Below are 72,089 nucleotides of genomic sequence, written 5' to 3'. Positions count from 1 at the left end.
TAATTATTTGTATAGAAAATGCAAATTTAAACATTTGGTAATAATTTAAAACATCAGCCACTGCAGATTCATTTTTGCATAAAATAATATAACAAAATCGATTTCAACTAAACATTTTCAGTTTTCCTTATTTTGTTTTTACAAATTATTTATTCAAAAAAATACAAAATTTTTTATTTTTGAATCCTCAAAGTATGTACAAAATAGAATAACCTTTATACCCTAAAGGATATTAAAGTGTTGTCATAAATTAATCAGTAGAAACTTTCTATAAATATTAAATTGAAAGGAATTTATAAAATTAGTATTACTTTTTGTGGTATTTATAAATTAAGATTTTAACTATAAAAATATAAGTTTAGTTCAATGTTATTCAGACCTGTAATATAGACCTTTCCTTATAAACCAAAAAAAGCTATTTTCCCTCTATTAGATATGACCCTGATTTTTTGAGTTTACTTTACACCAGTTAAAACATATTTTTCAAAATTTAAATTGTTAATTTATTATTTAGTACATATTAAAAATCATTAAATTAAAAAGATGTAAAATGTCTTATCCTCTCATAACAACTTAATGGTAACCTATTACACAACTATAGATGTAAATATTGAGTTTGTATTTTAATAAACCTAGTTTGTTAGTTGCTACTATCTATTAAAAATCCATAGTTTGTAAGTTTTACAAAAAAAACTGTCAATTATACTAAAATAGTAAAATTTAGCTACCTGCGAGTATTAGAACAATGTATTTAATTAAAAATGTTCTAATACAAGTTAAAAATTTAAAAAAAAAAAATCACTTATTTAAATATTTACATATTATACTAAAGTACAATAAGCAAAAATAAAATTGTTTATAAACAAAAGTTTATTCAATAAAATAATGCATATTATAAAGTAATATAATCTACAAAAAAGTTTTTTTCTTTAGTAACTAATAATTTTTTTTTTAATTAATTATTGGTCAGATAATTTTTTAAGAAATCAAAGCATTGATGCCTTCTTTTAATGTATCTTTTTATAAATGTCAAATTTAGTTACTTAGATACATAATACATAATTTTCAAAGAACATTTGCTTTAAGTTATATTTATAAATAGGTACCTGTTGTTTTTATTCAGATTTTTATCGAGAAAATTAACTTCTTAATAAATTTATTCCACCTCACATATAAATATAGTTAATAATGACTAAGGTCTCAACAACTCTAAATTGGATCAAAATCAGATCAATAATGAATCTAATGAAGAATCTTTACCATGCTTTGTTTTTCGTGAGAATTTAAATTTTAGACAATTTACATTTTATTAAGTATTTATAAAAAAAAAAATTTTTAAAAATGGCATATTCATAACTTTAAAAATTTGCAAATTAAATGTATATAACATTGTATTTTATAAAATGATGTCTCATAGACTATATTAATGCTATATAAAACTGAAAAATATGATTAATTATTTTTTACATAGTTACAGATATTTATAACACGATAAGAATTAATATATAAATTTATAAATATTATGTTAATATAATTCATAAATCAGATGGAAAAAATTGAAAGAATGTATATAATCATTATAAAACTTTGATTAGCTTAAAATTAATTTAATTAAAAAAAAAACAAGCTGCAAAATCTATAAGTTAAACCAACACAATTAATAAAAATAAAAATGAATTTTGTTTATTTAATTTTAGTAAGTTTAATACATAACATAATTTGTAAATTATATTAATAACTAATCTCTGGAGATACAAAAATATAATGAAATTATTTTGAAAACTCCTTACTCAAGTCTTTTATTTATGAATATTAAGTAGTAAACAATAAAATTTTTACTAATTTTTGTTTAATTAAAATATAAATAAATTTTATTTTTTTAATATTATTTATTTTTTAAATTATTTAACTTTCGATTTAAAAATATTAATTTTAATTCAGCATACAGTATATCATGCAATTTTTATGTATCATTAATTATTTTCTATTAAAAAAAGTTAATAATTTATAATATCTTTTAAAGGAAAAATGTATTTTTATAATTTATTTATAATGCAAAAATATAAATATTATTGTAAAAATAAATAAAGAGATTTTATAATAATGTATAGATGATCATAAACAAATATTTTTAAGATATTTTAATTTATCAAAAAATATTAATTTATCATTCAAACATAATTTTGCTATTTGGAATTGTAATAGTGACTTTACATCTACATACCAAAATTTACAACATGAAAAATTTAATCTTAAAAATACTGGATTAATATTTTTATACGCAAGTGCAAATATTTACAAAAAAAAAAAAAAAACCTAAACTATTTTATTAAACTATTCTAGAAAGTCAATGTTTTCATATAGATATCTATAATATACAAATATTTACAGTTCCTACATGTTAAAAAAATAATACTCAAGTATACACAAGATAAGAAATATATTATATATTATGTGTATGTTTTATTACAATTATTTACACAATATGGTATGATATCTACTCATCTTTTTTTATTAACATTACATTCTTACTTTATTAAAAAAATTAAAAATATTATAAACACAATAGTAATGAACACAATTTCTTGTTATAATTTACTGATAAAAACATTGATGATATAATTTTATTCTTTAATAAAATTTTAAAATTAATAATTTCTTTTACATATCAAAAAACAAGTAGATTTTAAAACAGACGAGAATTAAAAAAAATACTAATACTCATAATATCATTTAGCACTTTAATTAGATACTCGGTTAATAGTATAACAATGTTTATATTACATTAATTTTTATAAAAATTTTATATTTTATTATTCAAATTTGTGCAATTGAATAATAATAATGAAGAATTAAATTTTATCTCAGGAAAAAAGAAAACAAATTTTTGTAACTTGGTACACTTACAAAATTTACAAACACATTATTGCATAAAGAATATTGAACAATTATATTTGGGGGGACTATTTAAGAGTGAAAGTCAAACCATTGTTTTTATTTATCCTGGTTATATTAAATTTTTACTTTCTAAGCTAATTAGTTTTACATTAAATTCATTGCTGTTATTATCTTTATATGATATTACATAAATTTAATCTTAACTAGCTTAATTGTAATTTTTTTATCAAACTAAAGTCTATGGTAGTACGAGTCTATTCTAGAATACTATTATGGGTTCCTTTGTTAATATGCAAATATTGTTAAACTTAAGTTGTAGACAAATTAAATGTTTCTTAGAGATTATTTTAGTTGATGCAGTTGTCCAAGGAATATTGTCATCAATTCTGACTTGTTCTAAAATATCCTTTTTATGATTTGCAGAACGCCACTCACATAATTTATTGATACGACATCTATTTCTATAAAAATAGTTAAATAAATAATTAATAATGTGTAAATAATATTATAATAACTAAGGCTCAGAAGTTGATAACTTTTTAATTATAGTTTAAACCTCTTGGTCAATTTTTCTCATTGCCTCTTAGTCTTAGTCCAAGCTAATAATGTGTTTTAGTACATCAACTTATGAATCCTAATTATAACAATCTAAATCATATAGTGTTGATTACAATATGATATCATATTGATGGATCATGGAATAACATTGCTTTTGGAATACATACCAATTTTAAGATAATAGACATTCATTATACAATAATTTTTCTGCCAAAATCTGTCCTCTTCCTGAAAATATAAAATAATTCAATATTATTTTAATTTAAAAAACTAATTAAACATTATTATTCATAACATTTATAAAATGGAAAATTCTAGTTTAACTTAAAAATAAGTGCCATTAAAAAAAAAAAAAATTTAAGTAAGAATTAAACTTTAGCACATTTTAATTATTATTTATTGATACTATGGACTTCATAATGAAATGTAAATTCGATCCCAATATATAGGTATTTATTTTAACTACCTATTTGTTTAATTACCTTCATAATTATGAAGTAAATTTGCAAATTAAAAATGTATAATATATAATATTCAAAGTAGTATAAATGTCTTACCTTTGAAACATAAAACATACACGGGTATTCAAATTGAAAAGTTGTTTTAATATTGTCATAAGATTTAAGCATGGAATAAACTACAAAAAATTAATGAGTTCAGGCGTTATTTACAGCTTTAAGTAAATTTTTTCATCTTTCTAGTAAACTGGAAAACAAAATGCAAAACACCATAAAATGTATGATTAGAATTAAAAATACGAATATTCCTGGATTTAAATTCACTTTAATACCCATAGTGTCAACATTTTGAATAAGAGTAGATGTATTGTTCACTTTAGCACACAGCTCTCGAAATAACTTACCTATACTTTGATTTAGCCAAAACATTCAGCAGTCGGACCAACACGTTCTAATCCTGAATCTATCTCAATCAATCTCTTAGTCTTTTGCATCGAATGATCGTTATTTTTTAGAAACTTTGTTTCTAAATCTTTTGTCAATACCGGAGGGCGGAGAGCACCGATAACACAAATCAAAATGATAATGTCTAATTCTCGATGCTTCAATTCAATAGGTCGACCAAATCTCAAAACACTAACGCGTCGTTAAGTCAAACTTTATATCAACAATCTGTACCGACACCACCGGAACACCAACATTCCAGTTCAATACTTAAGTCTAATAGTACAGCAGTTAGTAGTTACCGACATTTTCATTATTTTCAACGACACTGGCGTGTGGCGCGTATTGTTTATCTATTATCACGCCGAGACCGCAACCACTGCATGTTGGGCGTTTAGTACATGTATCGAGCGTACCCGCGTTCGGGTGACCACATCTGTCGAGTGATAACGACGAGCATTGTTACCAGAGGGCATATTACAAAACCGTCTGTGCGGTAATAACTACAACAACGATTACCGCAACGACGGTTGATAACGCGCGCATTTGGCCCTTAACGACTGACGAGCCGCGGCGTCCGTGAACCTCGACTCCACCGACGACGACAACCGCAACGACTAGCTAACCGACGCCGAGCCGTTTACCGCCAATCGCGAGAACACTGCGCCGACAGATCGATCGCCTAGCCACCACCTATCGCTGACCGCCGTCGATAAAACGTCGCGAATCGCCCGAACACGTCGAAACGGTCTACTACGACGTGCGCACAGTCGTCGACGCTCGTAAATACGTAACGACAAACATGATGTCAGTATTATTATTTCGTCCCGTCGCCCGCTGAAACCGATCGATCGTCCGACGGATTTCCCGTCCCGCGCGCGAACCGATAGCGAATAGCGATTATTATTCGATCGGCGGCGGCCGACGCGTTTTTTCTCGCGCTCATCGTTTCAGACTCGCCACCGTCAAAATTCCTTGTCGTCGTGACATGTTTAACGCGGTACAATCATTACAGTCATTACACACGCACTACCACCGCCGTCACTGCAACACCAAAACAAACCGCCATCGGCGCATAACGGCCGACGTTTTCAGTCGTCCCGTGTAAGAGCGAATCGGTCAGGGCGATTGTTTTCTTTTTTCGTCGCCATACCACCCAGCGATCGACCGAGGAACTCGACGCTCTAACGCGTGTCTGGTAACATTTTTTCCGCCACAATGGCGTTCAACGACTCCGCTCCAGTGTTCGCCAAGGGAAATCCGATCGGCGTCTCGAACAGACACACCTGCAAGATGCGAAATAAAAGAATGTGGAAGTCATTACGCGCGCACATCTTGTCGCGTCGAGAGAAGGACAAACAAGGTGCGTTTCCGATTTTTAACAACCCTCGTAATCGGTTCATTTCTTCGCTCACGTAATACAACGATAATATGCTTAATTAATTAAAAACACAAACATGAATTACAAAATATGAGTTATAGGCTATTCATTGTTTAATAATTTTAAACTGTTGACAGCCAATATACTTTTGTTTAATCGTTCTAATGTAACTAGTATTATTGGATTTAAACATACTCAGTTGACTAGGATTTTTTTTCTATCTAATTTTTAAATTTCATTGCAAGATTATTAAAAATATGTTATAGTAAAATTAATTTTAATGTTTGAAGTATTCTTGATTTTAATCTGTGTTTAAATGATATTTATTAGGCAGACATTAATTGTGTTAAAGCTATTGTATTTATAGCACTATATCTACAAAGTTAACAGAAAGAGATTGATAATAATTTAAAGAAAAATTGAATATAGTCTCAAATAAATAAGATTTTTAAATAAAAAACAAATTATTGGTATATAATGTGTTTTTTTATTTGTTTCTTAGCTGAAATCGATGCTGAAATTTTGAGAAAAAAAAAATGCGCAGAAGATCTGAAAATACAAGAAAATAAATTATCTTTAGCACAAATTAATGGTCGTTTAACAGAACTACGAGACAAACGTGATGTTCTTGAAGAAGAAAAACGTGAACTCCTGAATCAGAAACAAACTATTATAAATACTGTTATAGCAGTACCTGAGCCTAAGTGGTATATTTATACTATCAAATGTATATTTTTGTAAATTGATCATTAGGTATTATTAATCTATTATTCTGTAGGTCATATATTTATTTTTTTTGTTTTTCAGTGCAAACTATGATCGTAAATTAGTTACGAAAATCAAATTTAAAAGTAGTATAGTTTCAAGTATATCAATACTTGATAATCAACAACAACAACAACAACCACCACCACAGCAACAGCAGTTATTAGATTTGATGAAAACAGAACCTTGTATGGAATCTCCTCCAACTCCTCTTTTAGAAAAAGAATTCAGCCCAGCCTCACAACCTATTGTAATACCTACAGATATTAAAGGAAGTGACAAATCAAATTATTGGATAATACATCAACCAAATTAAATGTTATTTCAATAATAATTACTAAAACTTTAAGAAAACATTTGTCACTGTATTGCAGTCCATATTTTTTTTAAATTTATTTTTACAATGCAAATTTTATTTTTTAAATTTTGGCATTTTAATTTGTAACATATATTTCCTTTTTATCTATCTAATTTATTTTATATTATTGAAAATCACTATTAGTACTTATTATGTCTCAATCAACAAATGGTAATTTATAATTTAATTCACTGCCTCTTTTATTATTTATAATAGATATTTTACAATTATTTTTTTTCTTGTATGATTTAATAACATAATTAAAATGTAATTTGTAAAATGTCAATATATTTTAAAGGGTTATGTATTGGTTAATTTCCATTATTATAATTTACAATCTTAGCTTTTGTCTTATCTATTAATTTATTAAGATCTTCAACTTTTCCAGCAATGTTGCATTATTATTTTTTTATTTTAAGTTATTATTCATGAATTCGTGATCATCTGAATTTGTATTTTTTTTTAACAAAGTTGTTAATCAAATTTCAAATATTTTACCATGAATAAATATTTTTATATTCAAATTGTTATTAAATATATTATATTTATTTAGTATAAGATAACCATAAGTTGTTCATTAAAATTGTCGTCTTTAGTGTAATAGACTGATATTATAAAAACATTCAATTTACAAATATTAATTTTTACTAAATATGTTTTTGAATGAAATAAAAAAAAAAAAAAACTGTTACGTTTAAAAGTCATAATTTTTAGATTTCATTGTAATGTGATGATGGATTAATTAGTAGTTTTGATAAAAAATTTACAAAATTTTTTTTTTGTTTTTCATATATATTTTTTTTTTTTTTTTTTGAATGCTACCTGTTAAATAAACTATATTAAACTGTGGTTTGTTGTTAATATTTTTAGCTCTCTTAGATTTTGTGCATAGCTCTCTATTTTACTCAATTTAGTACAGAAATGATTTAAATTAACATAAATTACCAGTTCTGTACTTACCGTATTTCGGTGAAATATAATATGATATATTTTTTCTAATCTAAAATATTTATTACTTATTCACCACATTTCATTGCTAAATATGAATAATATATTGAAAAATTTAAAAATTTTTGTTTAAAGATATTGCTACAAACTGTTGATTACATCTAAAATTATAAAAATTATTTTGTTTTGTTTAACAATTGATATAAATAAATTTTAACAAACAATATTGTATTGCTATTGGTTAAATTATTTTTTGATTTGTATATTATAAATATTTTTGTTTTAAATTATATTATTGAAAAAAACGAAATTTATTTTAATAATAAATATTTGTTAATGTTTATGATATTTTAAATTATTTTTAAGAAGTAAATTTAATATGAATAAATTATAAATAATACTCATGAAAATTTGTATATTTTTTACAAACTTGTTTTTGTTGAAAAAACAATAAACAAATTGCGATAAATACACTCTTTGAGCTTTATACATATTTTTTGAGATATACATGCTCTATACATTTTATAAAAAAATCATTTGCAATTATATAATAATACCTAAAAATATTTATATTATTTATATATTTTATTATTGTCAAATTAATGAATAATATCTATTAATAACTAAGCAATAACTAATATGTAAAACTTGTCTATTTGCAACTGTTGATAAATACTGGAAAAATTAATTCTATTCTCAGTTTAGATACTCATAATTCGAGTCATTTGGAGTAGTTAGATTAAATATTCAAATACTAAACAAAAACATTATCATGAATAATTATTTGAATATTCCACAAGAATAGTATTGATAAATAATAGAAAACTTTTTTTAATTATTGTTTGTTCCCAAATATAGATCATGTAAAAATGATATTTGTTTATAAGAAAGTTTAAAATAATAGTTTATGTTAAAATTAATAACTTATAATTATTTATAATTTACAAAATTAAAATTTTTAGTATTAAAGATGTAAATTTAATTTTAAAGCTATTAGAGTAGAAAATTTTAAATATCTATTAAGAATTTATTATGTGTGGAATGTCTATGTCTATAGATTAAGTAACATCGAAAAAACTGTTCATTGGTATAAATAATATTTTAAATGCACTTTAAATGTACTTATTTAACCTACTAATTTATTGGAAAAAATAATCGCTCAAAGAGAATGATTTTTTCAAGTAATGTCAGCAATTCAATATAAATTTGTACTCAATAACATATTTATGAATTCTTGTTGGAAAGATATTTTTATTTTAAGGCTTGTTAAATAAAAAATATGTTTTTTTACACTATCTAGAAAAGAATCTAATAATCTCATAAAGGAATTTAACTTATTGTAGAAAAAACTATACTTATGACCTTATATATTAACAAAATTAGTCTTAATCTTAATTGAATATTAATTACACAGATGTGTCAATGGAAATGATTAAGGTTTTTTAAATAATTGTATTTTGATAAAAGAATTGCCCAACAAGGATTCGTTACCTAGGTATTATATTTGATAACAATTTATGATGGAATTTCTTATCCTTAAAATTCATTAAGGAAGCTTCGTGTAATACATTATGCATTTTATAAAATAAAATCATAAACGGCTTAGTAGGTACCTAATCAAACATTGCATGTCATACATTTTTCCCCACTCCTGGTAATCATTCACTGTTAGTATGAGGTGAAATAGCTGATATTATACAAAACAAATTACAAGTAAATCAGAATAAAATTATGTGTATCTGTTTGAATTAGTTTTCTTTAAACATATCTAAAGGCAAAATTAAAGTTATTTTGATATTTTCTAACAAAATGTCTTATCAAATAATAAGAGTTTTTAAGAGTCTTGTTAAAGATTATAATAATTAAATCTACAGAGGTAAGAGGAAAGCAGATTTAATAATGTTTCAGTAAAATACACATAGGTCTTTATGGAAATCTTTTATATTAAATATTTAGAGCTTATTTATCTTAATTCCACGTCAATATAAGAAAAATGTTTACTGTACTTAAAATAATCCTAACAAAGTTAACTACATTTCGTGGTTTTTGATATAAGTTTTAGTTCTTTTCTACGTTAAGCCATTTAAACATATAAGCTTATGTGTCTTCATTGCAATACTATAGATTTTTATCTTTCTTGAACCTGAATACCTGAATATCTCTATATTGTACAGTGTACACACTTTGTTAAATATACATATAATAATCTCCATTTTTTTTTTTTTTTTTTGATCGATCACTTTTTTGAATCTTTCAATATATTACTTTCTATCTCTAATAGTCTAATACAAAAAAATTGGATAAAATAGATATTTGTGTAAAGTTATTTGTACATTATTTCTGTTTTAATGTATTTTGGTAATCAATTAAAAAAAAAATTCAGAATACAGCCTAAATATTTTTGGGAAAACCATTAAAGGTTAGTATGCTTAAAATTAAAAATATGAATATGTCCATATCAATAAAAATATTTGAATACTTTCAAAAATACAGTACTGATAATATGAAATTAATATTATCCTAAAATATGAGTAATATTTTAAAACTTTAATTCACTGATTTAACTTCCACTGTATGAAATAATAGAATAATTTAAAAATTATAATATTACATTGATACTGACAATAATTATTCAAATTCAGAATGATTATTTAAAAAAATAAATAAAAATATCATAACATATTTTACTTATTATGTGGTAATGCTCAAGAGTCAAGATAATATATTATATTCACAAGAATTCTAGTGATAGGAAGTATCAGGAATGATACAATCTAATAATTATGAAAATTGTCATTCAGTCTGTATAGAAAGAAGTTTCATTTAGAATGTTATCTTATACCGGATATAGTTTAAATACCACCAGACAATACAAAATATTTAAACATAACTTTATAGTAATCTATTAACACGTTTTAATATCATGACCTTGTAACAAAATAAGAAAACCAAGAAATAAGATAGGTGATATATCTTATAAACTAATAGATAAAAATAAAAAACTATTTTAATTTAGTTCTTTAGTCTAATTGTCTATTTCATATTTAAAAATTTTGTTGATCGTGTTAGGTATATTAAAGACTTATATGATATTTCATAATCATTAAATACCTTTATTACAACTTGAAATTGATATAAAATTAATAGTCAATAATAAAAATTAAATTTACCTAGTACATTTAAATAATATTTGTGATTATGTAGTAATTAGTTTTTATTTTATTTGAAATACTATAATGTTATCAAAACAAAAATTATTAGCTTCAATAGTGTATTGGTATTGTAATTTATTGTTGACGGCGAGACAATAATAGTATAAACAAACAATAAAATAATTATAAAACTAAGGTTAATTAGATAACTAATTATTTTATAATGTATATTACTGTGGTCATGCATCTTGAAAAAAATTATTTAATTTGACTCGTTTTTTTGAACGAAGTATAAAATAATATTCATTGAATGGTATTAAAAGATAATTAAAATAAAATTAAAAATAATATCAATTGACATCATTATTTTAAATAATGGTATAAAGTATAAACCAAAAAGTTTTTATATAAAACTAAGAAATGTTAAAAAAAAAAAAAATCAGAAAAGTTTCAATATTTTGTAGTAGTTATAATAGTCAATTATAGAAGCTGTTCTCAGTTGGTTGAAGCTGTAGTAGGTGGTGGTGTAGTAGATAAATTAGTTTTTGAATTTCCTTGCTGTTGATTAGGTTCTGGAGGTGGCGCAACAATGGGTATAGCCAGATTGACCCGTCTTGGGGGAGGTTGTTGTTGAGGCTGTTGCTGTGGTTGATAGTAAGTAGTCATGAAAGTTTCCTAAAATAACAATAATAACTCAATACATGATAGTTTTTTTTTTTTTTTGAAATTATACAAATTTTTTTATAAATTAAATAAGATTTAATATTAAAAATAGTGCTTATAACATATTTTAAATTAAAGTCAATGATAAACTTACTGGTTGTTGCAAAGATTGTGTTCCAGATGGTGGCGAAGTTACACCTGTAGCACCTGTTGGTACTGGTTGGTAAACAGCTGCTTGTGCTGCAAGCATCTGAAGAGCAGCTGCAGCAGCTGCTGCTGCTGCTGCTGCATTCTGATCATCAGCACTACCAGCTGTTGGACCCGGTGCAACTCCAGTTGCATATTGAGGTGTAGCATACATTTGATGATGGTACATGGATGGATCAGCTGCAGCCATGACCATCATACCAGTATTGTGATCAAGCACCATGCCGTGATGAGTATGTATTTGCTGCAAGGGTTGGTGGTACTGCTGTATTTGCATTGGTGGTGGTTGTTGATGAATTTGGATTGGTTGTTGCTGTTGTAATTGTTGAGGCGTAGGTTGCATTTGTTGTTGAGGTTGAATTTGTTGGTCTTGCATCACTATTCCATTTTGTTGCTGAGAAGCTGGAGGCTGTGACTGTGGTGTTTTAGATATTCCTCCAAAATTTAGTACTGGGTCAGGAAGCTCTCTGCGGCTTTGAACTGAGTAGCGTTTGGAGCTGCGTACAACTGGTGTAGGTGGTGCAGGTGACTCAATTTGTTGATTTTCGTTTTCATCTAAAATAGAAATATTTTGAATTATTATTAATTAATAATATATTAGTACAATGCTATAATTTTTAAGAGCTTACTAATATTCTTAAAGTAAATATATTAGTTTAAAAGAAAGTTTGGATTAAGATTAGACTCATGCATAAGTTGTATTTGACACAGATAGTTATAGTTATTGTTAAAAAGAATACTAAATTGCATCAATAATTTAATGGGTGTTATAAATTGTTGAAGAATACCTGAGAAACTTAAAAATGATACCATGCTTTATGTTGGAATACTTACACTGACGATTATTATAGTGTTGATAATGTCCGCTACCATGTTGTGTACGCCCTGTGCCAGCAGTATTAGGCACTACAGAATGATGTTGCTGATCATAGTTGTGTTGATTTGGACTGGATGAAGATGGAGGTATAGAACCCTTAGAAAAATATCTATCACGATTATATTGGTGCGAAGTATGATGTTGATGGAAATTACGGCTTCGAGAAGTTGATGGCGAAGAATGTTGGTGTTGCTGGTGATGTCCTGGGCTACCTTGACCACTATTAAAGTGCTGTTGCTTATAATTTTGATGTTGATGATGATTACTACTATTTTGTTGTGGTTTTCGGTTAAAAAAGTTTGAATTAGGCGTTGTTGAAGAAGAATCTCGATTTACTTGAGCACCTTTTTCTTTAGTAATTGAAGTCTCAGTTGAAGGTCGATTGAAATAGTTTTTATTGTTAGACGTTAAAGATGAAGAAGGCGCGCCGCCATTTTGCTGTTCTTGACGATTGTTTCGATTTGCAGGAGAAGTTGTATTATATTTTGAGGTTACTCGGGATGACGTAGTGTGGTTTCGAGCCTGACCAGTTTCTGCAACTGCAGCAATTGTCTTTTTTTCTTCATTTTGAACAGAAAGTGTTTTTGGTTGTTGTTCACGATTCTGGTTTGAGACTTCTGCAACTGCAGGAGATACAGTTGATGAACTAGGCTCTAATTTCTTTGCATTACCCAAAGCAGGAAATTCAGAGGTATAACCATCCGTTGTAGATTTCTTTAAATTTTTATTTGGACCACCAACACTGCGTCGAGCCATACCACCGCGTCTTACTTTCATAGACTGCTGTCCGCCAGCAGCACCAATGTAAGCTTTTGTGTCCTGCCAATTACGAGTATACTTGGTAGTTGCAGCTCGTCTAAAATAAAAGCAATTTTAATTATCAGTAATGGGTCTAAAAGTATATAAATAGTTTCTAAAATTAATTTACCCATATTTATGGTGACGTCGAGCTCGAGGTGCTTCCGACTCTTCCCTTATATCATATCCATATGAGGCCAGTAACTCATCACGACTTTTACGTGTCTGCTCGTTTTCATCATACATATCATGTGACCACTTATCTAAAGAATCTAAATCACGAGATTTTCTAGAACCTACACTAGGTTTTTTTGTCAATCCAACAGCAGTTACAGAAGTATCAGTGTCTTTTAATGTAGCAGCAACTTTAGATATCGCCAAGACTTTTTTAGTTGACATTGTTTTTCCTTCCTCAACTACTGAAGCAGTGTTTTCAGTTGCATCTACTGGGGTCACTGATTTTGGTTTTTTAATGCCTGTATGTCGTCTTCTAATGCGGCGACGACTAATAATTATAAAAATAAAATAATATAAATTTAATACCATACCAAATAGCATTATATTTTTAGTCACTACTCACTCGGAAACCACTCCATCTTCGTCTCCTGAATCTTCTTCATATCCATTATCTGATTCTGATCCTTCGGAGCTTGTTGTACTATAAGCCATACGGTCATCATGCTCATAAAATCTTCCACGTCTAGGTATGTACTGTGGATCATTAGTATCATCATCCACAGGTACAGGTACTGCAGGTTCAGTAGGTGCTAAAGCCTAAAATGAAATAACAACCAGAAAAAAAAATTATATTTAAAACTGATTAACAAATTATTATAGTATTAGAATAGAAATAATTGAATATGGAATAAAATTTAAGTTCAAGAAATATTTAATCACCATTTAGAAAAAACTAGACGGGTAATAAAAATACTTAATTACATAAAAAAAATAATTATGTAAGATAGTTAATTAAATCTGGAGACAGTGAAGATAAACTTCATCTAAATTAATACTAAGATGTCTTTACCTAACATAGTAAATGTATGTTAACAGTTCATATTAAGCTTTGATAGTTTTAATTTATCATAAACAAAAAATTATCTGTATTTATTCGATATTTCAAGCAAGTTATTAACACTTTTAAATTGCAATATTTTACAAAGGTATTCATGTTTTATTAGAAAATTTAAATAAATAATATATATTAAAAATTTACTAACCCAGAAAATTTTATTATCTTTAAGTTTGATAATAGATAAATTTACTATAGTATTAAAACTAACAAAACGCAACGTAAATTGCCAGTATACATTAGCTAAGATACATACTTTTGACAGACAACAACGTGATGTTTTCTTAAGAAAATTACTTTTTAAATTTTTTTTTTTATATCTTCAGAAAAATCAAAAGGTATTTTAAAGTTTAAAATTTGAGTTCAATAACATAAAATACTTAAATGGAACTTTTAACTCTGAGTACCTAGAGCAATTCATGTAGTGATTTTACAATATTTTTTTTTTTTTATGTGTACATAATAAGTAGTTGATAAAATGTTTTATTTTATAAAATCTTGATGGTAATTTTAGATAGAAAATAAAAATTTATACTTTTGAGAAGTCTAAAGTAAACCTTTTTTTTATAATCGGAAAAAACAAACAAAAAATAATAATGAATATAAATATACATTCATCTAAAAATTAAAATATGACCATTATCTCTCAGAATTATATTTTATATCCAATGATATATCAGTTAAAATTTAATACACTCATAATAGTGAATCACTTGATACCTAATGTACATCAAAGCGATACCAACTTGCCAATATTTTTTTTATACAAATTTAAACCTCATTATTAAAAATTTAATTTAATTAATCAAGAAACCATATTCAAAATTTGTCTTTAGAATTATACATCAGATTAACCATGACAGAGTATTCAATTAATATTGAAAAATTGGCTTTAGAGAAACAATGCCAATCACCAGATTAATTTTTTTTAAATCTAAATTTTAAATATAAGTAACCTAATCATTATAATTATAAAGGTAATTATACGTTAGTATAAATCTATGATGTACCTAATAATTTATGCATTATATAATATGTTTGTAATAAAACAAAATATAAATATTATCATTTTTTTTTCTTTTAGTGGCCCCAGGTTTTTTTATGAAAATGTCGATTGTCCTGCAAACTAAAAAAAGTTGGACCATCCTGGTGTATGTAATGTAAAATTATGTATATTAGATATATCAATTTAATGGTTTTAAATTTAAAGTGTTAATATGTATTCAATTATTGAAAAGAATATTTGATAGATACAGAATTTTGTAAAAATACACAACAAATACTATTAATAGCTGTGCTTAAAATAAATAAACAAAATAACTATAAAATATTAATTTAAATTATTATGCTCACATCTTTGTTTTCTTCATTATTGTCTTCTTCGCCATCACCTCGCTCTTCTTCTTGCTGTGAACAGCTCTCATCATTTGGAATATTTTCCTGTTGAATTACATCTTGAGGTTGTTCTTTTACAACACTATCTTCTTCATCATTAGTAATATACTCAACAGCATCTTCAAATCCACTACCAATTGTTGAATTAATTATTTCATCATACTCTGATTTTGATTTTATAGAGGTATCTAGATTTGTATCAGGGTTTTCATTGACTACAATTTCTTCTTCAATCTTAGATGTTGCAGGTTTCTGTTGCTCGTCCACAACTGTTTCATCTTGATTCTGTTTAATCTTATCTATCTTATTAGTTGATATTTTAGTAGATGCCATAGCTATATTTAACTGATCTTCTTCAACTTTGGGATCGTTACTAATGTCGTTAACGGTTGTAGTTGCAGTTTCACTGACCACCATCTCATGTTCCACATTTTTAGACGTTATAATCGTTTCCTGGTCTGGTTTAATGGGTGGAACAATTTCATTAGATGCTGCTATCAGATTTGACTCGTCAGTAGTAGTAGTAGTAGTGTTGTTGGCGGCAGTATCAGCGACAACAGGGGCAGTGTCTTCTTCTTTCGTGGTTATGGCAGCAATATCCATTATAGAGATGTAACGTTCAGCGGTTAGGGAAGTAATTATTGCACAATAATTATTATAACAATGACCGGTGTGTGAAAAACGAAATAAAAATTACTGAAGGTTTACGACGATATGAGGAGAAGCAGTAACAGTAGAAAACCGATGATTGTGATAAAGAAAAAAAATAGAAAAAAAAACAAAACGCAAAATACGACGCGAAAAATTGTACCAAATTGTTTTGACTGAACGCTTAAAATGGTTGCTATTGATTTACGTTGAAAAACAAGGGCGCGGACGGAAATTCGAACTAGTCTCTACGGCGGCGCGGACGTCAGACCGTGCGCGGCGAGGAAAACACGCAAAAAACGCAGGTTGAAAGATCGGGTGTTGTCGTCATCAACGGATTTAAATGGTGTTTTGTTTCGGGACAGATGATCACGAACGTTGTAAGACGGATGTCATAGCAAATCGCAACAATTTAATGGTTTAACGTTTAACAACGAGCGGACGGGCGCCGGGAACCGAGGTTGAAAGCACCAGTGAATCACCACGCGATAACGATGATATTATCTCGGACCTCTAGCGAACGATGGAATTGCGGCGGCGGCGGCCAATTGCCCGGTCACTGTCATACCGTTGTTGTACTGCATACCGGTTACCGCTGATAACGGTGGTAACCCGTATGGTTACGTTTAAGAAAAATGTTTTAGTTATGCGGCAACTGGTCACCATGATTTTGGAGGTAAACCGTAAACCATGTCAAGTGACTACCGACTGGAGATTAATTAACTCCGGTACTGTTTTATAACCATTTTTTTAGATTTTTAGAAATTTACCCAATTATACACTGAATCAGTCAGCGTCCATACTATAGATACACTATAATGTGTTTAAAAAGTGAAAATTAATGTATTATTTATATTTTAATCATTTTATATTATTTCTTGTACCTACATGTATGATGTTATACAATAAAATTGTACAGAACTGATCTAAGGAACATAAATAGAAGCGATGAATAAGCTAATTTGCAAAAGTATATGCACGTTCAATTTTATATCTGATTTTTTTTAATACCTATGTATTATACACAAATAAATAATGATTTAACATAATACTGTTACAATAATCGTAGATAGGTACCTAGTACCTATTTAGTATTTGTACTTTGTAGACAATTCATATTTAAAAATTATAATACGTTTTGATAAAAATATCATTATTCATAATAATTAGTTTCTATTTATAAATCAAAATTTTAAACATATTATATAAAAAAAAATAATAAAAACAATAATAATAATAATGATAAAATTAAAGTTAAAAAAGTGTAGGTAAGTTAGTAACTATAGCAATGTTTTGCTATATAATTAATGTTAATATACCCGTAGGTATACATAGGTATTTAACAGAATAGTATAGAGATTAGCATAGGTAATGAGTTGCTTTTGTCTTATAAACGTGCAGGGTACTTAATGCATAGCAAATTTAGGAGAATCTCATTATTATGTAGATATTGTTATTTTCAATACCTACTAAATAATAAGGTGGTAGCGATCATACCTAATTAGAAGGATAAAATTTTGCATTTTATTGGCTTTTATTGATATTTATAAAGTAAATTATAAGCAAAGGTCAGATTATATAGATTTTACATGTTTATTTTCAATATATGAAGTTAAATAGGAGTAAAATATCATTACAATTTATGAAACATTAAATTCATATAAAAAATATTATTTTGCATAAAAAAGTATGTTTTAATGATTGGAGAATATTCAAACATTAGAAAATACTTGAGAATATTTTTACTTTCATATACTGACATACCTAGTAGTTTTTACCACTTCAAAAAGTAATTTAAATAATAAAATTGTGTGCAATCTGTGAGATCATATGATATTTCTGATAAAACTATTTGCAAATTACCGATACTTAAATAGTTTACAATTATTGTTACAGGAAAAATAAACATCAATGGCACCTTTTGTTGAATAACTTAAGAAAAACCATGACGATAGCATTAAAAATCAACGAGTGTTTCGCTGGTAAGATTTGTGTAACGATGAGTAACCATCGATGGCATAGTTATGTCGCGGTGGTTGGATACGATCACAATTCTGGCAGACCTGGTGACGAAGCAGTGTTTGAAAACACGATTTGACAGAGCGCCATTGAATTACCGGTAATTTTAATAAAAATATAAATTATATAGATTAAATCAATAATATTATAGATAATATTCAGTCAACAAAATGCTAATTTATTTTATACATAATACGCAAATATTTGTTAAAATAGAAATTGACCAATTATCATTAATGATTTAATTAACTTTTTGTTTAGTTAACATAGGTACAGTTAGTGACAGCGTAATTACGTGATATATTAATTATATTTTTTAAAATAATTTAAAAGATTTTTGTTAATTTTATCAAATATACAACGTAATATACATAGTGCATCTATATTATTAAGTTTAAAAAAAAATATTTATTAAAATTATTTTATTAATTAATAATATTAATAAATATTAATAAATTTTCATTATTAAACTAAACGAAATTCAAATATTTATAATAATATTAAATACCTAATTAAATCATAAAAATATTTATGCTTGTAAAAAATTAACGTTGTCAACTTTGAACTTAATAGTTATAAATTTAACTAATTTTATAATTCAATTGTATTATTTAGTACTAATGAATTAAAAAAAAAAATCATTTATATTTAATATAGGTGCATCTGTAATATGTAGATAGTGATATTCAAATACTCACAAATAAGTACAAATACAAATTATATTGCTTATATTTCATGTTAAATCCTTCAGATATAGAAAATTTTCTTTGAATTAAATAATATTATGAATTTAATTTAATTAGTGGGCAAAACTGATTAAACATTGAATTTCTAAATAAATTATGATAATATGATAAAAGTTGTATATTTAGTGTTCAGGCTAGGAACATATTTATAATAATACGCGCCACATGATATTGGCTGTTTTATGTTTAGTGCGCCCACATCTACTAGCTTATCTATCTGAAATTGTAATATGCGTGTGCAGATTATGTATATAGATAGGTATACTCATAAGTTATAAGTGTGTACTTTATTTAATTTGACTGTTAAATAAAGGGTAACTAAATAAAAGATAAAACAATAAATAATTGATAACTACATTACTGTATAATAATTTAAAATGGCTAAATAATACAGAAATAAAAATGATTCACAGCAACAGAAAAATGTTTAGTATGAATATTAGCTCCCTGGGCTCAACAAAATAACAATAATAAAAAAATTACCTATTTACCCTTCTGGTTCAATTATATATAAAAAGAGGTAATAATACAAAACGGTGCAGTCATTTCTAATAATTTAAAACGGTGTATATATTGGCAGCCGGCAGCAGTAGTTTTATCTATCATCGATCTACATCAAGTTAGCGGGGTGTAACGGGGACGTACCAGGGCAATAAAACAATAATGTTCTTATTTTAGCTTTTTGTATTCAGAGTCAACACTTAAGATATTCGTCAAAGATTATTTTTTACTCACAATATTATAAAAAATATCAAAAACTATTAACAAATTAGTTAACTTATGAAGTTTAATTAACCGTGAACAATAATCGTAACATTAATATAGTCGTATGATTCTCTATTTCACAAATCACCTATTATTCCTTATCACGAATAAAATAATAAACTGTAGTACCTAAGCTAAATTTTTGTAATTTTGTTTATTATTTAATAATAAAAGTATTGTAAACAAGTGGGTCCCGCTTTAGGCTTTACTATACATTGTGTTAAGTAGTAGGTAATCAGTAATCACTATCATGGGTGTATTAAATTTAAATTCAATGATATAATATTGCATACGAAAAAGGATTTTGAGAGTAGACTTTATCACTAAGTATATTTCATGATATCTTTAACGAAAACGATTTAAGAAACTATGGAAATTGTGTTCAAGGCTTATGGGTGTTAAAACATGTGAACATTGTGAACGTTATATAAAGGGCTTTCGGAATAAATTTTTTTTACTATTCCAAAACGATACCGTCAAACATTTATTACTTATTACCACGAGAGAAATTGAAAGTGAGTCAATATTATACGTACGGTTTGAATACACAGCAATCAATGGAGCGCCTATTATACACTACAAAATTATGTATTAGACAGTGAATTTTCATGAGAAAATTGAAAACTTGTAGCTATTCATTATATATCCGAAAAAATATATATTTCCCGTTTAGATCTTAGCTTTTATTTCTCTTGCCGTCTCGTTGTTAGAATCATATTCAGGTATTTGAGCTGATCCACTCTATCAAAATTTAATTGGCCTATTTTGAAGAGTTTTGCGTGGTTCTGCCTTTTTACAACCGTATATTTTGATTTTTTCTCATTGACATTTAAATGTACTTTATTAACGACTCTTCTAGTTGCCATAAAAATTTTTTAGTTTATTTTACGTCTTTGTCAACGTACCAGGTCATCTGCGACGCCAGTAGTCTTGTAGTATATTCATATAAGTTTACTTTTCATGCTGTTCCATACTCATTTCTCTTATATCTTTTTCCAGTGGAATATTAAAGAATATAAATTATGGTACTTTTCAGTTTACTTCAACGGCCGACGGCGGTGACCGGGAAATGCTGATTCTGTTATCGTACTCTATTATACTTAATACTTAATACTCACAAATATAATTTTGTAGACTCAGAGAGCGGGGCACATATTCAAAATATTGAGTATATAGTTGAGTTATAATTAAATTATAAGCGACATCGTTAATTCATGCCTCCTTCATAAATATATATTTATTTTATTTTCATAAATAATATCATAGTTTATATTTTTGGTAACATATATTTTTATCATACAGCACAGAGTACGATAAATGGAATTAAAAAATAGAGTATAATCCAGTAACGAATTATATAATTATAGATTTCTTCTTTATTTTAAGTTCAAAAATAATTGTTTCATGCAATTTCATATTTTTCATACATAATTTATATGTAATTTAATTTTTGTCGAGTTCAGGTTCAGTTTCTCCAAAATTCTATAATTTTTTTATGTTTTATATAATATTATGCTTAATTCAGCTTGCGTTGTCTTTGTATTAGGTTACACACGTTACCTCAGTTTTTTCAAGTAAAATATAACAATAATTTTTTTTTCGATTTTCTTAAACTCACTGCAATATAAATCCTTGAATACTATGTTCTTATTTTGGATTTGTTAAAAAAAAAAAAATGTCATAATAATTGTTAATGTTAAAATTTCGATGATAACTAAATTTAACCAGAAAGTATAAAATGAAATATTAAACAATAATACTGTGACAAGGTATACCTACTTATTATACGAATAAATATAACACAATTCATTAACCTTTCCTGTTGGTTTAGTAGTATCAATCAATTTAAACTGTCAAGTATCGTATTAATTTCTTGGTTTTTAGTTTTTTGCAACCTAAATAATAACAACTATAAATATGAATACAAAAATTTAAGTTATATTTAGTATAAATATCAAAGAAAATAAAGAAAATTGTACAGACTACAATATCATAAATACAATATTAAGTTATAAAATAATTACAAATTAAAAATAAGTGAAAATATTGCCAATATTATTTTTTTAGGTAACTGTTAAAATTAACAAGATTACTAAAATTAATATTATATTTAAAAAGCAAAGACATTTCTTAAATTATTGGACTATGTATTTCAAAATTAGAGTGATTAAATGATACAATTAAATTATAGTTATTCTTAGTTTTTGTTTTTGTTTTATAATAAATTGTTAGCTAAAATTTACTAATATTAACTTTATACATAATATATAATAAAATATGTAATTCATAAATTTGAACTAAAGTATAACTCTTAAACGCAGAATAAATTAAGTTAGAAGGATGTGATCTAGTTACCTACTAAAAATTATTTTAACTAAAAAATTAATAATTTTAAACAGATTGCAATATATATGTCCATTTAAATAGACAATAATTGTTATTTTAATGAAAGTACCAATAATAATAAATAATAAATAATAGTAATTATATTCATAGAAAATATACATGATATATCAATTAAAAATAGTCAATTTAAACGCTATTATTTAAGTTTTACGCCTTATAATACATATTTAATGTATGATATTAATACTTAATAGTATAATTATTACAGCTTAATTATTTAATAAACCTTCTAAATATTATAAAATAATATTAACTAACGTCAAATAAACGCCTATTAAAAGGAGCTTTTAAAAACTATTTAAAACGCTATATAATTATGTACCCAATTTGCATACATGCGGTGAATCTATAAACATCTAAACTATTGTAAAAGAAAAGCGATGCAATGATTAAATTACCTATCGTTTTTTGAACAAAAAAAATCGATTTTTGGAGACGTCAAATTAATGTTTTCTCAACGCCCTGTAGTTTTTCCGCGAACCAGTCAAACGAATTTAGAGCTGTATACGAATTTTCATTCAAATTCATCAATTATTATTACATTAATGTATTGTGATGTATTTGGTCACTATCGGATGAAATTATTCACTAAACATGCGGTTTTCTATAGCTAGCCTCCACGGGTAAATTCAACCACTCATCCGTTTCAATTTATTATTATTATTTTGCAACACGACGCTCACCTGCTCCCATCCTACATAATAATAATAATAACAATAATTATTATTATTCCGTGGACAGCGACAACTAGACCCCGGAGACCGCGAGCGGACCACGTTATTATTATAATAAACTTTGACCGACTCATATTACACCATTGTTACATTATTAAAGTATACTATAATACTATATTTTATCAAAACGATTTATGACTTAATACATGGCGTAGTTTTTGGTGGAAAAAATGAGTTATATACTTACGCAATATTCGGTTTGCAATCGTGCGTCGATCGTTTCCAAACGAGCGTTATAGTTATAATATTACGGTAAAGATAATAAAATGTTTAAAAAAAATGTATACCACTTTCTAGCATCTGACACTCCATTTTTAGTTTAATATACATTTATAAAATATTTATCAAGAAAATTAATTTCTCCAATTAAATGCCACATTTTGTATGTTATTATTCGTGTTATACGGACAAAGTAGAAATTAGTTTAATATTTTATACAAATTATCAGTTAGTCTTTAAGATGATATAGTACACCTAGCGTGTCTCGCAAACATGTTTGCAACACGTCAAATTTATGTTCGAGACATCGAGACTCACAAGAGAATTCCATTTTGAAACATTGTAATACATTTTTAAAATTTTTGACAAAGCAGTATATTTTTTATAGACATTTATTGATTAAAAACTAATAAAAAAATGTCATATATTTTATTTCATATAATTTTTAAAATTCTCAATTTAAATTTTAAATTATTTAAATGTTCTCTCAATTTTACCACATAATTAATAGTTATATGAATTAACGAATAATTAGTATTATTGTCATTAAAATACTCACACAGCTCATGATGCATAAATTAATGAATCAGATATTTTTTACATTAGTCGAATTAACCAACGTCGGATCAATTTTAAAAATGTTTCAATTCGTAGTGCTCAAAAATTCTGGGCATTGTACAAAATATTTAGCAATGTATAGAATGACCGGAATTTCTCCTTTGCCTTTGTCCGAAACATAAATAATATATGACGCTGCTATGTATTTATATGTGGTAATGTTATACTAAATGTATTCAAAAACATTAATTTACTAATATAACTGTATTTACAGGATAAACTATTTTGAGACCTAATTTGCTCGAAACTATTGATCGTATTGACATAATATTTACAACACACGAAAAACATTTTAAAATAGAGCTTTTAGTAATATATAATAAATTATAATAGAATATTCAAGTATTTTGTATTAGTGACGCACCTAGTCAGTCATAATATTATTGTGTATAAATACAAAATTTTATCTATACCTTTGATTCATCGTATTTGTAGAATTAATACTAAACGATCAGTAGAAGTATAGAGTGACATAATATATTAATACATAAAATTGGCAAGACGCTTTTATTCAGTATTCCTATTTACTTCTTAGTTTTACTGACTACCGAGTATATATTATGTAATTTTAATGTCTATTATATTAAAAATAAAATATTATTGCAATATGGCATTATATACTTTACCGATGACCCGCTAGCATATGTAGAATAAATTATAAACGATAAAACAATACATTACGAGTTTATTATGTAGTAAGCTATTAACATAGTATTATAAATTTAGCTTTCACTTAAAAAGAAGTTAAATAAGTGGGACTCCGTGATTAGTGTTAAATAAAATATTGTAAACACAATTATAAACTGCGCGTATAAAGGTACACTATTTTTTTTAAATTGTCTGACGTGAGAGATTTTATTTTACAACTGAGACATTATTTCAGTTTTTAATTGTTGCGGCCAAAATTATTGTTGGTCACTTTTAAAATCATTATCCGCCTTGCCAACTCGATACACTTGATACTTGGATATACATATCTAGAACTTATATTTATGTAATATAGTGTTGTACATTTTTGTAATAATGTTGGGTGATGAAATTTAAAACATTAGTAATTAAAAATAATATTTTGGATTATTATTTGTTTGTTATAATATAACATAGGTACTTTGTATAACTATTATAAATTTATCTTTGTAGTTATTCAAATGTCCAATCATATCAGTGAAAGTTAATTAAAATAATAATAATAATAATAATAATAATAATACATATAATATAATACTGACTCTCAGAATTTTATCGTTTTATGTTGAAATAGGTACATGATTTAGAAACATTTTATACGGTCCCTGTTAAAAGGTTTAAATTGTATTCATATATTATTCATGATAACAAATTGGGGGACGGTGTTGGCCGTGTGTAATAACGCGGTTCTAATTTCACTGTTAAGCACCGTTGCTAATTTAAACTTGGAACCGACCGTCCTCTAGTACATAAATTAATAGATAACTATACTATGCTAACTCTTTTTAACTGAAATTTTTGTCCAATATCTAGATAAATCTACTTCTGTGGATTAAACTCAACGGTTGTTACAAGAAACAATGATGGGTATACTCGTAGTAGTTATTATTATATAGATATATATCGTATTAAAATCAAATGTCTACTCAAAATTATACACTAAATGCATTGATGTAGCTATAAAATTTGCATAGTTTGGGGAGGGGGGAAGTACATCAACTCAGGAACAAAACAAAAAAGGGGAACCGTTACAATAACCAGATGTTGGGTCTCACTTGTCGTTTTGGTAGGATGGTTCACCGTTGTAGGATAGGACTTTAATTAATGATGCATTATTATTTATAAATTCTTATAAAACATTTTAATTGAAAAACGATTTATAAATTAATAGGTACGATCATGTTTTTCAAGTTTTCTTAAATCTAATTATTTTTTGTAGTTTATCGGTAAAGTGTTTCCTTCTTTAGTGTATTTTTCAAAGTACCAACCGAGACTCGATTTACGACCAATAGATAGTGCTTTTGGAAACATTTGACGTATTTTTATATTTTAAAACTAAAATAAATATTTACAGAATAACAAATTTTTAATAATCTTGAAAAAATTATCATATTATAAGATGCAATATTTAAAATGCAAATATAAGTTCCTATTTTAAAATTAATCAATTTCAATTTATAATTATTGTAATACATAGCATTTTAAAAATGCCTTTAAAATACTACTCGAATATTTTTTTCTACAAGTATAATATTGTTTAGATAAAGAATAAATATTAACTCTTAAATAGTTTTTAGATATAGATATAAAAATAATTTTAAAATACTATACAAACAACTACAACGAAAAATCATTTATAATACATATTATTTAATATAGGTGATATTATTATTATTTGAATAATATTTTTTTGTTTCATTTCATACCTAGTAAGTATTACAATTTGCTTGAAATTGCCATCACCTATGTTATAACTAATAATTGTATGCAATTAATTTTATTATTTTTAAATTTTAAATAATATATAATATCATTGTTTAAAAAAACAAAATTCAAATTTGGAAATTATATTGAAATAATTATCAAAAAATAAAATACATTTTTTTTTATATTTCATTAAATATTTTTATAGTGCTATAAATTTACAATAACTACAAATAAAAATAAAGAAATATCTTATTTATTAGTTTGAATGATTGACCTTATTTTAAATGTCTTATCCTTATGCTATGCGTAGTTTTAGACTAAGTTTGGATGTTATTAAATAAAATAAACTACATAAAAATAAGTACGTATAGTATAGGTATATAATAATTTGATGAAAATAGCATTAAAATATAAACATATGGATAATATATTTAATGTTTAATGTAAAAAAAAAAAATTATAATGATATGAACTATGATAAATTAAAATAAAAAGCAATTATTGCCTTTTTGTAGCATAGATATCTTAAAATAAAATTCTTATTTTATATTTTTTGAAAAGATAGCATGTATACTCTTAATATTACATATTAATTAATAGTTAACTGTGTACTATAAGTTGTGTTTATACATTGAAGTTTTTGCAATCATTATAAAAGACTTGCAATACTTGAAAATTACATGCATACTTATTTAACATAATACTTACATAATGTATATAACTATATTATTATAAGCTGTTTAGCCATAGTTATTTGGTAATCGTTGTTCAAATATTGTGGTATACCTAACCTATTCGTAATACATTCCAAATTTCGAATTGAAAATTCTATAATATTAAGTATGCAATAAACTATTTTGTACAACTTTTACAGACCACCCACAAAAAAAAAAATGGTTCAGAAACTAAAACGTATTGATTTATATGTTTTAGCGTATCTCATAAATTAATTTCTAGTCTTGAAAACTTTAGATACACCGCAATTTAATATATTCAGGGCCGGATTTAAAGCTATTTGGAAGCCCTCTAGTCCCATTTTCTTTGATAAAGGCCAATTTTTTTTTTTTTATTAGTAGCTGCTTAGAAACATAATGCTTTTTCGAAGAGCATTAACATATTCCACGATAGAAAAATGTTCCATCATTTTTTTGGAAGTTTTTAAAATATTATTCAATGTTTCATAATTGCTATAGTGGCAATTGAAAATAAAATAATAATGACTTAAAGAAAAAAAATACAATTATGAATACCCTCGAACTATAAAAATAATTGTATCTAAAAACAAAGTCCAGAGGGTGGGCCGCTGGCGAGCAAAGCGACCAAGAGTAAATCCCGTATTTCCGCGTCTATACATTCAGTGTTTATAAAGATAAAATTCTTTTTATTTTTTAAGCTATGATAAAAAATGATATTAATTAGTACAAAACACTAAAAAAAAGTACAGTTGAGTATATGTTATTAATATACTTAAATATAAACAGTAGAGCAATTTTGTAAAAAAATCTGTTTTTATTTGACATAGGTAATACTTAATTAATATTCTAATCAAAAATATTTATAATAGGTAAATCGGGTAATAATCGGCTTTTATTTATGTACTAGAAGTGCAGCGTTAATAGTGGTTTAATACGATTATTTGTAGAGTATACATTTTAGGCCAACTTTTAGAACTATAAAACTTACATAATGTTCGACAAAAAATAAATATTTAAAAATTGCCGATTACAAAGTTAAAAGTTAAAACCAACCGCCTGTTACAAAAATTCAATCGCGAATATTCCGTAAGAGTCCTTGGATCATATAGGACCCCCATCTCTTTATCAAGACAAGAACATAATATACATAAAAAAACTCATTGAAGTAGAAAAAAATATTACATAATTATTATAAATTGATTTGTGTGTTAATTGGATCTAGTGCGATAAGGTATTAAATATATATATTTAATTTAAATATTAAGACTTCAACATCGTAGATTATTAGCCTGTCATTGAATTTAATGCAGATATTGGATTTCTTAAAAATTAAATGTTTGGTTGTAAACAATTTTTTTTTGTTTTTAATATTTTTAATATTTTGTTTTAATATTATGCCGATAAATAGTAATTGATATTAATTCACATTTTTGTTCAAATAACAATAATGTACATTAAAATATTTTTATTCAGTAAAAGTTGATCTTACATATTTATCTAACATTTTTTATTGACAGATTAATAAGACAATAAATTGGTAATTAAAAAACTGTTAATCGTACAAAAATAATTATAAACTATAATAATAAAGCAAAAAATGATTTTTAATAAAAATGAAAATATTCATTTTCTCAATTTTTAGAATATAAGAATATTATCGTAAATTCAAATCAATATAAATTTAAAAATAATTAAAATTCTTAAATAAAAATTAAAGTGGTTAAATATTTGTTATTTCAAATGTTTATATCTTGTAATAAAATATTTTTAAAAGTCCGGTATACGTATATAATATTTATTTATTGTATTATCTACATCCGATTTGTTACGATGTTATGTTAGGATGTTGGTATGTTACACTTAAAACATATGTTGGTGATGTGTCATCTTATAATCGAAAGATGACTATACGGTTTACCACCCACATCTACTGTTGTCATTGTTTATCTTACGGGTATATTCATTGATTTTATATAAATATTATATATTGGTAGAAAACTCGAGTTTGCAGTTCTGAGAAATATCCTTAAAATTTGACGAAAAATATTTTCTCGAAAACGAAGAAACAACAATATATTCGTGACGTTCTAACCGTTGAATCGTATTATGATATATTGCAATGTTAGTAGTATCTATAATTAAAAAAAAAAACAACATATAATAATAATTATTTAATTCCGTGTAAGAGGTACAAAGCCAAATTTTTTTGGTTCACAAAAATATTGATGGATAGACAACAAAACGTTGTTCAAATGTTCAATAAAATTTTTATCCCTAATTTTAGAATAACTTTCGTGGAATACGATTTAAAAAAATATACTTGTAACTTTGACTCGGATGTTTATCTTATAGTTTAAATAGAAAGAGTGAATGAGGATGTGGCACCCATATACTGTATGGTTTCATTAATATATTTTTTATGTATATAGTTTTCCGAGGACTTGAAAAATATTTACATACATTCATTATTATATACTACGTTTTATGCGACGACATTTTTAAAATATTTAGATTCATTTTAAGCTATTGCCTATTTATAACGTACAATAAAATTAAAATAAATTACCTACTACAATAGAATTACAATTTTTTAATTTTTTAATTATTTTATTTCATTAAAATACAACATATATAACTAAAATAACAATAATTTTTATCGTTCAACGTTATTGATTACGACGGCCAACGATACTGCCCGCTGACTTACAACCACGTTGTACGATTTACTCTTAGTTGATAGTTCTGTATTAATACTTTATACCAGACTAGAAGGGGCCTTGGAAAACTACCCACACTATATAGAAATAAAGTTCTATTTATATATATATTCCATTGATTTTCAACCCTTTAGAACCACGTTACCCTTGTGTATTTACTATTTTTCTAAAACCCTATTGCAATCTGAGTAGACTATACAGTGTACTATAAAAATTGTGTGCTCACTGTACAATTTTCACTAGATCTAATTTTGTAAAACCTCATATTATTGTAATGATATTTTATAATTATAATAGGTATTATTATTATTATTATCAATAATAAACTTCTGAAGTTATATTTTTTCTGTACTGTTAATTCTATAATAATCTTTAGATTTTTTTTTTGTCATTTTATTTATACATAATATTATATATGTAATACATTAAGTTTAGGACGTATAAGTCTTTTAGTTGTTCCGTAGCCGTCCTGTGCCAATAAAGAAAATATGCTATCTAATGACAAAATGAATAAATATATTATCGTGTACATATTTGTGATGGGCTTGTATAATTATTATTTTGCATTAGGAATAAAATACTTTAATATTTCCACAATAATATTATTTTATATTACTTTCAGCAAGTATTATATACTTTTTTTCAATAAAAAAGTATTTTTGAAAACATTTGTGAAAAATATAACGTTTGTCATATTATAAAATAAAATTAGTAAAAAAAATTTGCTATGTTATTGTAAAAAATATTTTTTTCCATGAAAAATAGTAAAATGTATAATATTTTATTTTATCATATTATCAGTAACCATGCCATAATATATTAACATATGTTGGTAAATAAAAAATACTTGCAAAAAAACAAATTAATTTACAAGATTCACTTAATAAAGTAATACGATTTGTTATTAGGGTAAGCTAAGATAGGTTTTTTCTGTCTAGTTTTAAATTATTCAATTGAATGTAACTCTACTTTTATTTTTTTCAATATTTTATATTTAATATGTACAACTTAAATTATGTGTGAAACGTACGTTAAACATAATATTTATTTGACTATTAGTATAAGTAGTATATTATTATCTTATTAATTATTATTTATTATCTTATTAGGCATTAGTTAAAACAATAAAATACAAATCTAGAACTGTATATGTTATTAATTTTACTATAAGTACCTGTTTTTATTATTTTTCAACTAACATTAGAGTAATAATTTTATAGTAAAATAAACAAAACAAAATGTAAGCCTAGCAAAAAATATTGTCATCGATCCAGTCGCTACTCACTGGCATATTTTAAACATAATAATAAAATGATTACAATATTTATTTAAATTTAAATGATTCAAGACAACGAGTGTTTATATAATGTAATAATTTTATTTTTTATCAATTAAGAAGAAAAAGGAATAATATAATAAAATAAATCAACAACTTTACATTTAACGGCGACAACTTTAAAACGCGTGATCTTATTAATAGTCAAACCCACAGGTGATTTAAAATGCATTATTTTACATACGGTTTATTATTTTTGAATTAACAATTATTCCTGGAATAAATCAAACAATAATTGCATTCCTGTGAACATACAACATATTATCTTTTATATTACATTTAGTATTTTTGTATAATGGCCCTGTTCTAATCTATATACCTATTATAGTTGCCACCAAGCCGGATAATTATCGTATATATATATTATAATTTATAAGTATATAGTGAAACTCCTAACGGACACCTAGTAGCAGATTTTTATTTTCAGAGTAAATTATACAATGTTTCTAAAAACTGGATTTTCTGAATAGTTGACACAATTTTAGCGACCAAGAGTATCCGGTATTTAAAGGTTTTACTTTATAAATAATGACTATATAAATAAATAATTAATAATAGATTGCTGTATTTTTATGTGAGGGGATTATTCCGGTATGTTTCATAATATACGTGTTGTTTTATTCTTTTCTTAAAATACACGCATTGACAGATTAATGACAATGTTAAAACTGAGAAAATCGTTAATTATTTAGTAGATGCACCTACTTCATTTTAAAGTAACATCATATAAATGTTTTAAAGCTTTAAATAATTAAAAACTTAAATACAAATTTTAAAATTAGTAATTAAGGTATTATACTAGCATCATAGTAAAAATTATAAAAGGCGCGAACAATTTATTTAGCGTTTTACTGAATACTGACAATATATATTATCAATACTATTATGTAATTTAGCTATAGATAATTAAAATTGGAAATAGATTTCGTTTCGATCGTTTCGGTTAATTCGATATAGAGTTCCATGATAATTAATTATAATATACATTTGATAACAATAATAAATATAATCAACGAAGTCAGAAAATGATTCTGAATGCAGATTTGGGCTCATTTTATTGCAATGTAGTTATAATCATAGCACAATTTTCAACTTGAAACACTGAAAATTTGAGATTTTTTTTTATATAATACTAAAACTGTTATTTATAAGGTAGGTACATATAGTAGGTATATCATGTTAGCAGATCATAGAACTTAAAATTAAAAAACTGTAATAAATTAAAACCTATAATTAAATAAATAAAAATTACTACACCTATATAGAACAAATATTTACACAATATTTATATTTTATACTGTAACTAATTATACAAACTAAATTCTGACCTAATATAACTTTATAGTATGGATACGATGCGATTTATTAAAATTTATAACACTACACCGTGTACGATTACATCGTGCTTTACAAGAAAAAAGTGTACTTAACTTTATTAAAATAAATCATCAGGTACCTATATCGGAGAAACACTATTATAGTATAATCGTGCATTTGTCAAACACTTTAAAATTTATTATAATAGTTATAATAATTGGTTCTGAAAAATTTATCGGGTGGAACGGTTTTTTCGCGGTACATATTTAGCCAATTGTTTGTGTACCCCCAGAATCGAGAGAGAGACGCGTGAGATTAAAATATATTATAGTAAGTAGATAATGTGGTGTCTGTAAGTACCGGTTGGTTGACCGGTCGTTCGCTTGCCACTAGCCAGTCGATTTAAAATAAACTATACGCAAATAGGTCTATCGTACGAAAATAATACTGGTCATGGGAACCGACCGGTCGTCAGAAAATTGCAGGTCGTCGGGGCCTAATAATACTATCAATATGCGTTGAGTCATAAAACAATATAGATAGAAATGTAGGGGCCTGCAACAGCAGTATTGTAAAAGATGATTTAAAAAGTATTCAAATACAGATATAGATATTTATTTTGAAAATTATTTAAAATACGTACTTTAATACTTAATAAAAAATGTAGCTTAATACAAATACAAACACTTAAAAAAAGGATTTATATTTGCTTTTAAATACTGTAATTTTTTTTATAACAATATTATATTTACCTTATAAACAAACTAGACCTTATTTTTTTAGCATTCTCATGTTTTATATTAATTTAAAATAAAAATGTTACTCCGTATCATTTGATGTAGGCAATTATAAATTACTCATCTATATTCTTTGTTGGAACATTTTAATTCACAATAAAAATATTATATTATTCTACACGACTATTAAATTTTTTCGATACTTTTTTTATTTGACGTATATTCACATTTAAAATGGAAAATATTTAAACTGAAAACAAAAAGTAATTGAAAATTAATATTTAATTTTAAACATAGATAGGTACTTTGAGAAAGAATTAAAAATACTTTTTTTAAAGATAGGTAATTGAAATAGGTATCGAGTACCTAACAAAAATATTTGAATATTTGTACTCAAATATTTTTATTTGAGTACTTTATAAGATTGCATGTAGGTGAACTATGACCGTTTTAAATTTATCCTATGAGCTACGATTGTTAATAATAGTTAGTAGTTATAATTTATATAGGTAGTATTATATATAGTTACTATTATATAATATCACTATATTATTTAAGCCACAACGTAGCAAAAGATAAAATTATGGCATTATCATGTAGTTATTGCTAACTGTTAGAAATTTCTAATAAAACAATTGTTGATTTTTTATTTATTATACAATTTTGTATAATATATAAGTGTTATAATTATATATTTATTGTACCCTCCTTTTTAACGGTGTATTTTCGTTGGTGGGGTGGTGGGTGTCCAATTCTATTGTTCATTATTATTTTTTAAGTTAAGTTTTTTTTGCAAAGAAAATCGAGTTCATACCTAAATGTGATAATTAGAACTGGATATTTAAATTTAAGTAAATTCTTATATTTTCAAGTTTTTATAAAATTACGTATATTTTTACAAACCGTTACTTTTATAAATTTGACGTTGTTCCTAGGTACCTTTACATACTTTAAAATAAATAAATTATTAATGCACGTATTTTCAAAATATAAACACTGAGAACATAATATAGTCACTGCTTTCAATCGAGATTTGACAATCCTGAATTTGTTATGTATAGATCTAGCAAATAGATTTTAAAATGTATAATGTACACTTTATATAAATATAATACTATCCTAAATTATTAGTTTTATGTTGTAGGAACTGAAAATAAATCAGTATTCGATGTCGTTTTCTACTTCATATTTTAGATAAAAGTTACAGCAATGGAGTAAACAATTTTCACTCAAGACAAAATCACATTCATTCGTTTATTGTTTTTCTAATGTTTTTACTTACAGGTTATAAAATAAAACTATAATAAATAAACAATAAAAAAGTTATATAAGTTATAGATGATATTATCTATCTATCATTGGAAAATGTATAGATAAGAAAGTAACAATAGTATTATTGTATAATAACTTAAAAAACTGTTTTGCTGTATTGTTAATGTCGAGTGAATTAGTAATTGGTCATTTTTACAAATTTTCACAATACCTATGAACAGCTTCATCAAAATTTAAAATTCAAAAAAAATTGTTAGTGTATTTTTGATTTTTTTTTTGAATATTGCTGTAAGAAAAAAATAAAAGACACTTCGTTATAAGTTCAGTACTTAGCAATAATATTATTGTACGCCATGTGAGAACTAAAAATCAGACATTTCAAATATCTATAATTAGATCAAAAAAGAATATTAAATTTTTTTAAATTTGATGATACCTGTTAAATAGTATAGTAAATATTTTGTGAAAATATTAAGTCTCTATAGTTATTCGTTCATGAATTACGTAAAATACATAAAAACAAAATTTATTTTGTAAAAAAATATTTTTGCGTAATAATATTCTCTATTTTTATTTTTTTGTTTTTTACTGTTATTTTAATAAGTATTCGGAAATTTCTACTTTAGATTTTCCCCTAAATAGAACATGTATGTTTTAACACAATTTCCCATAAAATTAAAGATAAAGCATTTTATTTTTTTGTTTTTAATCGTCTAACGAATTTTGTTGCATTACAATTATATACTATATATCATATGAATTGTAAAGGATTGTTATTTTTTAGCCAATTATTTTAAATGATAATTTTATTGACTTTTTTTTTGAACAATGTTTTCATTTTCTATAAAATAGGTACCCTACATTTATCATCATAATATAATCCCTTGTCATGAGTGTTTATATTATATACGTACCAGTGTACCACCACTACCACCTACACTTACAATACGATAATGAAAGTATAGTATGCATAGAATTAACAAATATCACAATGACGAAATAACAGTTTTTTTTTTTCAGGAGTCGGACATCCGATGAATAGCTTAAAAAATCAAAATCACACACTGCGAGTATTTTTTTTTCATTTTCACACACAACGTCGTGTGCATATGATTGGTGTTACAATACGTCACGTAGGTGTTTCAGATATACCTGCTGCAGCAAGAGGTAGCAGCAGCAGCAGCAGCAGCAGCAGCAGTAGCAGCAGCGTCAGTGGATTAAATAACAACAAAGGTATGCGTATATACAACATAGGTTAAGAATAAATGTATATATATAATATATATATATTGCAAAGCTCGAAAAAGGGTCGTGCTATACTATATATAATATGCTAACTATTTTATCATATTATTCTCGTCGTTGTTTCGTGTAAAATAAATGCACACACACACACACACACACACACACGCGCGCGTGCGTGTGTATACAATTACATCGTCCACCCCCATACGCCCACGCTGAGCAACTAGTGTTTGTAAATCGCCCCCGCGGCGGCGGCGAGGAACGGCTACGGACGCTGAGGCACGAGGTAGGAAACGATAATTTTATGCAGGATTTTAGCAGCAGCAGCGACGGCAGTTCGCGGTCAGGAGGTGAATATATAGCAACAAGTAGCCGTGCAAAACTGCGACCTATACGTTTATTTATACATGTATATCGTATACATATTAAAGGGCTGCTATTGCATGCATACTAACGTCGTATAATGCGTATCGCCTGGCTGCTAAAGAGCTGTGCGAATCGCCGCGTAAGAGAAAAAAAAAATTCCCACGACTTTATACTGTATGTTTTCGCTGTTGCTGCTGCTGTTGCTGCTGCTGCAGGACCGTTCGCACGTCTCAAGGTCTGCTGCAGATCTCCTGCACCCTCCTCGAGCTCGTCCCGCGGACGGGATTTCTGTTATAGATCACACGACGACGGTAGGCCGTATATAGCTAGGTATACAATAGACTATATCGTATATTTGACCGGACCGATTGTAAAAACAAAACGGAAAAATAAAAACCTAAAAAACCGGTCGTCATCCGATGTGATATAATAATACAATATGATGTATTATCGTCGACGGTGGGAAATTATGTTTTCGGATCGGAAAGGTCTTCTCTCTCGACCGGACGGCCGCGATGCTGCGGAACAGGATTGTAATTGCGTCCCGCGTTTATGCCCATTTATTATACATCGCGGTATACGTCATACCGTTATAATATAATATATACATATTTAGTGACCGCCCGTACCTATACCTACATACACGGGTATATGACGTGTATTGAATTCCGCGTGCAAATGGAATTTAATCCGGACGAGTGTGTGTGTGTGTGTGTGTGTGTCGAAGGTCCAGTCATATAGGTGGAGCAGAATCCGCGGAGTATAATATAATGGAATGAATCGCCGCGGCGTTGAATAGCCCGAGAAACCAGTATTTATTATAATTTATACGATCGATATGTAGGCATAGGTACGCGCGAGTCTTTCTTAAATAATTATTATAATAATAATATGTAACGCGCGCGCGCGCGTGTGTGTGTGCGTCGCGGGGCTATTATTCGGACACAATGGGAATCGACGACGATGACAACGAAATCAGCATCCCGTTCGCGGTCGTACGCCCCTCGTCCGCCGCGGTGGTGGCGGCGGCGGCGGCGGTACCGCGAGTGACCCCGCGCGAGGGGGGACGCTCGCCGATCGAAACCCGTCCGCGGCCGTCGAGATCGCCGGTCCGCGCGTCTGCACCGCGGCGCAAACCGGATCGGCGAATAATGCGCGCGTTCAGCATCTCCTCGTTGTTTTACAACAACCCTTTTTTTCAATTTTTTTTCTTCTCCCGACGTCGTCCTCGATCACATCAATGCGGCTCGCGATGTGCAACAAACAGGATTCTGTTACCGCATTGTGGATGTCCGTAGGTATATTATGTGTAGGTATACCTATATACGTGTATGAAATAATTTATACGCTGTGTACCGGAGATCCGATCTCGTCGTCGGCGGCGGCCCGCGGACTGGTATATACGTTTTCACATCGCAATAATAATAATCGACGAGACGAGAGGTCATGTGAACGGTCGGTCCGGGGGGTTCTCACCGCCGTCATCCGCGATGTTCGTCGAATGGACCACTGCCACCACCTCCGCCACCGGCGCACAACCGTCCGCGAGCACTACCCCCGCCGACGACCCGTGCAGGGATTTCGCAATGCCGCGTATTATGTTCGCGGAGACAGACGGCGTATTATTATTATCATTATTATCATTATAATTATTATATTGTATTATTATTATTATTATTATTATTATTATACACAAACATATACATATGTATAGAGTGGATTTAATTCATCGGATATGAGTGTATATATTATAGACATCGCGCGGAAATAATATTATATACGTATATATATATATATATATATTATATTATATGTATTGATCATATTATGCGTATCTATACTCTATATATATAATATATACACAATTCGATTCTTCCGCTGTATGGCGTTCTCTCGCAGTATATATCGATTCTTGTGCACACACGATAAGCAACAAAAATGCGTGGGGGTGCTCTAAGCGTAAAACCAAGTTAACGTTAAACACGCATGGCTGACGAAAAATAGTTAATAATAAAAACGGGTCTCTGTTTGACAGTTGCACTATATACGTCAAACGATCGCTGTATTACCCGCCTGTATATATATATACATGGGGTAAATATGAATTATTCCTTAGCGATCGCAGAAAATCGCGGTGTATTGCACACGGCGCTTTACAGTATTTGACTATTTTTTAGGAATATAATATAATAATGTAATATGGTATAGTGAAATATTAAATTCAGAAAACTGTTGGTTAATTAAAACACGACTTAATCCAAAATGTAATATCGTCACGTTTAGTTGTGTAATTATTGCTACAGCAAAAGTATAATCATATACTCCTACGGTACTTATTATTTTACATGTTCATCGCATAACCTATTTCGGTATAGGTACCTCGAAATAGACGGTCGGAAAATATTTCGCTGTAAAAATGCACGGCTTGCATATGGGTTACACATAATAATGACTAAAACGTAATTATTATTATATTCATGCGCTTATTAGAATTAATAATTTATTATAATATATCAGTTGTTACAGTTTCGTTAAATATTAAATTTTGGCAACCAGGAATTATTTGTCGAGTAAAATAAATGTATGGGTCTCGTATATAACATAATTATTTGACAAAACTTTATACTACGTCAGCGCATTTGTTGTTTTTTCATCCGAATACGCTTTGTTTCCATTAGTAAAAGATTTCAATTTTTTAGACGCTCTAGCACAGTATTACATATATTGCGCGTTTACACTCGATTATACATAGTTTTAAAGTTCATAATACTTTATACGAGAAGAACTTTACACAGCGAAATTATAATATATTGATTTATCACAAAAGAGCATTTGTTTAACAACTCGTAGATGTTAGAATAAAATATGTATACCTACTGTAAGTCTAAACTCATAAATGTATAATATATAGGTACACGAGTAGTTTGTGTAGTAGTAGTTATAACATGCTGACCTGTGATCCGTCTCATGACGTTGATAATATTATAAAATATGTACAACGTATAAGTAAATTTACATTGATCAGTGGATATTATAATATATTATAGCAGGGGTGACCAACATGAATAGGTTCGAGGGCCACATAGATAAATACAATAATAATACCAAGAGCCAAAATGTTTATAAAATTTGATAATTTTTTTATAAGCTAATATCTAAAAATTAAAATGCATAATAATATTATGTAAATTTTGATTTTGTAAACAAGACGCGGGTCGCATTTGACAATAACGAGAGCCACATGTGGCTCGCGAGCCGCAAGTTGACCACCTATGTATTATAGTACTACACCTACAATTTATATTTTGTTCGATTGCGCGCTCGGTCTTAATTAGCTATAGGGCACGGATATCGTGAAAAACTTAACGCTGCAATAATCACTTGAAAACATAACTAATTGTATTTTTTGAACATAATGAACTACGTTTATGGTATCAAAAATAACAAGTTTTTGTACTGTAAATAGTATGATTTTATTTTATAATTATATCGTTGTTATAATAATAATAATTTATCGAAAAACTGTAATTGAAGTGTCTAAGTTAATTCTACATGAATTTACATATTTTATGTGAGGTATGATTTCCAGTACATAGGTAATGCGTGATGACGTGTCTAAATATAGCACAATAGCGTTGTGTTTGCGTGTTGTTTACATACTGTACTGCTTATATAAATTATACAACAGTAATTATTATTAAACTAATTATATAATTATCATGGATAACCATCATAATCGGAATTCGGGTTAGAGTTAAAACACATAAATAAATAGGTACAAATAACAGTGGAAAATCGTTAATGTGCGGTAACGGTCACTGAATCGAAAATAGTATTTATAAATATTGACATAATATCAAAAGGATTTTACCAAGCGATCGACCTCCCTGCATTGTACATGTATTATACTTTTGTTCTTTGTATGTTCCGCGGGTTATTATTTACTAAAAATATAGATATAGTGTTTCGGTATAGTGAATTTCTCTCATCGTATCATAAATAAATAATAATATCATCTCTAGTCAACTTGTTACATAGTTCATTTTTTTTCACTTCAGAAAAGCTGGTACACAATTGGGGTGACCTATCTATTATTATTTTGTACTTTTAATCTTTTAATTCAAGCCTTTAAAATTGATTCCGAATACTTTCATAGATAATATATTTATATTTCTAAAAACTTATTCGTACGTATTGTGTGTGTCCTATATCAACGAGGCAACGAAAGGGAGACAATATATACATTGCTCGAGGTGAAACATATTAATAACTTTATGTTTAGGTCTGAGATTAAAATTCGCTCACTGTATAGGAGTCTCACGCGATGTTACCTTTTGCCCGGGGCCTATATAGCTACGAAACATAACGCCAGTATTGCAGGGTCCAATATATTTTGAGCTCAATAAAAGATCTACAATATTTGAAATGCAGAGCACGTTGTTACGTGTTCGGCATGAGAATGTAAAAAAAAAAAAAAAATAATAAAATATATATAATAACAACAAATTTATTGCAATAGAAAAGTACCTTTAGGGATTAAAACTGCAGTTGGTGTGGGTATACTCGTATATTTGGGGTTGCGAGAAAATAAGAAAATATATGGCTCCTAATTACAAATTTAAGCTGAAATGAAAACTAATTTATTATTAAGATTTTAACTCTTTACGTAATGGACTAAGTAAATACACGCGGATGACTATAAGCGTGTGTTTCGTATATATAATGTGTGCAGTAGCCGCGGCAGAACGAATATAATATGTTAGGTATACATAGTGAAACTTAATTTTTAAAATTAGTCAATTAGGTAGGTATAGTAATATGTAGGTCAATTAAAATGATATTGTTTGTTCCGCCATTTTCAAATGACGATGACATTATTATTTGGCCGAAACCGTAGGGTACTCGCATTTAACACACACACACAGGGCAGGTACACGTTGGCTTAACCCCGGACACACATATACGAATTTGAAACACTTGCACTTCAGTCGTACGATATTGAACATGACGTATTAAAATAATAATAAACGGTATACCGCGCCAGTATTGCGGGGCGGGCGATTCGGTGAACTTCCGTTAGTGAAATTCGTTAGATTGAATACCGTTCCGGAATTATATATAGACAATGTATTGTTAAATTGTTTCGAGTGTATAATCGAAAAATAATATTGGTTTTAGTGCCGACGGGAGTTTCAAATAATAATAATTATATACATTCACTAACGCCGCCGCGCGTCGCGCATTACCGCTCGCGGGTCGGGCTTACACCGAACTGCAATGATTCTTGTGGCGGATCGGCGGATCTCAATTTTATTCATATTATATTCGAGAAAAGCCTCGCGTGTCGAACGTTTTCGCGTATTGCCGTTTTACGCACATTACACTATCTGAAAGTTATTAAAGTCATTTCGCAGTACAACTATATTTAATTCGACTGTTGCTGTCGACGGTACAGAGAAAAATTAAACGTTACTGCGGTACCTTTACGACATAATACACCTGCGCCCATCATCGCGATTCACACATAGTAGCAGTAGCAGCACTAGGATTGTTTCCTCGTAGGCGTGCGTACGGCGGGGGTAGCAGACGAGGCACCATTATATGCTGTTTTCGGGACTTCCTCGGCCGGCAAATATTGAAAAATAGGCTTCGATAAAATTATATTTCCACAAATGATGACCGTTGTATAGAGTTTCTTCAGTAAAGTATAGACAAATATTTAATGGTTATATAATTTATCATTATAAAACTAATAGACCTGTCTATACTCTAAGAAAAAAAATAGTCATAATTTTAAATTGTAAATATTATATTATTATAATTTATGGTCAACAAATCGAAAAATAAACCGAGTTTTATATTAAACCTAATCGTCTTGTGCATCGTATACGTCATATGAGGCTTTCGGAAAAGTAGATACATCTTTTGTGGCTATTATTATAGAGTATACTTTATTGTACCTACAACTTTTTATTAAAAAAACCGCAGATAACCAATACAGTTTTAATATTGATGCCCATTAATAAAAAAAATAAAACTACGGGCCGGTTTTAATGGCAAATTTGAAGAATACGGGCCGAATTATTCTCTCGCTGCCCCTAAAACCTGCAGAGGCATGCGCACGCCTATGAACTTTTGACTTTTCCTATGTATAAATATTCGTTATTTGTGTTATTACGAGATATATATATAAAATATTGTTATTAAAACGTGTTAATATTATTATCAAACGATTATTGAATTTAATTAATATTCGTAACGTCGTTAAAACGTTTGTTTTCAATTATTAGAATATTCACCGCTATAAACACTCAATCGGTACACGGTATTAGTATAGGGCGCGCGCGCTCACGCACGCATATCGCATATATTTATATACATTGATACCTTTAAATACCGCCATAATTTTGTACGTTTATTGAAAAAATCAATTAGGTACTTTAGCTTGGTTAAGACCTTGATGCATATAGTAACCTAACACGTTACGAATACGATGGAATCACAAACACAATTAAATACGAGTAGGATATAACTTCACAGAACATAATCTAGAAAAACGATTTCATCAACGCGATAATGGACGGATAAGCGATAAACTATAATTGCATAATAATAATTTATAATATAGGTACATAATATATAGTAGTAATAGATATTCCACGATTACTCTATAATAATTATTTTATTTTTAAAATTGTCAAAATCATAATTAAATCGCCATCATAAAAGTGTCCGGTATTAAGGGGTTTTACACTTTTCCAGTATGAAAGTAGTGAAAACGTCGCCGCAGACATTCGGAGGTGTCCGTTGAGGGAGGTTTCACTGTGTACATAGTCTTCCGTATCTATACGTACGTTGTACCTATTATTATTTTGCATAGGTATTATAAAGGTGCGGCGGCAAAGGCGGCATATTACACACTATTATTTATTTTATCAATATGACATAACGAATTACGTTGCGCAACAATATTATTATGTATTGTTACGTATAGGTATATTTATTGTGGGACGATAAAGAGTCGTTGCGAAAAGGCCGCGCGGAGCGTGTGACGATGAACCCCCCCGCCCCAAAAATAACACGCCTATATAATAATATAGTGTCACGATGAATATATATATGTATATACATTATACGTATATCAAACCGATACATCGGCCATCCGCGACATGACAATACATAAACACTGGTACATTTACCGTTACCGGGACGACGCGGGAACCCGGCCAACGGGAAGCAACCGGTTATCGTGCAACGACTATACGACGTTAATACAATACAATGTTATTATATTATTATATAGTAGGCACACCGTTGTCGCGTACCCGCCGCCGCCGCCGCCACCTCCCGGCAGGTAATTCGCGGAGGTGGTGCCTCTCGGCGGCGGCGGCCGAACAATGGTCCGGTTCTTGTAGCCATGTTGCGTTTTGCGGGGGGGGCTACTGGCTACTCGCTCGTTGGTTGGTCGTCTCTTTCATCGTATTGTAATATTTTTCTTTTCGTTCCCGCCGGCCCCGAACCGGGGAGGGGGCGTCCGCCCGTAACGGGACGCCCGATTAAAAAATCAGCTCCTCTCGGCTGCATGTCACCGGTTCAGTCTGCACAGTCGCCGGACCCGACGCATAGCTATATAACATAATATTATATCACATGCGAAGGCGATACGATAATAAATTATACGGTGCACACTATTGTGGTTCGCTTGCGACAACATACTCACTATTGCCTAACATATGACTTTGAATTTTTTTTCGTCGTCGTTGTTTTTCGTGTGTTGTTCGTTTTGGAGGCCGCTTGAAATTTTTTGGCACGGCCGCCGCCGACCGTTAATAGTCGCACATTTAACGCCGCGCGGCGACATCGCGGTTTTCGACACTTAATTTTTATTTTGTCGTTTAACGCGCCTTTTAAGACGTTTTTAATTTTTAATTTTTTTATTTTTTTTAAAATTTTTTTTTATTAATATTATTTATTAGTAGTGTCGATTACAGCAGTCCGTCATTGTATGATATAATATAATTATTTTTTTTGATTTTCAGCGGTTCAGAAGTCTTCAAAGCTGTACCTACTCCAATATTCATACTATTGATATTATATATGATATATTTATATTATAATATCATACAACAATAATAATTATCGTGTTTTAATTGATCCGTTGCATTTATACATCATTTCTGACCGATGTTTGTGTTTCAGGTGTATAGAACGGAAAACTGCACGACTTGTTTTTTCAAATAACCAAGCTGTATTGTGTAGCTGCCGTTGGCTTTTCGTCGTATAATAAATCACACACGTTTCTACCTTAACACATAACATAATATTATATTAAACATATAATATTATTTCATAGTGCACCAATTCTACACGCTGTCGTACTATTTGTGGAAATCACTCGCAGAGCAGATTTGATATAAAATTATTATTTTAAGCTATTTATCGTATTCGTAGTTGTTTTTAATATTACTTATTAATATTTATTGTATAGTTTCGTATTTATACTAGCGATTGACATTTATCTGCAACGCGGTTTACACGCCGTTATTCGTAGGTCTTATGTTTTTTCAACGAAAACGTTTTGTTTTTGATTCAGCTGCTGTGTAATCAGCGGTATCGGCGATGGCAGACCAACAACAGGAGCAGTACGAAGAGCAGCACAGACGATGGTACACCGAGTGGATCCGCAAGCAGTACGACGGGCCGGGCTGCCGTGCCAAGATAGTCGGTCGGGCCAAGTACGAGCAAATAGTGCGCGCTGTCAGGGGCGAGTTGCGGCGCGCGGCGGACAATTCCAAGTTCCGGTTCTGGGTGCGAGCCAAGGGGTTCCGGATGGGAAGACCGATGTCATCGGGTGCGGCGGTGCAACCAGACGATTCGGACGTTTTGTACGTGGTGGACACCAGGAACAGTGGTACAGCGGTCGCGGAAACGGTGCAGACGGGAAGCGGATCCAGGCAGCAGCAGCAGAAGCATTTTAGTTACAAGAAGGTGGCCGTGGTCGACGAGTTCTTCGACATAATATACAGGGTACATTGCAGCGGTGGAGGTGTTTCAGCGCGACACTCTGGACAAAAGCGTACGCACCGGATGGTGAGTACCTATACCTATATATAATTTATATTTACCTTGAATCTGAATATAACGTCACTATTAGTTTTTGGAACACTGTCGATCAGCGATGAGCTCAGACTTTTTGAAATAAGGGGAGGGAGTTGATATTAATTTTTGACTATTCTTAGAACAGATTACTACAAAAAAAAAAAAAATATATTTATATTTTAGCATTCACTTGTTATAGTTATAGTAACAACTTATAATGACATATCATTAATCACGTGTAATATACTCGTGGCGATGGCGGTAAATACATAAATATAATTTATTTTACCATTATATATATTTTATTATTACTAATTAACTTAATTTTTATAAAATATTAAAAATCACATAGAAAACATATATTTTTATTATAACAATAAATTATAAGAAATGAATGGACAAAAATAAGTCAAAGAGTAGATAATCATAATTATTGGGTGCATCATCATAGATACCCTCGCTCCCTCGTTAGCACGCTAATGCTGTCAATCAATATACGATGGCGTATGATAAAGTTAGGCTGTATATAACATAAATATAATGATATTCAATGTACCAAACAAGAAAATTAAAAAAGTAGGTCATTAAAGCTATAATATATAGTACAGGTATAAAATGAAATTTTAGGTAGACCTCAAAAGTCTTCCGAAATAAAAAGTCTATAGTTATTATGTTTATGAAGTTACGTATAATACTCGTTAGCAATATGATATATATATAACCTATGAATTTTAATAAGCCGTGCACTTATTTAAAAATTTTACATTAAGCGTATTAGTGTTTACGGTATGTAATCGGATTGACTTAAACACCTAATGTATAACTATTTTAATGAAATGTATTCTTTAATTTTCATTTAAAATATTTCAATGGGTATAAGTAATTAATATTATGTATGTACACATAAATGTTAGAAGAGCGGGTCAAACTCATAAATAATATGATCTTTAACTGAATATTTTAATCATTTGCCTAACTTCTCATTTTAATCGTATGTCGAACCGAACCAGATTTTTAGTTCTAAAATGAATTATACTTATGAGAAATATTGTATTAAATTTTCAAACTTGAGCTATACAAATTTAAAATTATATATATTTTTTTATTATAAAATATTTGTAGTCAATAAATTATCACAATTTTGTTGAGTTTTGTTAAACTTTGAGCATAAAATACATATAAAAAAATGATATGCACAAATATTTAAAATTTTTAAAATATTCAATTTTCAAGAATTTTTATCAAGCAAATATTTCTTTATCGAAATTATTAAAAAAGAAATGAAAAATGAATCAAACTATATAGTTCATAACTATTAATACCTTAAATAAAGTCAAAAAATTTAAAAAATGTCACCACACCAAAAAGGAAATAATATTATAAACATTTGATGAAAATTTTAAATATCTACAATTATTCGTTTTCAAATTAAAATAACAAAAATTATCTAAAGAGTGTAAGAGGTAGTTATTTTATCAATGAATATGCAATATCGTAAATATTTTAACTACAAACATTAACAAAAAAATAATTTGATTTACCTGTATACATTTTTTTTTTTAACTTGAAACATTTATAATTATTTTTGTGCTTTTACGCTCAGTTTTTTATTTTTTAGTTTTTATAAATTTCTGTTATTTAAAAAAATTCAAAGCATTTTAAAAACTATACAATGTGTAAGAAACGAAAATACAAACACTAGTTTTTATTTCATCTTTTATTTTAAATTTTTAATAAAATAAAGAAATCAATTTCGTCAAAAACTGATTTAGCGTGAAAATTACCTCTTGTCCTTAATTTTTTTTTATATTTCTCAATTATTAAGAAAAGTGTTGGAAATTTTTACTTTTGACTATTCAAAATTACCAACTATTACAAATTTTTATCAGAAACCACCCTCAAAATTAAAAACAAAACTTCGACCAGAATCTAAAATAATGCAACTAGAATTTGACTCAGCACTTTAAAAATAACAAAAAAGCATAAAATACGTATATATTATACGTCTAAAAAATAAACAACCAACAAAAAAAAATCTTAAAAATAAACATCCGAAACATTTCTTGTTAATAATAAACAACGTTTACATTTTTTTAGAATTTGAACTATTCTGAAGTTTGGTTTAGGTAACTGTAGAATTTCTAACTTTCTGTTTAATTCGGGTTGGTTAAGGTTTTTAAAACTATAAGTTCGACTTTCAAACTCTTATCTTCAGTTCAGTTTTTTGAACTTCAAACAATTCCATCTCTAATAAATGTATTTATATATAAATATGTATTTTAAGTATTATATTTGTTGATGAATTTTTATGTTTGTATATGTACAACATTTTTATAAATATGAACAACAATATTATATTTTTAAACTTTTTATAAAATACATTATACAAAATAATTTATTTAAAAAAATAGTATAACATACACGCTATTATCAGTAGATTACGCGTTGCTGCAGATTATTATTGGTTTTGTGTTTACTCAAATTATCGTGATTACGCAGATCATGGAGACGTACGCTTTTCTACCAAGGGAGGCAGTAACTGCCTTTTTGATGGGATGTCCTCAGTGCAGCACTAGTAATCCTACACCGGCATCTACAGTTGACGCATCCGTTGACAATTTACAACAGACTCCACTTGCCGTTACTAACGTTGAACTTTTTCACTGCACTAACATAGAGCAATGGTCGTCATCAAAGTTCGCGTGTTCCACTCCGGTGAAACAGAACGAAGAGAGCAGCAGTGCCGTAAAACCGGAATCTGCGGGTGGTACGCATCCGATTGTCGCCACTGAAATAGCCATGGGGGCCGACAAAGAGAACGTTACGGATAATGAATGCCAAATCGCCGTGGCCGCAACAACGAAGGGCGGTAATAAACGTAAACGTACAGTCCCGTTAAAACGTAACATTCGACAGCCGTGCCAAGTCATAGAAGTCGTCGACGCCGCTACCACAACAGTCGGCAACTCAAGCTCGGGTAGTAGCACTTTGAAAAATAGTAGCAACAGCAGTTGCACGCTAATATTGTCGTCATCGTCATCGTCGTTGTCGTCCCGTACGGAATCGGGTAGTGGTGTCAGTAGGACGAGTGGTGGCTGGTGGTCAAAATGGGGAGTGTGCAGTAACGGTAGCAGATTAAGCGTGAGTGTTGGTGGTAGCGATTTTAGTGGTGTCAACAGTAACATGCAACCGTTAGACTTATCTTCGTCGCCACTATTAACGGTTTCACCCACGCAAACGATTATCCGGTCGTCGTCGTCTCCGTCCGTTATCGCAGATGATTTTTTTTACAAGCGTAAACGCGTACGACGTCGACGTGTTCGGCCAAAACGTTTGAACCGATCATCGTTGGGTCGTCGTGGAGGTAATTACGAAGAGGATGACACGTCGGTGAGTGATGGTGATGGTGATTATGATGTGGTAAAAAATAGTTATAGAGACAATGGTAATGATGATGTTGGTAGTTGTGTTAACGAAGAGGCTGATGGAAGTATTACAGATGAACAAAATAACTCGATGATGGGAGAAAAAGTTGGAGGTGGAGGGATGGATGAAGAATATGAAGGTCCTAAACCGGCCAAAATACAAAAAAGACTAGGTGAAGGGATAGGTAATCGTAAAAATAACAACAACGATGACGATTTCTATGATAAAGCGGCATCTGTGGTGACCTCGGCCGTAAAAACAACGGTAGCGGCCATAAACTGTTGTGATGGTGACAATGGTCAAAATATTGTCAATGACGCTTTATCAAGGAACATAGCGATGAAAGGACCACTGGAAGTAAAAAAAGAATTCACTGAAATCGACAGAACCGAAGCGGACGAATTAGACGAAAACCAGGTAAGGCTATACTACAGCATAAATATTATTATGACCATATTAGTCGTACCATATACAGTAAACACGCGAGTAACATATTTCATTGGGTGAATATTATAAATGCGTTGCGATTTTGTGGCACGCTTAGTTTGACACTAACACCGAATTTGGCCTGGGCAAAATCAGTACTATATTCGTGGTAGACAGAGTGGTGCACGCTTGTATGTAATAGGACGAGCCGCAAATGGGAAGAAGAAGAGAAAGGCCAAGAAAAGGAAAGGAAAAGACTGAGGAAGATGGATGACGGACGATAGGTCGACCGAGTAAGGTTAAAGGAAATGCGACTACTACTACTACGCTATTATTACGATGGGCGATCGTAGTAGCAGCAGAGCCGGTTGCAATCGTGTGTGTGCGTGTCGCCTACACTGCCGAGAGCCGATAGAGCTTTGAGGATATTACGACTGATGATGATCGGGGGAGAGGGTGAGAACGGCAGCAGCAGCACCAGAGCACATTAGTGTGTCGGCGGTAGTGATGGCGGAAGGGTGTGTATAGTGACGGCGGTAGCGTTAGAGGGTAGTAGGGATTTGGGGATTTGGGCCGGAAGGAAGAAGAAAAAAAGGAAAAAAGCACCAGACGTAGGGATGGTGGCGAGTATGAGACGACAAGGGTGGTGGCAAGCACCGACAAGGAAGGCGGGTAGTAGTGTGCGTAGTAGTATAGTAAGAGGGTACGGAGGTGAGTGGTGGTGGGACTTTGACGGCGGCGTGACGTGGTGCACAGGCCGAGTGCTACGGGGTATACCACCCTCGGCTAACAAGCGGGTGGTGGGTATTCGGTACTACTACCGCCACCACTACTACCCTCTGCCACACGCACCACAGTCGTTTCACCAAAAACCTCCCCTCGTCAACCCACGTATTATATATATACACGCGCGAGAGCGTTTCTCTTCACCGCCTTATCCGCAGTCGGTCACGATCAGGATACTCTACCCTCACCGCTCATCACCACCCACACCACTATCACGCTATCCCTCTCCGCTTTTCCCATTCACTACATATACGAAATCGGCAGCGGACCCGACAAAGTCCTCCTCGCGTCGCTTTGGGGTTTTAGTCTCCTCACTTCACCACCGTCCCACAGTCCTTTCCATCGACGCCACCGTGTTCCTCTTATTTCGTTTGTGCCCTTCCTCTCCGCTAGCCACCGACAAAAGCCCTGTCGACTGTAACACCGCCCGGCCTGGTTTTGTGTGTGCTCCTCTTTTGCAAGCTACCATCCACCCACCCACCTTACTGCCTGCCAGCCACACAGGCCTTATCCACCGACCTATATATACACACACACACATATATATATATATACACGCACAATATATATATATATATATATATATATATATATATATTGTGCGTGTGTAGTCTCTTCGCGTAGCCATCACACCTCTACCACCACTACCACTACCTCTCTACGGACCGCATACCCATCACTGTTCGGTGGCAGCCATCTACACAAACCCCTGAGGCAAAACCTCTCTACCTCGTTCACTCAAGGCTTACACTCTACCACTTTCCTCTCATCATCACATATACAACTACACTCACGCATCCTGGGGAAAGTATGGATGTGTGTGTGTGTATGTCTTTCTACTATCTACCCCGACCCCCGAATACTATGTGTAGTAATAGTCAGAGGCACACACGTTTGGTCCCATCAATCCTCTTTCTCTTCCTTCAACTACTCTTCCACCACTCATAGGCCACCACTACCTCCTCCGCTGTTTACTTTGACATGGGCACAAACCTTCCTTGCCTACACAACACCACCATCACTGCAACGTGGCCTTTTCACCTCCCCGTTCTGCCAGCCAAGTCCTAACCTTGGTCGACGAGCTTCGAAAACTAATCCGGCTCCACCACTACTACCGAATACCGCCTCCGTAAACAATTTTCCCCTAACGCAACGGTCACTCGGTTACTACCAAAGTGCGTATTTCTTATTTCGACCGTCTTTTCCGGATGTGTACACCTAACTCACGATCACCGCCGCTAAAGCATCAATATGCTTTGTGTGTACTGACAGCAGCTGTAGCTGACCGGCTTATTTCGGTGTGTTTACTCGTATTGTCCAAATTGTAGCAACTGTTTTTAAGTTTAAATGACATCTAAACAAACAAAAATCCAATATCTCATTCCAAAATCGTTAAAGCGCCAGATTAAATTGCGATTTCGCTAAGAAAATAATTATGGTTTTCGTTTTTACTGAAAATTATTAAATAATCGTATATTATAAACATAAATAATGATAATAATACAACAACGAATAATAAATTGTAGTAATATGTAAATAATTTTTTTAATTCATTGAATAAACTACACATAGGACTAATACGATTTTATGGTACACCGTACACGTTGTCGAATACGAAGTAATGCTTAATAGTGTTATTATAATATAGACGTATAATTAACTAGGTATGTAGGGATACCATGTAATAAACCGAGATCAAAATATTTGTCTGCATATTACACTTTTTCTACATACCTAGTACTATTTATAAACACTGAAATAAAATCAAATTAATGAAAAATGTTCCACTTGAAATTTCGAATAGTACAATTCCATTCTGAATTCTATAAATGTGCATTAACATAGGTATTAATTATGCGTCTATTTAGTAATATATATATATCACGACCTCGTGTACTATTTTAATCACGTTTAAACAAACGCTTTGAGTGTATTTGCATGAATTTGAATTTTTATTGAAGTTTATTTTAGATGTTTAAAAATATATTTAACGAAATAATTGCCGAAACCTTTATAAGACCCTCTATTTTTCACACTCACTTACCACCGGCGCCCTCATTGACATAAACTGGAATACTAACGACCATGTGTATACGTAGTCCCCTCGCTCGCTCGCACGCGTTATCGTTGTATTTTGTAGGTATAGTGTTCACGAGTATGGTCGTGGCTCGTGCCCCCCCGTCCCTTTGGAAAATGTCCGTGTTTATTTATTATTGGTTTTTTTCACCCACTGTTACCAAGGTGTAGTGTGATGTTCACACTTCCATACACATATACTTCTCTAAATTGCACCTGTCATCCTCACCCACCTCATCTATACCTGAGTGTCGTTCGCTTGAGTAACAAAAGGTATATATGTCGTAGCCACTTCACGAAATCGATCTTTTCATGAAAAGCTATCTAGTTCATGAAGTAGAAATGGCTTTTTCACATTTTGTGAAAAACAAAAATATTTCACGAAACGATCGCTAAAAATTTAACATTTCAATTTGACATCACATAAATTTTTCATAAAATGATCATTCAATCTATAAAATAAAATATTTACTGCACTCAATTATTATTTTTATTTAGTTATAAGTAGTATTCGACCTCTTGAATTTGCATATTGAACACAATTAAATAAAAATGTTGACTTTGAATATTTTTGTATATCTACCCGCATTTCATCATATTTTGGGAAAACTTTTTATTATTTTTTATAATATATCATATAAGCATCCAAACTATTTTTAAAATGTCATTACTTTTATACATTTAATATTATCGGTCAATATCGTGTTTGGGTAAGGTTTTAAGAAAAATATTTTCCAAAATAAATTATCTTCACTTAATAAGTTTGTTTATCGATTAGTATTGTATTTTTAAAAACTTAATGATAAACCATATTCTATATTGTACGAAGAAATAAAAATCTGTACGTATTGTGTATAGCGACGAGTGTTAAATTGCATCTTAGTTCAATACACGGCGTCGCGTAATTTATTACCCATAGTCCATAACTATTAATTATAGTAAAGTTATAATCCACGTAATTTACTATATTTATTTTAACTACGTCTACGTAATTCTTTTTAATTTTTTTCAAATAAGCATTTATATATATATATTTATATGTATATATTTATTATGTTTTAAATATTTATAAATATTACTTTCTATAACTTAACATAACTTTATACAAAAACAACTTAAATGTATAGGATATTGTGTAAAACTTCTTATACTATGGAATTAAATAATACAAGATAGATAAATAATAGAATTAATTTTAAGTGATGAACTTTTTATTTTACAAAGTGAATGATCACTTGTGAAAAACTTATACTATATCAAAAATTGGAGTGTCCATTTCATGAAAAAATGACCGTTTCGTGAAATATTTTCTTATTTTACGAAGTGTGAAAAAAATACGTCTCCATTTCATTAAATCGACAAATTAACATGATGAGATAAATTTTACGAAGTGGCTACGATATAATGTTCACCTATGATAAGTGAACGCATTGTCTGACGAGAAATATACTACCATATTTGCAAGAGCAACGATAATTTCAAATTCACACATTTTTGGTACTGCATTCACTTAACAATAGTAGATGATGTTACCACCGAGTCGGCGGAGGGGTAAACGATTAGAGGGATGATGGCGAACACGTGCGCTTCGCAATATACCCATATACCTATGCACGTATCGGAAGAGGCATTTTTCACTATTGTACACGATCACACTGCTGTGCAGTCCTATACACACTATAACCCACTGCTACCACAAACCAATACTTACGTTACACTCATTCAAAACTGGCCCATTTTTATCATAAATGTATGAGCGCCAAGTTTAAAGTGCATTTTTCTCTCTCATCTATCTTTCGCTATACGTTTCTCATTCTCGACTCGTATATGCGCACGTTTTTTTTTTTTATTTTATATACGTTTCTGGACACGTATTTTTTTCGTTTGTTTCGACCTTACAGTACAACGGGTCCGATATAGTGCCCCGGAGCAGTGGTGTCGGTGACGGGGGGGTTTAGTAGACGGAGGGTTTATAGAGGATATAGCAAAGCTACAGTGGCGGTGGTCGGGGTCGTTTACGCGCGCGGGGTACTGCTGCTATACTCTACAACAGATATATATATATATACACACATATATATAAAGGTGCACATATATGGGACCCACCGTACACACACACACACACTCGTCGTCGAGTCTTTTGGTACGTACAGCGAGGGTGACGTGTGCGTGTGCGGGAGTGCGGGTAACGGGACCCTTACTTACTACACCACTCCGCGCACTAACCCTCTCACTACCGTCGATACCCTTGTCACACCCTCCACCCCAGAACACACACGCACCGTATATACCGCATGCCGCTCTAAAAACGGACGACCACCCCCGATCCCTACACACCCGCGTCACAACTTGTCTGCCTGCCTCGTACTCGTTATCCTTACGCGTGCACACACACATACACACGAACACACACATAAACTCACGCATTCCTTCTTCTTTTTACTACCCACCGCCAACCGCCTCCTCAGTTATATGCCACTCACTCTCGTTCCCTTTACTACTGCGCGAATCGTACCTACCCTTCTATTTCGTTACTCTTGTAATACTATGTATATATGTATATATGTATATATATATATATACAGCACGATTTTACTATAATATTTGTTGACGGGTTGTGCACACTCATGACACTACCTTAGTACGGTATACTATGTATATAATGTATGCTCGAGAGTCTGTCCGGCTATGTCTATACAGCTGTTACTACAGCGCCCGACAACCACGTATTGGTGTTAAGTCGTGCTCGTTTTCCAAAACGTCGTCATTATACTTTGTAGAATATAGTTATAATAACAACTAGGTAAGTTTGGACCTACGTTGTAGAGAAATGTATTTCGAGCCGGAAAAGGATCTTTGCCATTGATAAAGTGTACGGAGGAAACTCGAAAGGTAATACGTCGTCGTCGTCGTAGTTGTCGTTGTCGTCGTCGTCGCCGTCCAGCCGGGTAGCCGGTCAGTCGGTGATACGATGTAAGGGTGAAGTGGTAGTGGCTGAGGTGACGGTGGTGGAAGGTAGATACCTACTATACCGCCGTCCTCCAAAACTGGGAACACTTCCCTTTCTCTTTCACTCTTTCTACACCCCCGTCACCCCAGTTCATGGCAGTAACAGCAGCAGCAGTGGTAGTAGTAGTAGTAGACCCTTGTTGCCGACAAAGTTCCCCTTACCTCTTCCATCGCTACCACCGTCACAGCCGTAACAGCACCAGCTGTCAGTCCTTCTTCGTATAGTCGTTTCCTCTCCTTACCACCGCCCCTGGGACACACAAAACCGCCTTCTCCTCTAGCCATATTCCTCTACACTTCTACTACTACACTATATACCTACCCCATTCCGCATGCTCTATATGTACTTCCATTACCGTCTTGCCCAATATTACTATACAACAGCTAAAGCTATACCCTGCGGCGGCAGCAGCCGACGTCATCAACGCTACTTCCTCTACTGTTCTCTTCCACTCGCCCCCCTCTGTACCATCGTTACCAATCTACTACCATTTCCGCCACCAACAGAGCAGTTTTATTTTTTCTCTATAGGCTCTTACAACCACCGCCTTAGAAAGCCGTTTGCTACCGTATATACTGCAATCTTTCACACGACACTATACTTCGTCCGCCACTCCTAAAAATTATTTCAACCCTACGGCTACCACTTTATCGTCGTCTTCTGAGTAACTATCTGTACTACGTTATACTGTAAACGTATAAGGTGAATACCTAGTAAATTCTTGAACAAAATCGGGTGCAGCTAGGAACTGTTTATCGCACAAATATGATATACATGATACACATATGAATAATATGTATATATCATATTACGTATATGCGCAAATATACTATATTCTCCTGAGATTTTAAGCATCTAAACTATCATCCAGCATTTAAATCTAATTAATTTCTCCCTATGTATTCTGCTTTCAGTATTCTATTATACTTACGCTGCTATTGGTTTTCTCTTTCACTCGCACACGCATAAACTTAAATTTATGCAATAACTGCCAAAAAAAAAAAACTCGTGTATTCAGTTATATCATAGAATGTTTATTAAATTGTACGGCATAAAAAATTTTATCTCTCCGTTCATTGACATGACACTGTTATGTACGAAACTTTTTTTTTCTTAATACACGCCATACCTCGAACATCATGGACACCAGCGCACCGTAATCATTGGTATCTCTTATTATTGTATACATTTCATTTTTCACTGTCGTTTCCTTTTTCTCTTTTATCGTCATCTCATCCGTTCGCAATGTTTCTTTTTATATTCTAACATTTATATACGATATACAACCAACATACTCTTCCGGATTTAGCTGAATAGGTATATAGAAAACCAGGGTAAATGTTGTACTGGATGTATGAATATTTTTTTGCTATCACAAATTCACAACGACTACATGCGTAAGAAAATATATATGTTGCCAGCTGCCTTCTCAAATAACGTCATCATATACACTACCGCACATCGCACGCACACGCAAAATATCATCATCAACAATATCACACAATACTACTATCATTGGTCAATATCATTAATAATACCACAATACAATAATAATAACACAATTACACACACAATAATACATAATAAAGTCACAATACCAATATCACAATATCAACACACACACAATAATAATAATATATATACTTTTTGAGTGTATCTATATCTATATAAATATATAAATGTATATTTCGTGTCAGTATATCGGAATTTCCACCCGCCCTTGCAGAATTCAAACAAAGCCCCCTTTTCACCCACATTGCCACCATCAGTCCAGAATCAAACGACGTATCCACCTCACTCATTCGCTTCCCGAAATGGAATCTATGATCTAGCGACAATTTCAATTTTCCGATCACTGTTAGGAATTTTGATTTCGAAAATAGCTTACACGAATATCGTCTTTGAAATTGTTTGTTGTTTTTTTTTTTTATCTTCCAGACGTATTATATTATGATGTGTTTGTTTCATCGTATGTATTTGTGTTTCTAAAACACATCGGCCGGTTAGCCTTAACTCTATAATTTGTCATCATAGACAATATTTCGGCGCAGTAATAGATTAAATGCCAATTGATCGATTCGTGTTGTTATATTAGTGCAGTAATGTAGTGTAGTCTGTGTTTCCATAATTCATATATCTATATGTATAGGCATATACGTATGTGTGTTTAGAGAAGTTTTATTTTTATTTGAAGGGTGTTTAATTGTCACCGGGGAGAATATCATATTACGTTACCACCGCACCCACTACTAAATATTTGTCCGGTATTATATATAGCTATGTATTTACTAGTTATGTTATGTAATATGGTATATATAATATATATACATATATATATATATATATATATATATATAACATAAGTTTATCGTTTAATAAATAAAACATATAAACAATATAAATAATAATAAAAAAAAAAATTATATATATATATTATATATTAAACATATAATTGTAGTGATAAATAATGACAATATATAGTGATGTATAGATAGTAGATACACTTTCGACAAAAACCACGTCATTGTCGTATAGTGAACGTAACGCTCTTGGCGGTGGCGACGGCGAAGGCGACATAGGCGGTCAGTCCTCATCAGTCGTCAGTCGGCAGCCAGCCAGCCAGCCAACGACACGTACCGAGGTCTCCTACACCCTCTCACTCTTTCTCTCTCTACTTTTATTTTTCATTTTCGCGTATTTAAAATATACTCGATCGAGAATTTATTTTGTTCGGAAAAATTTTATTGGACAATTTAATGCCGTTTTAAAATGTTATAAAAGAATGTTTTTCTAAAAAATTAGATATTACTTTTTACATTTTAATTCGGACATTAATAAATAGCGATTCTAGTAAATATAATTAACTTAATATTTATCATTAGCTTATTAAAAATTTAATTCAGTTAGTAAAATACTGTTTATTTATAAAATAAAACTTTTTTAATCGAACAAAAAATATCCGGAAATGAAATAAACCACGGTCTTGCTTAGACGTGCCGATAATTATTTAAATTTTACTAATCCAAAAGCCACAATGTCAGCCAAACGGAAGCAAGGATTGAAGGTAATAATAAAATTATTTTTACTAAAAAAAAATTTAATATATATATATATATATTATATATTTGTAGTACACTCTTTGTAAATACAAAAATAAAAATGACGAGTATTTTTTTGTACATAAATATTCAAATATTGTTGTAACATTTTGTACAAATGACTAGCATTTGAACGAAATATTATAAAAATATAATCTAATTACTATTATATAATATATAAGCAAATTCGATAAAAGAAAAAAAGCGTTTTGTTTATTGGAGGTTGTGGTATACGCAGGAGTAAGACCGTAAGACCGTAAATATTATTGTTTTAAATAGGTACCGATCGTGATAACGGGTCGTTTGTTGTTATTGTTATTACTATTACGTCGACGGCGGGTGCGGTAAACTGGTAGAGTGAATATGTGTATACATTATTTTAATTTTATCTCAATGTTATCAAAACAGCGGCGCCCGCCGTCGTCGGCAACCGTCGCCGCCCGCCACACCCGCCCTGCCGTCACGACAACGCCGTGATAACATGTTTTTTTGGCGGCAAATTGTTTACACGCATTTATGCAAACTTTTAATTTTATTTAGTTTTTCGACAATGCACGTTTTGGTTCTGTACACCACTTAGCGTTCGTGATGTGTGTACACTTGACCATCACAGTTGTCACTATTATAACGGACCTTCCCTACCCTGACCCTTACGCCGCCGTCACCGTCCCGTCCACCCAGATACCACTCCCACACACCCTCTCTACCTTCTAATGCTCCCGCTTCCGCCAACACCGCCGCCGGGCCGTTCCCGACGCTGTCAAATCCTCACCCCTCCCCCAGTGACCCTCTCCCACCCCGTCACCTATACCAAAATCACCACCCTCGCCTTTATCGTCGTCGTCGTCGTCCAAAATACACACAACATAACTATATACCACAGCGGGCGGCATGGGTGGCGGCGCGTAGAGATGGTAGTGGTGGCGGCGGAGGTACTCGTCCTGCTGTCCCGCTACCCACCACCGCTTTTGCCAACACCACTACACTTCTAGCTCGACATACAAACACATACAAGCGCACGCGTGCACACAAATACCAACGCCACTACACTCTCCTCATCCTCTTACCCACATCATCGTCGCCACCGCCTGCCCATCACACGTCTACTCACCCCATCTCACGCTGTTGTTCCTTCTCTATACATACTACACTACTATGTAATATCCTTTGCCAGAGGACGAATATACACACACACACACACACACACACACACACACACACACACAACACACATACTATACCTACTCACACGTGCACATACAAACATATATAGATATATAGATATACGCATAGGACACACGGGACCACTACCACAGAACCGGAGGCGATGGGACCAGGACGGGAACGACGAAAAGCCCTCTTTTACCCCAAACTCTACCCACGACCACCGCTCTGCTTCACTCTACACCACTCTCTCTTTCTTCACAAAAGTTAGTAGACCCTACTGCCGCCGCTACCACCACCACTCCACACGATCGTCATGAACCATTACTATTATATATATAGCACTACTTACACCCCTGTGTATGTGTCTGAAAACGCGTGTGTATAAGTAATGTGCACAGCATAAAACCTTTTTACTTCCACCACCACGCCCTTCTCTTTCTAAGATAACAAATTTCTCTAGGAGAATTGTAGTGCTTTTTCTAATACTTATACTAGCTCGTCCGCGTCTCTAAAGTTTCAAGTAAACTCGAAACAATTTTTATGAATAGTTCACTATGGTCTTCCGTTTACAACCAAGAATCGTTAATTTTTATTTCTTATTCTCTATCAATTTTACAATAACAACAATATAAATAACAATGCATACATTGCACATTAATTTTCCCCTGTAGATTCTAAACATGGTCAAAGATGTTTAAATGACTTAATCATAGGCATAGTTAGGGGGGGGGGGCTTGAGAGACTTAGCCCCGCATTTGGAAAATATCCCTCCCCAAATGCAGAAGATGTCCTGCATGAGTCACTATATGTCTACTCCAGAAGGGCTACAGTCCCAAAAAAGTTTGACCACCCTACGCCTATGGACTTAGGAAAGAATTAATATAATTACTTACATTATTACATACAACTTAGCAAAACTTATAATGTTTAGTAATAATATATCTACTTATTATTTAAATTGTTGAATTGTATACATAAGTAAACGAAAACTGTTAGTAATATTATATTATAGGTATTGAATGTTATTTGTGTTTTTAATAATCAGATGAATACGTATTGCGACATATCTCACTCTTCAATAAATCTATTACCACTTACTATACTTGGTTCATAACATAAATAATTTTCGTACTTTTAACAACGTTAGCTAGAATATAATATCATTTACTAGGTATATACATTATACATAAGTGTATATCGAAATTGAATTTATTCGTCTTATATACCTAGTAGTAACATAACTAATAAACTAGAACGTTCGCAGTCGGTATATAGCTTAGCGTGGTGGCGGTGGTCGGGGTGTGCGTTTGTGGTGACGTTGCGGACGTGTGGCTGCGGGGGTCGTAGGGGTGTGGGCGCTACAGCAGGACGTTAGCAGGACGGGTGGTAGTGGAGGCAGCGGCGATGGCCCAAGGGTTCACACAGGGATTGTCACACCCCACCACTCATACCTCCCACACACCATCGCCGACAACAAATTCCGGCGGCACCGCCGTTCTCTCGTCACAACTCCTCTACCCCTCCATTACTGCATATCCCCATTATCCCCCAGGAGAAAACTCATCAGTTCTCTGTGTACGCGTATACCCATACATACACACACATATGCTTGCGTATGCGTAAATGTGTGCGTGTGCGTATATGTATGCGTGTGTGGGGGGTTTTGCGACCGCACCACCTATCCGGCACGGCCCCGAAGGCCCTTCACGCATCCGTTTTATATATATATATGTGTGTGTACGTATATATTTTATACGTCCTATATAGCCGATGCTGTTTGGGTACCCTATTCCCAACGTACCCCTCTACACGCCGCACTCCCTGTTATCCCAAACACCAATACCTTCACCCCCTCCGGCCACCAATGTCGACAAAGCTCAACCGGAAGTGGCAGCACTACCGCTGGTACAGGGTGGTGGTGTTACTAATCCCCCTTCCCTCATCACCCATCGCAGTGTCGTCGTTGTCCTTTGCTGCGCTATATCGTTGTCGCCGTCAGCGTCCACCTCGCCTCCCCTTTTCATCAAAATTCTACTTTACCCTCTTGTGTTTCGAAGAAACCCTAGTAGTAGCAGCAATAGTAATAGAATCAGTCCTGCTGTCCAAACTTCATCTCGGACCCACTATACCCCCCATCTGATCGCTGCCATATCGGACATTCTTCCAACAGCTAACACAGTCATTCTTATTTAATAGTTAATGTAAAGTTACTTCGCAGATTCGGTCCACAAATAGACAGAATCAATACACCCGCAATACACAATCGGTAATATTGTCTTGATTGCTTGAGCTTGGGGAGCCTACAGTGTAACATGTTTCTATCATTTTCCGATCTTGCTACATAATGTTAGCACCTGTCGTAGAGATAATTTCTGTTTAATATGTTTTTGTTCGGTATAACATTCAAAAAAAAAAATTACCATAATTAATATTTATTATTCCGTTTTTTACCCGTTTTTATATTTTTACGTTGGTATTTACTAAAATAAATATAAAGAATTTGGGTTTATTATGCGAATTTTGATTTAGCTTTATGATGGTCATAGTAATTTGAAAACAATGAATTCTATAGTAATTTAATATTTTTTTATTTCTATGCTAAACTTAATAATATTATGGTCGTGTAATATCAACATTTTATTATTTATTATTTTAAATTTACAGTACTATAAAAAAAAAAATTGATATATTGTGGATTAGGATGAAATAAATTTAACCAACAGTTTTTGTTTCAAATTATAAAATTTATAAATATTGTAGAACATGAATAATTAAGCACATTTTAGATACAAATAAAACAATAAAAAATACACCAAAATTACAATACGCGAAGATTAAAGAATATGATTAATATACTAATTAAATAATATTTAACTATCTACTTTTGATATACATTTAAATCATAGAAATATGATTTATGAAAATAACATAATTTTATACATCTAAATAGTTCAGATATATTATATTAATTTTGTCCTATCATACTTCATAAAAATATACCTACTAAATTACATTACAAGTTTATAATACCCTTAGGGATATTAATATATTTATATAATATTTAATATCATATTATCACTAAATTTTGAATGTATTGTTATGCGTGGTCATACTTTAGTAAATTAAATTTACTAAAATTTAGTTATATTTTCTGCAGATATTATATTTAGTTATTGTTTATCTAATAACACATTAGACCACTAAATGTCATATTATATTAATATCACACATAATTACACAATACCAATGTCCTGCATAGTATATTAATTATTATTTTGTATAATTGTAAAAGTGGATGGCTACATTTTCAACTTAAAAAAATTAAAAATTAAATTTATTATACTGAAAATGTAATTTTTTTTAAGAATTTCTTTCTAACTCCCATTTACTATGAGTAATGACTATTACTATTATCTATAAATAACACAAAAGCTAAATAAAATCAGCGTTTCAAAAAAAAAAACTCGTTAAAAATACCTTATGATTTATTTGATTTAATATTGATTTAAACAATTTAGTATTAAAAAAAAAAATTACTCATAAAATTTTTTGAAGATTTAATTTCATTAACGGTTAAAATAAATTTTAAAATTTACGTTCTCAATATAAAGCTCTCTCTTAATAAAATTATCTAAATTACTAAAAAAATATTAAAGACAATTGTAAACATTAATCCTCCAAATTTTGAAAATTTATAAATGAAAAATGCAAAAAAACATTTCTACCTAATACTGTATGTATTTAAATTATTACAATTTTAACTTTAAAAATTCTATTGATGCCATTTTTATAATTCTAATATTGATTTAAGCGCAGTCACTCGAAAAAACTTATTGCAAATAATTTTATTCTTTTGTTAAATTACCATAATATTCGAAGTTTTTAATGTTTTAAATAGTCATAGATCGAAGTGTAGTCCTGGCCCCTGGGTCTGATTTAAAATCTTACCAGTTTTATCAACAATGTCCTCCTCTGTTTTAAATTTTTAATTTATTTTTGTCTCGTAGAATTTTTTTAGATATATGGGAAACAAAATAAGTATTATCCGTTCTATTCCTAAAACATCATATGATTTAGCTAATATTTCAAATTACAGACCAACTTCTTTACTTTCAATTGCACCAAAAATATTTGAATCTATCATGTCAGATAAGATAACTCCAGAACTAAACAAAAATATTGTTGATAATTAATATTGTTTTAATTTTTAGGCTGTCTGAATCACTGCTATCAACTCCTTAATACTTAAACATTCTTTAATTGATGATTTTTCAGTTTTATTTATACTAACTTTGCTAAAGCTTTCGATAAAGTCAATCACTCTATTTTTTTTTTTTTTACATAAATTGAATTATGTAGACATGCGTGGCCCACTTTTACGTTGGATTGAGTTTTATATTTTAAAGCGCACTTAAATTGCTGTTTATAAAGAATTTTAGTTGGAACTAATATTAGTTTCATCGGGTGTATCTACCTCAAGGTTATTACCCTTAATTTTATTTCTAATATATATTAATGAAATTACTTTTCTAAATAGTTCTAAGTTTTTTTTATTGATGATATTAAACTTTACCGTGTTATAAATTGTTTTAAGGGCACTGCATTATTGCAATCTGATTTAAACTTGATTTTTAATCAGTACAAAAAAATTGTATAACTCTTTCGTTTACATTTCAATACTTTTTTTGACTAAAATATCAATTGTATACATCTGCCCTGAATAACTGACGTTATTAAGATATATATTTTGAACTTAAATTAATATTTGATGCTCATATTTACTGCATAATCATAAAGCCTTAAAATTGCTAGGTTTCATTTATAAAAGCTATGTCAACTTCAATGATAAAAATACTTTTAAATAAATGTATTGTTCTTTAGTGCGCTCAGTTTTAGAATATGGTTCTATTATTTGGTCACCATATAATATTAGATTAATAACTACCCTTAAGAAAGTTCAAAATAAGTTCTTACGCTTTTTAGCTTTCAAATGTAATATACCCAGAACTCCCCATATACTTACTATCCTTTACTTACTTACTTAAATCTTGAATCCCTAGAACAGCGCAGAATCAGGTTTGATTTATATTTTATTTGTAAGTTATTAAAAAGCTATATTGACTGTCCTAACTTCTTAAGTCGTCTATCATTCAAAGTTTCCTCAACTCACACCCAATCAATAAATTTATTTAAAATTTTAAACTTGAAACTATTAATTATGCTACTAACACACCATTTTTAAGTATTATACATTTTTTAAACAATTAAAACATTGATAGGTTTTATTATGTTTCCTTTCAATTATTTAAAAATCATGTTTCTGCTTATCTATTTACGCGTATAAATTAATTTACTTATACACATATTTCTATTTTAATTGTTTTTATTAAATTAGTTATTGTTGCTGTTTAAAAATATCTTCGAATGCTATGTATTAAGTTAATTCATTTAATTGGATCCAAGCCCGCATAATATTTCAATAAATAAATAAATAAATAAATGAATACCCAGGCATTTTTTACTAAATGATTTTATTATATAAAGTAATTCAAATCATTTTTACATATTGTACTGTTATTCTTTTCTTATGATCTATGATTTTTAATTTAAATTGTTTCATTTATACATTAACAATTTTCAAGTACTTATAAAGTTAAATGATTATATACTTCATCAAAGTTTTAAAAAAGAAGGATTTATATAAAACACAATAAAATTTAATACTAATAGGAGATTTACGTGTTCTCAATTCTTAAGTGACTTACTAAAGACAACGGGAATTAAATAAAACAATAAAAGAAATTCCTGTGTATACGGACTTACTTAGAAAGCATTTTGTGTGTTTATTTATTTTTCATTTTTAGTGTAAATACAACGATTTTTAATCATAAATGTCATGTTATCTTTAAATGGAAATAAACAACACTTTAAATCATGTGTGTACTTAAATAAACTAGCTAATAGAATTGTTGATACATATATCATTTATACGTTAAACAAGTATAATGAATACGCAACTAATAATACATTAAAATATTAGCCAATAATATATTAATTAATACGAAATGCACTTGCATGCTCATGATTATTACGCGTTACGTATATTTACACGCTTTGGCAAAAAATTAAAATTTTAGATTCTAAGTAAAGTGAGAAAAGTATTGGGTTATATAGTTTTTATAATGATATTTATATTGTAACGATTTTTTTTTTTTTATGGGAGTAATGATCAAAAGTTTCTCGTGATATCTTTTTATGGATCGAAAATCTAATTTCAATTTTTCAACAGCTTTTTCAAGCGTGAGAAAACTCTTAAAAATTTCCGAAGACTGTTGTAAATATATTGTCAGCAAGTATGGCTTTGACAAAACGTCAACAACGAGATTTTTGTATGAGCTCCGTTTAGAATCGTTTATCGAACGAAATGTGTGATAATTCGGGTATAACTGTTGTGTGTTTTGCTTTCAAATTGAATAACATAATTATTGTTAACACGAGGTGAATGAAGTGAAAAAAGTGTCAATCAATCGCCTTTTGTATTTTATCCGGAATATTGTAATTTATGTTTTCTAATAAATTACTCAAATCGTGTTCAACATCATTAAAATGTAAGAATACAATTACTCGATTTGAAAAATATTATAATGCCAAATAAACTTATCGTGTATACAAAATAACAGTCTTTAAAATCAATACGCGTTATTATAGTATTTAATACTATTGTAACTTATTAGCTCTCATCTTTGATTGTATAGGTACTTATTTTGAGAACGAATGCAATTTGCATGTATAATAATATTATGCGAAATAAATTTATGTTTATATTTTTAATGACAAGAAAAAAATATTTATACCAAAGGTATTGAATAATATTGAAAAAGTTGAACAAGACAAATTATACATCGTCATTTTAAATAGCTTATTGGTTTTTCTGCGTAAATATTGGCTATGCATGTATTGTTAGACCCTGATCGAGGACAACTTAAATACCTTGTATTAATGTGTAGAGATATTGAATACCCACACCAACTGATGTTTTTCCAAAACAAATAAAGTATCGGAAAAATATAATTCTGTTACGTGTCTGATGTATATAATCATAACCGAGGTGTCTTTACCAACACCCCTGCTCAATTTATGATTCATACAAAACACGAGAACATTTTACTCGTACCTACTACATAGCTCCAATAATTATTATAAAAAATGTAGATATTTAAGTACCTTATAGGTGCTTTAGGTAACCAAACATAACCTATGCCTATTTTTATATGCATTATAAAATACTGTCGTAAGTGGAATCATAGATTTACTATTCATATACATTCATTACAGACATTTTTAAAAATAAACATATAACAAATATATTTCTTCTATATAATATTATGTATTATTTTCATGAAAAATTGAATTTTAGAATCATTTACCTCTTATTTTAATTTTCTATGATGTAACATAAAATATAATTATTTATAAATATGAACTAATTTATACCATATTAAAATGTTATTTTTTAGATAAATATTTTAACTACCGTGTGTTTAATGAGTTTTTTCAAATATTTAAGATTCAATTTCTAATTTTATAATTATACTTCGATATTGCTATTAACAACTAACAAATATTATCTACTACACTTGCGAACGAAAACATTAACCATACTTAATATAGGCTCCAATATTATCGTATCAAAATAAAAATATGTGTTAAAATTGGTAAAAATGTATTATGAACATTAATACAACGTATTTATATTGACAATGCAAAACATAACAAATCAAAATTTTACTACTTAGTTAAAATTTAAATCATTATAAAATAATTTTGTTTGATAGTTGAAAATAATTAATCCTACCAAATTATAAACTATAATATTACGAGTACCATCGAAAAATAAATTATTAATAAAAAAGTAAATTATTTACAATTTAATTTTAGTATTTGAATTCAGATTAGAATGTCTTAATCTCTAATATCTTTTTTATTTTGTTTAAGAATTAATTTATCAAAGATTCAAATTTTTGTATTTCTCTTGATCAAACTTATTTACAACAAAACACATTTATACCATAATTATTATTGTAACGTTTAAGATAAACGCATGAATTTGTTTAAACCTAATTTTTATGTATACTTATTTATTATTTTCGAGTGCTATACACCTCTCAAATTCGTACTGTACACTTTCGATTTCAAACTAATAACAGTTACTTAACAGTTAATCTAACTTAACCTGTAGCGTTCACTAAAAAAAAAAAACTTCAATATCCATCTATTTTTTAAATGTTTTAATAATTAAATATTTTATGTTTAAATATTTTCTTTAAATGATATATACATACAAAAACCATTAATTCTAGGTACATATAATATATATAATATAATATGTATGTATAAAAATAATTAAATATGTAAATATGATAACACATAAAAATACAATTATTATAGTAATATTTATTAAACAAATGTTTTTCTATTAGTGTGACATTTATAAGTTAAAGAAACATATTTTCAGAATGTTTACGGTTTATATAATTATAAGTTATATACGTTATATAATATAATCAATAAGTTAAATAGATAAAACTAATTACGACGATAAAAATGTTCGAGATACTAAACATTTGAATAAATATAAATTATAATACAATATTCATTCTATCGTATAAAGTCAAAATTAAACTATATTTATAAGTATATTTTGAATTTAGTGTAAGATGATGTTAGTACTTATATAGTAATCAAATTAAAATTCGTTAAAATTGGTTATAACCAAATTACAATCTTCTTTTTATAATTTTCAACTCTGAAATATAGATTAAAGTATTTATATTTTGGGGTATTTTCTTTATAATTTATGTTATTTAATCATGACTTATTTAACTAGGTGTATAAAAATGTTTATGAACTGTGTTTTTAATGAAATTGTAATTTAATTTCTAGGAAAAGAGTGCAGCATTACATTCGCCTATAAACAAAAGGATTAATGGCACTGGTCACCATCCTTATAATATGCATCACACATCCAGGAGTATTATGAATGGTCTTGCAACGTCTTCATCGCCGTCTTCACTAGCGGTACTTATAAAATATAATTATTTTATATTTAAAAATTGACTTATTATACTTGAAGATATTTTGCTTATTAAATAATAATGGTATTTATTCTTAAGAAAAAGCATTGGTTCGTAAAATTATGTTTGACAATTTAGAATGAAACTCAATATGCTTTAGTAATTAAAACTAAATCGAAACTTATCATATCAATTGAACTTGGATTCAAAGTATATAATAAAATTATATGTTATTACATTTCCAGAAGTCGCTAGATACAATTACTACCAGCAGCAACAGTCACCATAATTTCCACCGGCATTGGTTAGACATGGCAAACGATTCTGTTAACAACAGTAACATGATGGACGTGGATGGATCGGCGGATGACAACTCAATGGCGGCCGCGGCAGCCGCGGCTGCTGCCGCTCTGCTCTTTAGCCCTCCGTCGTCCGTCGGCAGTGGTATCTCGCCCGGTGGACCATTATCGTCCTTACACCCCAACTCGCATCTTGCACATCACCACGCCTTGTCACCACTGGCACCGCTCGCCCTGCCACCTCATTCGGCTGCGGGCATCGGGTTGTCGCCTGCACATCATCATCATCATCAGCACATCCAACAGCAACTACAACAGTATGCGGCGGCTGCTGTTGCCGCAGCCACCGCAGCAGCCGCGGCCGCAGCCGCAGCGTCTTCGACAGGTGATTCGACATCACCACCTCCAAATTTGCCACTGTCTTTGCCTCCGATGGCGCATCACTACAACCAAAACAACAATATCAGTGGTACAAACAAACGCAGAAGTACCAGTGGTACAGGATTGACAGTACAACAACAGCTGTACCGAAGAAGTGGGACTCCTACGTCCTCCACAACATCATCGCCTTCACCAAGACTATTGAATTCTAGTAAGTTATTAACTGTTAAATAAAACGCCCAACAATAATGCTAATACAATTCCAACGCATTCGTTGATGTGTACTATACAAATACACTTTATTTTTTAATTTAGAAAATGACGCTGATACGACCACAAGCAGTACTGGTTTGCACGAAAACAGCAGCTTTTCGACATCTGGACTCCCGACTACCACGACAACTGTGCTCTGGCCACCTTTGGGCCTTCTCACTGCAGCGCATCAGCAACATCATCACAGTATGTCATCACCTCCAAAGTTTCAGCAACTATTTGGTTCGTCGGTTAACTCTCTGGCCACAGTTACAGCTGGATCACAAGTCCTACCATCATTACCACCACCACCAATTTCATCGCCTTCGTCTTCATATCGACTTCCATCCAAAGAAACAAACGGTATGTCAGTGACCACTACTAACGGTATTGTTACTGGTAACGATATTGGAATTGGTGCTGAGAATGCAATGAACGCAGACGAAGATGACGCGGCAATTGACGATGAGGAAGATGAAGAAGACGAAGAAGATGAAGAAGAAGAGGAGGAGGACCTTGATGATGACGATATTGAAGAAGGTGAAGAAGATGCAGATGAAGAAGAAGGAGAAAGAAATGCAGATGGTGGCGATGGAAATGCTGCACAAACTCGGCGATTGCGCAGGCAACAAGTCAGACGTTTACGACAACTACAACGTGCTAGTAACGGCAATAACAATGCAAATGATGGCACTGATTCAGGCATAACTACAAGCTACCGCCAGCACTGGCAACAGCCTTCAACTACCACAACTTCTGCCAGTTCTCTGTCACAGCAGCAACATCAACATTCCATTGGATCATCTTCTCAACATCATATTGATCCGGAGCGTTTAAAAGCATTCAATGTGAGATATTTGTTATATTAAAAAATAATATATCAGTTATATCAATTTATTAATAAATAATTTCCAAAATATAGATGTTTGTCCGGTTGTTTGTGGACGAAAATTTAGATAGACAAGTGCCAATTAGCAGACAGCCCAAAGATAAGGTACAGGCAATTATTGACTCGTGTGGACGACAGTTTCCTGAACTTTCAGACAGGTCACGTAAGCGTATCAGAACTTATTTGAAATCATGTCGCCGTAATAAGCGAAATACGCCACAATCCGGAGGTGTTTCATCGTCACCTCCTCCACCCACTAATCCATGGCCAGCAAATGGTTCCTCTTCTGATCCAACAGTACAACCGGTATATATTGACAATAAATACCATTTTTTTTTTCTTATAATTTTATGATATTTGTTTTATAGCAAAGACCCACTCCAGCACATTTAACAAGTGCCCAGGCTGAAACTATATTGGCAGTAGCTTGTCAACGAGAGTCGGATAATGCTCGACGAATGCGTCTTGGTCTTGAACCCGTTGCACAGCCTTATCCGTATTCGGTTGCTTCAACATCGACATCTAATGTATTTCAACAACCTTCTGGTACTCTACTATTAAACCAAAATGGAAGTAGCGGAGCCACATTACAAATGTCCTCCACGTCATCGGATGAAGATGCCGGTGCAGGTGATAGCAGTTTTGAAAAAACGTCCACTAATGCTATTGAAGCTGATACTGAGCATCGCAATGGTAACGACAAAGCAGAAAACCGAGATGGCTGTGACCGTCGAGAAGTAACTGAATCTGTTGAAGGAGGTTCTGGTGGTGATTTGGCAAACATGACCAATACTGCTAATGACGAATTGAACTTGTCAAATGTGACTAGTGGAACTAGCGTTACATCTTCATCTCCTAATAATAATGGTAAGGCAAAACACAAAACACATTTTGGTTATATTATTATATTATATAGTAAATAACTGTTGAGTTTTAATGCTAAAATATAATAGGTCGTTTGAAGTAAAAAAAAAAAAAATACATGTGCAAACTTGTTTAATAATGAATTGTTTTTCAATAATTTTATAGAAACTGCTGGACCGACCGACCTGAGTGTTAATAAATCTTTTTCTGCTACCACCCACAGTATGGGTACTAGTACTATGGCTGCTATTCCTCCGGCACCAACAGGAGGCGGATACATGAGCGGTGCTGGTTTTAGAGGCCTCTCTACATCAACATCAACTACGACTGTCAACCACCGTCGAATCAGCAGTAACAACTCGTCCTCAACTACTGGTATGCTACAGCTGTTTCCAACCATGAACACGACATCCAGTATCTCCAGTGGCACTACGCCCACGCTTCCAATACAACCATCGATGCTTAACCAAACAACACCACCAGTACAACCGAGCAGTAAACTTTTAAACAAAGCCGACGTGGTAACTGTAAGGCAACTCATTGCTGGTTACAGGGAATCAGCGGCTTTCCTATTACGTTCTGCTGATGAATTAGAACATCTTTTGTTATTGCGAGGATAATTTCGATATTTAAATACTGTAGAATAGTCAAAAACACGTGTTAATTTTTTTTTTTTTTTTAATATCTCTGTTTTTGTGTAAAGTACAAACAATTTTTAAACTAATTTGTGATTATTACTATTTTTTTTTTTTTTTTGTGTGTTTGTGTGTGTGTGCAAAGCACAGTCAAATTTCTATTTCTGTGCGTAGTGTACGATTTGTTATTACTTCTTCATCAACTAAAATATTGATGAAGAGGAGGATGACATAGAGTGTACCTATGACACACAATAGGATTTTTGACTTGCGCTATTCATATTATATTGTTATTGGAGTGAAAAATAAACGTAACATAAATAGCATTATGGCTATTATTATAAATTATATTATATATTATTATTATTAATATTATTATTATTATTATTATTATTATTA

The 72,089-nt window shown here is 30.4% G+C and overlaps 3 protein-coding genes across 4 annotated transcripts; 2 read left to right on the top strand and 1 right to left on the bottom strand.

Annotated features, from left to right (window-relative positions):
• The first annotated feature begins 4,914 nt into the window (after nt 1-4,914).
• On the top strand, nt 4,915-7,051 carry LOC112595142. Its single transcript, XM_025340240.1, has 3 exons — nt 4,915-5,721; nt 6,242-6,446; nt 6,547-7,051. Exons 1-3 carry the CDS (start codon nt 5,577-5,579, stop codon nt 6,818-6,820), a joined length of 624 nt encoding a protein of 207 aa, XP_025196025.1. The 5' UTR covers nt 4,915-5,576; the 3' UTR covers nt 6,821-7,051.
• Nucleotides 7,052-11,350: 4,299 nt separating this feature from the next.
• On the bottom strand, nt 11,351-17,113 carry LOC112595162 (ataxin-2 homolog). The gene is made up of 6 exons (XM_025340269.1): nt 15,933-17,113; nt 14,088-14,281; nt 13,638-14,012; nt 12,667-13,565; nt 11,780-12,387; nt 11,351-11,637 (listed from the first exon to the last, which is right to left on the bottom strand). The coding sequence occupies exons 1-6, from the start codon at nt 16,575-16,577 to the stop codon at nt 11,458-11,460; spliced, it is 2,901 nt and encodes a 966-aa protein (XP_025196054.1). The 5' UTR covers nt 16,578-17,113; the 3' UTR covers nt 11,351-11,457.
• Nucleotides 17,114-43,819: 26,706 nt separating this feature from the next.
• LOC112595136 (serine-rich adhesin for platelets) lies at nt 43,820-71,759 on the top strand. 2 transcript variants are annotated; one of them, XM_025340229.1, is made up of 9 exons: nt 43,820-45,298; nt 47,807-49,150; nt 68,240-68,374; nt 68,616-69,261; nt 69,366-69,509; nt 69,573-70,150; nt 70,225-70,497; nt 70,560-71,058; nt 71,221-71,759. In XM_025340229.1, exons 1-9 carry the CDS (start codon nt 44,828-44,830, stop codon nt 71,673-71,675), a joined length of 4,545 nt encoding a protein of 1,514 aa, XP_025196014.1. In that variant the 5' UTR covers nt 43,820-44,827; the 3' UTR covers nt 71,676-71,759. The 2 variants fall into 2 exon arrangements, with proteins under 2 accessions (XP_025196014.1, XP_025196013.1); XM_025340228.1 differs by having other exon boundaries at nt 69,366-70,150.
• Nucleotides 71,760-72,089: the final 330 nt, after the last annotated feature.

Source organism: Melanaphis sacchari, unplaced genomic scaffold, assembly GCF_002803265.2.
Source record: "Melanaphis sacchari strain LSU unplaced genomic scaffold, SCAv2.0 Contig25_pilon_pilon, whole genome shotgun sequence".
In the NCBI taxonomy this organism is placed as follows: Eukaryota; Metazoa; Arthropoda; class Insecta; order Hemiptera; family Aphididae; genus Melanaphis; species Melanaphis sacchari.
The sequence above is the reverse complement of the archived record's forward strand: the minus strand, read 5'-3'. Positions and strand labels throughout refer to the sequence as shown.

Bases quoted from the DNA above. Each gene is read 5' to 3' on its own strand.
- LOC112595142 (XM_025340240.1), top strand. From the start codon at position 5,577: ATGGCGTTCAACGACTCCGCTCCAGTGTTCGCCAAGGGAAATCCGATC. The intron at 5,722-6,241 runs GTGCGTTTCCGA...TTTGTTTCTTAG, and splicing joins TCGAGAGAAGGACAAACAAG to CTGAAATCGATGCTGAAATT. The intron at 6,447-6,546 runs GTATATTTATAC...TTTGTTTTTCAG, and splicing joins GCAGTACCTGAGCCTAAGTG to TGCAAACTATGATCGTAAAT.
- LOC112595162 (XM_025340269.1), bottom strand. From the start codon at position 16,577: ATGGATATTGCTGCCATAACCACGAAAGAAGAAGACACTGCCCCTGTT. The intron at 13,566-13,637 runs GTAAATTAATTT...CTTTTATTTTAG, and splicing joins CGACGTCACCATAAATATGG to ACGAGCTGCAACTACCAAGT. The intron at 12,388-12,666 runs GTAAGTATTCCA...TTTCTATTTTAG, and splicing joins ACACTATAATAATCGTCAGT to ATGAAAACGAAAATCAACAA.
- LOC112595136 (XM_025340228.1), top strand. From the start codon at position 44,828: ATGGCAGACCAACAACAGGAGCAGTACGAAGAGCAGCACAGACGATGG. The intron at 68,375-68,615 runs GTACTTATAAAA...TTACATTTCCAG, and splicing joins CATCGCCGTCTTCACTAGCG to AAGTCGCTAGATACAATTAC. The intron at 69,262-69,365 runs GTAAGTTATTAA...TTTTTAATTTAG, and splicing joins ACCAAGACTATTGAATTCTA to AAAATGACGCTGATACGACC.